We start from the raw sequence: 72,089 nt of genomic DNA, 5'->3' as shown, positions 1-72,089 counted from the left end.
TGTCACACAGCTATTATTTTGTCGCCCGTGACTATTCTTTTGTCGTCCGCGGGTATTCTTTTGTCGCCCGTGGCTATTATTTTGTCACCAGCGGCTATTATTTTGTTGCACAGCTATTATTTTGTCGCACGGCTATTATTTTGTCACCAGCGGCTATTATTTTGTTGCACAGCTATTATTTTGTCGCACGGCTAATATTTTGTCGCCCGCGGCTATTCTTTTGTCACACGGCTATTATTTTGTCACACGCCTATTATTTTGTCACCTGCGGCTATTCTTTTGACGCCCGCGACTATTCTTTTCTGACGCCCGTGCCAATTTTTCAACGTGCTGCGAATTTTTCCGCGGCAAATGTTTTCATCCGTTTCGCGGAAATTTGCCGCAAATCCATGCCTGGCGAAACATTTCGCCCATCACTACTGATAAGGAAAGGATAGCCAGCCAGCAAACAATGGCAGCTTAGGCAAGGCTGAAACTGAAGGCAGAGCCAGTGAAACGTTAATAGAATCTGGGCTGGAGGATTTGTTGGCAGCAAAGCACCATGGGACTTTAGCCATAAACGCAGATAGACAGTCATAGCTTGCGCAAACATTATACTTTTAGCCGACAGTCGGAAGTCACTGTTCACCTGTTTTATTAATAACAAAATAGGAATAAAATTGTCTCGGAATGTAATGAGTCTGGGATTCTAGAGTACAGGGACTTGTCAAACAGAACCAGCCTGACCCGTTGCCCTATTCATACTGGGAAGGGTGCCGGCGGACTCTCTTTAGCCCGTGTCATTCACTCAGCGGGAAAGGACAGACGCCGGGACGTCATTCAGCGAAGATAAATGGGATTCTGGAGGCGTCTGCGTAACCGCAGGTCTGAAAGGGAATCTGAAACCATTGAAGAGAAGTCGGATAAATCACATTGTACTGAACTCATAGAGGATCTGATCCGGAGAGACACTGAGGGACCTGCTGTCTGTGAGAGAAATAGGGGTTGGTAGCACTAGGTAGGTACCTAATATATAGGGGCAGAGACAGGGGAAAGTGTTGGAAGGGTTACTGCCTGCCCTGCTCTCATTTCCCTACAGAAATAGGGGTTGGTAGCACTAGGTAGGTACCTAATATATAGGGGCAGAGACAGGGGAAAGTGTTGGGAGGGTTACTGCCTGCCCTGCTCTCATTTCCCTACAGAAATAGGGGTTGGTAGCACTAGGTAGGTACCTAATATATAGGGGCAGAGACAGGGGAAAGTGTTGGAAGGGTTACTGCCTGCCCTGCTCTCATTTCCCTACAGAAATAGGGGTTGGTAGCACTAGGTAGGTACCTAATATATAGGGGCAGAGACAGGGGAAAGTGTTGGAAGGGTTACTGCCTGCCCTGCTCTCATTTCCCTACAGAAATAGGGGTTGGTAGCACTAGGTAGGTACCTAATATATAGGGGCAGAGACAGGGGAAAGTGTTGGAAGGGTTACTGCCTGCCCTGCTCTCATTTCCCTACAGAAATAGGGGTTGGTAGCACTAGGTAGGTACCTAATATATAGGGGCAGAGACAGGGGAAAGTGTTGGAAGGGTTACTGCCTGCCCTGCTCTCATTTCCCTACAGAAATAGGGGTTGGTAGCACTAGGTAGGTACCTAATATATAGGGGCAGAGACAGGGGAAAGTGTAGGAAGGGTTACTGCCTGCCCTGCTCTCATTTCCCTACAGAAATAGGGGTTGGTAGCACTAGGTAGGTACCTAATATATAGGGACAGAGACAGGGGAAAGTGTTGGAAGGGTTACTGCCTGCCCTGCTCTCATTTCCCTACAGAAATAGGGGTTGGTAGCACTAGGTAGGTACCTAATATATAGGGGCAGAGACAGGGGAAAGTGTTGGAAGGGTTACTGCCTGCCCTGCTCTCATTTCCCTACAGAAATAGGGGTTGGTAGCACTAGGTAGGTACCTAATATATAGGGGCAGAGACAGGGGAAAGTGTTGGAAGGGTTACTGCCTGCCCTGCTCTCACAGAAATAGGGGTTGGTAGCACTAGGTCAATGGAGAGAAGAAAGGCACAAACTCTGCCTCCTACAGATATTTATTGCCCCCGTGGGTACGTTTGAAGCCCGAGGTACCGCACAGCCGCGCCGGGGGCTCTGTGTCACATCACACCGGGATATTGTAGGATTAGTGTCACTATGTCGGATCCTGTGTGTGCCGAGCAGCGGGGCCACTGCATCCCAAGCTGTGCCGGGGAGAGGATCCGCCAGTCAGTGCAGATGACATTTAGAAATGAAAGGAGTAATAACCTGCTGTAGCGGCTGCTCCTTGTCCTCATTTCAGATTCATAAACAGCAACTTTCTTTTGTGTAATGATAATAATATAATGAATTGCCCTGTACTGTTATCCTTAGTGGGGTAGTTAGTGTGCCGGGCCCCCCCGCAAAAAGTTGTTTAGAGGGGCCTAATGCTCAACTCCCCAAACCTGATCTGCCGCCCACCCCTGAATGTCTCCCATCCACCCACCCATGTCTCCCATCCACCCACCCACCCATGTCTCCCATCCTCCCACCCACCCATGTCTCCCATCCACCCACCCACCCATGTCTCCCATCCACCCACCCATGTCTCCCATCCACCCACCCACCCATGTCAAATGTCACCCACCCACCCATGTCACCCATCCACCCATGTCTCCCACCCACCTGTGCCCCCCCCACAACAGCAGTAGGGCAGTGGCTGGGGAGGGGGCAGTTCTTTTTAGCTATAGGGGAAGCAGAAACTGGGGTCCAGGCCCCCCTGTCCCATGGGCCATAGTCGGAGGCTGATTTTATTGTTTGGGGAGGTTAAAGGAGACATATTGGATAAAGGAAACCCCTAACCCTGTAGGCAATTATGAATAATACCCGGTGCTGGTTTCCCATTGGGCTAAACATTAACCCTATCTGTAACAATGGCCCCTTTATTGGAGCTCCCTATAGATCCTCTCAGGTCCCTGTCTGGGTTTCAAATGAGGGGTGGGCGTGTCCTAACGGTCCCTGCCAGAAGCACAGTAGGAGGGGGAGAGCCAATCACAGCCCTGCAGTCACACAAGCACAGACAGGCTTCAGTTCCCTATCAGGTCAGCCTAGCTGCTGATTGGTTCCTATCCTACAGTCAGGCCCGGATTTGTGGAGAGGCCACAAAGGCCCGGGCCTAGGGCGGCAAAAGTTTAGGGGCGGCATGCCGCCCCGCCGCAATTAAATTTTTAAATTTTGCTCCCATACGGAGCAATGGGGACCTCTCCCCACTGCTCCGTATGGGAGATGAAATGTATGCGCATGCGCAGCTGACGCGGAGGGAGGGTTCGCGCATGCGCTCGCTGTGTGGGGGGCGGGGTTGGCGATTCACGCATGCGCACAGGGGGAGGCCAGAGGGGGCGGCCTCGGACATGTCTCCTTTAAGGAACACAGGGTTATGTATGGGGTTAGATGGGGTTTTGCCTTCCTCTGGAGCAACTGGCAGTTAGGCAGGTTATGTATGGGAGGTCAAGGGCAGGGTGGGCATAGGCATATAAAGGGACACAGTTCAGCGGGCCGGGTCGGGGGGGGGGGTAGCTAGAGAGTGGGTTAGGGTTGGATTGGTTATGGGAGATTCAAAGTTTACCCCCCAGCCAATCGGATTCCCTGCAGCGGTGCCGGGACTTAAACTTAAAGGGGAAGCAGCAGCACCAAAGCCATAGCAACCGTGAAATGAGATACTCAGTCTGTTTCCATGGATGTAAAGAAGCACCGGGGTAAGAACGGGCAATCCTGCCGCCCACTTTCTCCCGCTCTCTCACTCTCTCCCGCTCTCTCACTCTCTCCCTCTCTCTCCCACTCTCTCCCTCTCTCTCCCACTCTCCCACTCTCCCACTCTCTCTCACTCTCTCCCACTCTCTCCCTCTCTCTCCCACTCTCTCCCTCTCTCTCCCACTCTCTCCCTCTCTCTCCCTCTCTCCCACTCTCCCACTCTCTCCCACTCTCTCCCTCTCTCCCACTCTCTCCCACTCTCTCCCTCTCTCTCCCTCTCTCCCACTCTCCCACTCTCTCCCACTCTCTCCCTCTCTCCCACTCTCTCCCTCTCTCTCCCTCTCTCCCACTCTCTCAATCTCTCCCACTCTCTCACTCTCTCACTCTCTCCCACTCTCTCTCACTCTCTCACTCTCTCCCACTCTCTCCCTCTCTCTCCCTCTCTCCCACTCTCCCACTCTCTCCCACTCTCTCCCTCTCTCCCACTCTCCCACTCTCTCACTCTCTCACTCTCTCCCACTCTCTCTCACTCTCTCACTCTCTCCCACTCTCTCCCTCTCTCTCCCTCTCTCCCACTCTCCCACTCTCTCCCACTCTCTCCCTCTCTCCCACTCTCTCCCACTCTCTCCCTCTCTCCCACTCTCCCACTCTCTCCCACTCTCTCCCTCTCTCCCACTCTCTCCCTCTCTCTCCCTCTCTCCCACTCTCTCACTCTCTCACTCTCTCCCACTCTCTCACTCTCTCACTCTCTCCCACTCTCTCTCACTCTCTCACTCTCTCCCACTCTCTCTCACTCTCTCCCACTCTCCCACTCTCTCACTCTCTCCCACTCTCTCCCACTCTCTCCCACTCTCTCACTCTCTCCCACTCTCTCCCACTCTCTCCCGCTCTCTCACTCTGTCCCACTCTCCCACTCTCTCCCACTCTCTCCCTCTCTCCCACTCTCTCACTCTCTCCCACTCTCCCACTCTCTCACTCTCTCACTCTCTCCCACTCTCTCACTCTCTCCCACTCTCTCCCTCTCTCCCACTCTCTCCCACTCTCTCCCTCTCTCCCTCTCTCTCCCTCTCTCCCACTCTCCCACTCTCTCCCGCTCTCTCCCGCTCTCTCCCGCTCTCTCGCTCTCTCCCACTCTCTCCCACTCTCTCCCACTCTCCCACTCTCTCCCACTTTCTCACTCTCTCCCACTCTCTCCCGCTCTCTCACTCTCTCTCACTCTCTCCCACTCTCCCACTCTCTCCCACTTTCTCACTCTCTCCCACTCTCTCCCGCTCTCTCACTCTCTCCCACTCTCTCCCACTCTCCCACTCTCTCCCACTTTCTCACTCTCTCCCACTCTCTCCCACTCTCTCCCGCTCTCTCACTCTCTCCCACTCTCCCACTCTCTCACTCTCTCCCACTCTCTCCCACTCTCTCCCACTCTCTCACTCTCTCCCACTCTCCCACTCTCTCCCTCTCTCCCACTCTCTCCCACTTTGAGTGGGTCCAGAAGGAGCCACCTCCCTGGTTCAGAGAGCGATATTGCGTTTAAAAAAACAAAAATATAGCTCTTAAAGTCCCCAGAGGCATCTTCTTGCCACCCCCAGTAACCGGCCCCTCTCTGCACCATGAGACCCCCCAAGCAGTAATGAAAATCCACCCATGCCCTGGGCTCCCCATGCCCTGGGTCTACTTACCCTATAGATATGCCCAGGGCAAGACTGGGCTGGCAGGGCCCCGGGAAAAAACCCAGTGGGCCCCATAAGCCCAGACCCGATCCCCACAGCACTCCCCCGGCCTGAAGTTCCCCCATTTCCCAATGCACCTAAGGTAAGAATAAAGTGTGCACGCTCAGGGGAGGGGGTTAAGCGTTGTGGGTCTCTTGGGGGAGGTCGGGGTCCCTGGGGCCACAGCCCCCCAGTCTGACCCTGGTAACGCCACCGGTTATTATGAAATATAATGAATTAATAGAAACATAGAGATCGGTACAGCCAACAAAGAACAAAGGTAAAACCTTCTCCAAACGCTCAGGGACTCACCTTATTCAGCTTTGCCTCCATAATCCATTGTTCCCTCTTTCTCCAAAATTCTCTCCCACCTACTTACCCACGGCAGTTTATTTAGTGCAGGGCAGAGTGCAAGGTGCACATTCCCAGCACATGTTCTGTGCTGCTGTCACTTACCTGCACTTAGGGACCCACCTGGTTGCTAGGTTAAATTGAACCCTAGCAACCAGACAGCTGCTATAACTCCAAACTGGAGAGTTGCTGAACAGTTACATCCGGTACAGTGAGGGGCTTATTTAGCAATTTGCGAGTTTGTGAATCGAAACGTTTCTTTTCTAATTCAAATAAACTCATTAAAAAAATGTTTATTTATTAATATAGAAAACGTGAATATTGCGAATTTGTGAGTTTTTAAATATCTGCGAGCGAAATCTTTGTTCAGCCATGGACTCGCGGCGAATTTCCACGTTCCGCATTTGGCGTTTTTTTTCACGAGAAATTGGCGCAATAATTCAACGGGCCAAAAATTTGTTGTGCAAAAACGAAAAAGTCGGGCGTGTATTTCACACACTTTCAAGGGGAAGTTAATCCCATCATTGTTTTCTATTTCACACACTTTCAAGGGGAAGTTAATCCCATCATTGTTTTCTATTTCACCCACTTTCAAGGGGAAGTTAATCCCATCATTGTTTTCTATTTCACCCACTTTCAAGGGGAAGTTAATCCCATCATTGTTTTCTATTTCACACACTTTCAAGGGGAAGTTAATCCCATCATTGTTTTCTATTTCACCCAGTTTCAAGGGGAAGTTAATCCCATCATTGTTTCCTGTTTCACACACTTTCAAGGGGAAGTTAATCCCATCATTGTTTTCTATTTCACACACTTTCAAGGGGAAGTTAATCCCATCATTGTTTTCTGTTTCACCCAGTTTCAAGGGGAAGTTAATCCCATCATTGTTTTCTGTTTCACCCAGTTTCAAGGGGAAGTTAATCCCATCATTGTTTTCTATTTCACACACTTTCAAGGGGAAGTTAATCCCATCATTGTTTTCTGTTTCACCCAGTTTCAAGGGGAAGTTAATCCCATCATTGTTTTCTGTTTCACCCAGTTTCAAGGGGAAGTTAATCCCATCATTGTTTTCTATTTCACACACTTTCAAGGGGAAGTTAATCCCATCATTGTTTTCTATTTCACACACTTTCAAGGGGAAGTTAATCCCATCATTGTTTTCTATTTCACCCAGTTTCAAGGGGAAGTTAATCCCATCATTGTTTCCTGTTTCACACACTTTCAAGGGGAAGTTAATCCCATCATTGTTTTCTATTTCACACACTTTCAAGGGGAAGTTAATCCCATCATTGTTTTCTGTTTCACCCAGTTTCAAGGGGAAGTTAATCCCATCATTGTTTTCTGTTTCACACACTTTCAAGGGGAAGTTAATCCCATCATTGTTTTCTATTTCACACACTTTCAAGGGGAAGTTAATCCCATCATTGTTTTCTGTTTCACCCAGTTTCAAGGGGAAGTTAATTCCATCATTGTTTTCTATTTCACACAGTTTCAAGGAGAAGTTAATCCCATCATTGTTTTCTATTTCACACACTTTCAAGGGGAAGTTAATCCCATCATTGTTTTCTATTTCACACACTTTCAAGGGGAAGTTAATCCCATCATTGTTTTCTGTTTCACCCAGTTTCAAGGGGAAGTTAATCCCATCATTGTTTTCTATTTCACCCAGTTTCAAGGGGAAGTTAATCCCATCATTGTTTTCTGTTTCACACACTTTCAAGGGGAAGTTAATCCCATCATTGTTTTCTGTTTCACACACTTTCAAGGGGAAGTTAATCCCATCATTGTTTTCTGTTTCACACACTTTCAAGGGGAAGTTAATCCCATCATTGTTTTCTATTTCACCCACTTTCAAGGGGAAGTTAATCCCATCATTGTTTTCTATTTCACACACTTTCAAGGGGAAGTTAATCCCATCATTGTTTTCTATTTCACACACTTTCAAGGGGAAGTTAATCCCATCATTGTTTTCTGTTTCACCCAGTTTCAAGGGGAAGTTAATCCCATCATTGTTTTCTATTTCACCCAGTTTCAAGGGGAAGTTAATCCCATAATTGTTTTCTATTTCACACACTTTCAAGGGGAAGTTAATCCCATCATTGTTTTCTATTTCACCCACTTTCAAGGGGAAGTTAATCCCATCATTGTTTTCTATTTCACACACTTTCAAGGGGAAGTTAATCCCATCATTGTTTTCTGTTTCACCCAGTTTCAAGGGGAAGTTAATCCCATCATTGTTTTCTATTTCACCCAGTTTCAAGGGGAAGTTAATCCCATCATTGTTTTCTATTTCACACACTTTCAAGGGGAAGTTAATCCCATCATTGTTTTCTATTTCACACACTTTCAAGGGGAAGTTAATCCCATTATTGTTTTCTGTTTCACACACTTTCAAGGGGAAGTTAATCCCATCATTGTTTTCTATTTCACACACTTTCAAGGGGAAGTTAATCCCATCATTGTTTTCTATTTCATACATGTTCAAGGGGAAGTTAATCCCATGATTGTTTTCTATTTCACACACTTTCAAGGGGAAGTTAATCCCATCACTGTTTTCTATTTCACACACTTTCAAGGGGAAATTAATCCCATCATTGTTTTCTATTTCACACACTTTCAAGGGAAAATTAATCCCATCATTGGTTTCTATTTCACACACTTTCAAGGGGAAGTTAATCCCATCATTGTTTTCTATTTCACACACTTTCAAGGGGAAGTTAATCCCATCATTGTTTTCTATTTCACACACTTTCAAGGGGAAGTTAATCCCATCATTGTTTTCTATTTCACATACTTTCAAGGGGAAGTTAATCCCATCATTGTTTTCTATTTCACATACTTTCAAGGGGAAGTTAATCCCATCATTGTTTTCTATTTCACATACTTTCAAGGGGAAGTTAATCCCATCATTGTTTTCTATTTCACACACTTTCAAGGGGAAGTTAATCCCATCATTGTTTTCTATTTCACCCAGTTTCAAGGGGAAGTTAATCCCATCATTGCTTTCTATTTCACACACTTTCAAGGGGAAGTTAATCCCATCATTGTTTTCTATTTCACCCACTTTCAAGGGGAAGTTAATCCCATCATTGTTTTCTATTTCACCCACTTTCAAGGGGAAGTTAATCCCATCATTGTTTTCTATTTCACACACTTTCAAGGGGAAATTAATCCCATCATTGTTTTCTATTTCACCCACTTTCAAGGGGAAGTTAATCCCATCATTGTTTTCTATTTCACCCACTTTCAAGGGGAAGTTAATTCCATCATTGCTTTCTATTTCACACACTTTCAAGGGGAAGTTAATCCCATCATTGTTTTCTATTTCACCCACTTTCAAGGGGAAGTTAATCCCATCATTGTTTTCTATTTCACACACTTTCAAGGGGAAATTAATCCCATCATTGTTTTCTATTTCACCCACTTTCAAGGGGAAGTTAATCCCATCATTGTTTTCTATTTCACCCACTTTCAAGGGGAAGTTAATCCCATCATTGCTTTCTATTTCACACACTTTCAAGGGGAAGTTAAACACATAATTGTTTTCTATTTCACCCAGTTTCAAGGGGAAGTTAATCCCATCATTGTTTTCTGTTTCACACACTTTCAAGGGGAAGTTAATCCCATCATTGTTTTCTGTTTCACACACTTTCAAGGGGAAGTTAATCCCATCATTGTTTTCTATTTCACACACTTTCAAGGGGAAGTTAATCCCATCATTGTTTTCTGTTTCACACACTTTCAAGGGGAAGTTAATCCCATCATTGTTTTCTATTTCACACACTTTCAAGGGGAAGTTAATCCCATCATTGTTTTCTGTTTCACCCACTTTCAAGGGGAAGTTAATCCCATCATTGCTTTCTATTTCACACACTTTCAAGGGGAAGTTAAACACATAATTGTTTTCTATTTCACCCAGTTTCAAGGGGAAGTTAATCCCATCATTGTTTTCTGTTTCACACACTTTCAAGGGGAAGTTAATCCCATCATTGTTTTCTGTTTCACACACTTTCAAGGGGAAGTTAATCCCATCATTGTTTTCTATTTCACACACTTTCAAGGGGAAGTTAATCCCATCATTGTTTTCTGTTTCACACACTTTCAAGGGGAAGTTAATCCCATCATTGTTTTCTGTTTCACACACTTTCAAGGGGAAGTTAATCCCATCATTGTTTTCTGTTTCACACACTTTCAAGGGGAAGTTAATCCCATCATTGTTTTCTATTTCACACACTTTCAAGGGGAAGTTAATCCCATCATTGTTTTCTGTTTCACACACTTTCAAGGGGAAGTTAATCCCATCATTGTTTTCTATTTCACACACTTTCAAGGGGAAGTTAATCCCATCATTGTTTTCTGTTTCACCCAGTTTCAAGGGGAAGTTAATCCCATCATTGTTTTCTGTTTCACCCAGTTTCAAGGGGAAGTTAATCCCATCATTGTTTTCTGTTTCACCCAGTTTCAAGGGGAAGTTAATCCCATCATTGTTTTCTGTTTCACACACTTTCAAGGGGAAGTTAATCCCATCATTGTTTTCTATTTCACACACTTTCAAGGGGAAGTTAATCCCATCATTGTTTTCTATTTCACACACTTTCAAGGGGAAGTTAATCCCATCATTGTTTTCTGTTTCACCCAGTTTCAAGGGGAAGTTAATCCCATAATTGTTTTCTATTTCACCCAGTTTCAAGGGGAAGTTAATCCCATCATTGTTTTCTATTTCACCCACTTTCAAGGGGAAGTTAATCCCATCATTGTTTTCTATTTCACACACTTTCAAGGGGAAATTAATCCCATCATTGTTTTCTATTTCACACACTTTCAAGGGGAAGTTAATCCCATCATTGCTTTCTATTTCACACACTTTCAAGGGGAAGTTAAACACATAATTGTTTTCTATTTCACCCACTTTCAAAGGGAAATTAATCCCATCATTGTTTTCTATTTCATACAGTTTCAAGTGAAACTCATTATTGTTCTCCAAGAATGAGCGCCAATGGAGCACTTCCTATCTGGGAAAAAAAAGGATTGATGAAAATGAACGGCCGTTTAAATTCACTTTTTTTTGAGAAATGGCAATATATTCTCGTAAATTTCGTAAAACTTTCACCAAAATTCTTTTAGAGAAACTTTCTAAGATCAACTTTTATTGTGATTATTTATAAATACACCACTGGTTGAATTTTTTTAATAAAAAAAAAAAACTCCCAAGAGTTTATGTGAGTTTCTAAAAACAAAAGAAATCCGATTTTTAGTAAATCTGCCCAGCTAAAAGGGCCACAGTCCCATTTCTGATTTTATTAAGGTTTCACTGTGCATCAGTTTATGGCATAAATGTAAACAGGATGGAAATGGAAGGATAGATATGCAAGAATAGATTGCCATTAGTGTTCTTAGACTATAAGTGTATTCACAATTTCATTTAAAGTGGTTGTTCATCTTTAAATTAACTCTTAGTGTGACATAGAGAGTGCTATTCTGAGGCAGTTTGCAATTGGTCTTCATTTTTTATTATTTGTGTGGTTTTTTATAATTATTTTACTTTTTATTCCACAGCTCTCCAGTTTAGAATTATGGTTGCTAGGTTGCTAGGGTCCAATTTACCTTAGTAACCAGGGAGCGGTTTGATAGAGTGACTGATATATGAATAGGAGAGGGGCTGAATTGAGAGATTTGTGGGTTGTTTTTTTTTAATGATTTTACTTTTTATTCCACAGCTCTCTAGTTTGGAATTATGATTTCTAGGTTGCTAGGGTCCAATTTACCTTAGTAACCAGGGAGTGGATTGAGAAAGTGACTGATATATGAATAGGAGGGGGGTTGAATAGAAAGATAAGGAATAAAAAGTAACAATAACAATAAAACTGGAGCCTCACAGAGCAATAGGGTTTGGCTGCCGGGGTCAGTGACCCCCATTTGAAAGCTGCAAAGAGAAGAAGGCGAATAATTCAAAAACTATGAGAAATAAATAAAGAAGACCAACTGAAAAGTTTCTAAGAAAAGGCCATTCTATAACACAATAAAAGTTAAACTGAAGGTGAACCTCCCTTTTAGACTTTGATCATTGAAAAAATGTCGGGGGGCCCTACAGTCACAGAAGAACAAGAGGAGGGGGGGGGAAGTTTGCAATTTGTCTTCCTTTTTTATTATTTGGAATTATTTAGCTTTTTGTTCAGCAGCTCTCCAGTTTGCAATTTCAGCAGCTAACTGGTTGCTAGGGTCCAATGTAACCTAGCAACCTGGCAGTGGTTTGAAAGAGACATGGGAATATGAATAGAAGAGGGTATAAATAGAAAGATAAGGAATAAAAAGTAACAATAACAAAAAACTGGAGCCTCACAGAGCAATAGGGTTTGGCTGCCGGGGTCAGTGACCCCCATTTGAAGAGTTTAAAGAAGAAGGCAAATAATTTAAAAACCATAAGAAATAAATAATGAAGACCAATTTAAAAGTTTCTTAGAATAGGCCATTCTATAACATACTAAAAGTTAAACTGAATGTGAACCTCCCCTGTAGACTTTGATCATTGAATAAATGTCGGGGGGCCCTACAGCCACAGAAGAACAAGAGGCAGGGGGCGCTGTTGAGTATACGCTAATTGGCACATTGCTTTATTTTGGAAAACAAACTGTCGGGAGGGCTATTTGTTCGATAAGTTCATTCCATCACATTGAAGAGAAACGAGAATAAAATAAAAAATAAACAGAAAGATACAAACGGAATAAAAGAAGACATTGTTTGGAAATTCACCGGGTAAATTTGAAATCCATAGGTTAAACGGAACATTGCACACAGTCAAACAGAGAGAGAGAGAGAGAGAGAGAGCGCGGGCGTTGGAATAAAACTTGTATACAGTGCAAGTGAATGCCCAGAATGAATTGGATTGGACCGTACTGGAAAACTCGCCATTAACAACACCAAAAGACACTTAATGTTTAAGCCACACTGCTCGACTGCAACTTCCCTGCCTTTACATGTTCTGCCACACAGAGAGAAATTAGGAGGGAAGAGAGGTGTGAGGAACCCACGTGAGGAACGAGATCGAGAGAAGAAGAGAGAGGGGGGAGCCTGGAAGAATGGAGTCCGAGAGGAGAGAAACGGGGGGGACGGATCAGGGGGTTCAGGCATTTTCTTGGTCCGGCTTGGCTTCTTCACTGACAGCCTCATCTTGTTGGGCACTTTCACTAGGTTTGGTTTCTTCTACTTCATCTGGGGGGAAAGGAAAGGAACACAAATATCAGAAGCTGATAAAGAATTTCCCCTATAAAGCTTTACTGTAACAACCAATAAAGGGAAACTGTACCCCCCAAAAAATAAACATATATTCTATAAACAGCCCATATGTAAAACCCTGCTTCATCCAAATAAACCATTTTCATATAAATATACTTATTTAGCAGTATGTGCCATTGGGTAATCCTAAATAGGAAACTGCCATTTTAGGTACTAAGGGCCGCCCCCTGGGATCATAGGAGTCACAGTGCACACAAACAAGCCAAGGCACACATACATGCTAGGCGCCATCAGCCAATGAATGGGCAGAGTTCTGCCTACTTCCTGTTACAGTTAGAGCCACATCACTTCCTGTCAGCTGATCTCTGAGGGGGCACACAGCCCATCACTAAATGGCGGCTCAAGGGAAAGGATGTAAAAGGGCAATATTTACTGATATATATATTCCAGTTTGGGGAGATTCTTTAATAGGCCACTTAATATAATATAAACTGTCTGTTGGTTACGTATTCATTCTGGGGGTGTAGTTTCCCTTTTTTTCTGGGGGTCACACACTGCACTTTAAATAAAGTCAGGTACAGTGATCACTAATGGAGAGTAAGGCACAGAAATTAGTAACAGTGACGTCACGTGCGCCAGGGCCCAAAATAGAGAGTCAGCCATATTGATCAGTAAATGGCGTTAGGAACAGGGATCTATAAATAGAGAGTGGGAAACATAGAGAGGCAGATACAGCAATTAGCAAATCGAGTTAGGAACAAGGCTCATTAATTAGCAAGTCAGGGGCTCAGTCTCATTCCCATAATATCCTCCGGTAATGGCGCTGAGCTGCACCCCATGCGGCGGAATGAGGCAAAATACAGAATATTATCATAATCATTTGGCAGCAAATAAATCCTAGAGAAAATGATGTCACAATGCGGTGCTGGTAACCCGTACTGATCTGCCTTTGTTTCACCCAAACAAAATGATTGTTACTCAGGGGAGGGATTACTATACTGACCCCCAACCCGATTTCCCCAAACACTCCCAATCATATAATCCCCAGGCATGCCGACATAATAAACACCTGAGATCAGAGACAGCCGGCCAATTGGAAACAAAGAACAAAACCAAAGTTTCTAGCGCTATCAGGAGCGTGAAATGCCTGCCTCCTTTTGGGGCGGAGCCGGCATTATCCGCCTGCATTTCTATTCGTTAGTACGTGTGGGTGCAGTCATACTACTTTCTCCATAAACGCCAGTTAAACACACATTTATCAGCAAATGCTATGAATGTCAAACAAAGTTGTGGGGGAGTTTTGCATCCCGGGTCCAGGGCTGCCACCCCGGGGCACCGCAACCCCCCGCAGGGGCCCACACCGCCCACACATGCTCCCCGCAGGGACCTCGTCCATCTCCCAAGTGCGTATAAGTAGAGGGAGGGCAGCTGGGATTGGGTCTGGGCCAACAGGGGGGCCGGGGCCCACTGGCTTTTTTCCCAGTGTCCCACTGGCCCAGTCCGACCCTGCCCAGGTTGGCGCAGTTAGCACCACCCTGGGGTAAGTGAATACTTACTAACATTTTGAAACCCCCCCCCCCCCAGCAATTGTGACTTTCCGTCTCCTTTAAAGGGGATATAAACCCATAAACAAAATGTTTTTTAACATAACAAGAGAGCCCCATGCTGATTGTAAAGGGCAAATAAATTCATTTTCAAGTTACGACGGTGCCCTGAGCCAGATATAGCGGTGCTACCGAGGGCTACGAGAGTGAAGGCCATGACGGCAACGGAGACCCCGCAGCTCCCATTGTCTAGACAACAGCTGCCTGGTTGCCGTGGAAACCTGCCACTTTTGGCTGGTGGAGCAGATTAGGCTCCCCTAGAGACCCGAGGGGGAATGGGAAGTGCGAGGCTTCTGTTGTCTTGGCTGCCCCCCGGGGGGCATCTGTGCAGGTTCAGTTACAGCCTGAAAGGCGCAGTTCATATTGCGAGTGACAGGGAACAAGTTCCTCCACTTTATAGAAATAACTGTATGTACAGCGGGGGGGTCTGTTCTACTGGGTCTGCATATGGGTCCTGACTTACTGGGGCTCCCAGAATTTACTGCAAGTACATGGAGCTGAGTTTGGCACAGAAATGCATTCGTACTCAGCCATAAAGCATGGTTAAATGATTCCCTTTTCTCTGTAATAATAAAACAGTACCTGTACTTGATCCCAACTAAGATATAATTACCCCTTATTGGGGCAGAACAGCCCTATTGGGTTTATTTAATGGTTAAATGATTCCCTTTTCTCTGTAATAATAAAACAGTACCTGTACTTGATCCCAACTAAGATATAATTACCCCTTATTGGAGCAGAACAGCCCTATTGGGTTTATTTCATGGTTAAATGATTCCCTTTTCTCTGTAATAATAAAACAGTACCTGTACTTGATCCCAACTAAGATATAATTACCCCTTATTGGGGCAGAACAGCCCTATTGGGTTTATTTAATGGTTAAATGATTCCCTTTTCTCTGTAATAATAAAACAGTACCTGTACTTGATCCCAACTAAGATATAATTACCCCTTATTGGGGCAGAACAGCCCTATTGGGTTTATTTAATGGTTAAATGATTCCCTTTTCTCTGTAATAATAAAACAGTGCCTGTACTTGATCCCAACTAAGATATAATTACCCCTTATTGGGGGCAAACCAGCCCTATTGGGTTTATTTAATGGTTAAATGATTCCCTTTTCTCTGTAATAATAAAACAGTACCTGTACTTGATCCCAACTAAGATATAATTACCCCTTATTGGGGCAGAACAGCCCTATTGGGTTTATTTCATGGTTAAATGATTCCCTTTTCTCTGTAATAATAAAACAGTACCTGTACTTGATCCCAACTAAGATATAATTACCCCTTATTGGGGCAGAACAATCCTATTGGGTTTATTTCATGTTTAAATGATGTTTTAGTATACTAAAGTATAGAGATCCAAATTACAGAATGACCCCTTATCCAAAAAAACCCAGGTCCAGAGCATTCTGGATAACATCTCATACCTGTACAAGCACCACAACCAAATTCAAGTGCTCCAGGGCCCGGTGGGTTCAGATTCAATTCTAAGGAATACTAAGGGTTACAGCCCACATATCTGTGCCCCCCGGGCCCTACACCCCAGTCTATACAAACAGACAATCTGAGTGGGAAGTGCAGCAATGCAGCGAACTAAAACCGCACTCCCATTCCCTTTACTCAGCGCCGAGGGGCAACAAAACTGGGGCTCAATCAAATGATCTGCGTTGGGCCCAATCCTAGGGAGGGAAAGTGGGTCAGAGAGTGGGAATTACTATAACAGCCATTATCTACCCCTGTGCTGCCCTACAGTTGTGGGTATGGAGTGGCCTATAGTCATAGGGAGCCATTAAAAACCCCTTGAAAGATCCCGTTTGGACCCTAAGCCTCCAGTTGGGCTGCCCCAAGCTGACCCATACTCTCCCACATGGAGCCACTTGCCCTGGGCAGGCATAATCCTTAGGATAGGGCTTCAGCCTAATGGGGCGTAACTAGAGCAGATCAGGGGGGATGACAACGAGGGCCTATAATTACTGATGATGGCCCTGATCACATGGGTGAAACCCCGACACCCCTTAAGTTTAGAGAAGGACATTGTACCCCTGTTGTCTCATAATTGTTTCACGCAAATTAAAGGGTAACTAGAACCAAATAATAAACCAAAAAATAAAAAAAAAAAGTTTACATAATCAAAATATCACTCTAAGCAACTTCCATTGCATTAAAGTAAAGTTATTGCTATTCCTTGCACTGCCGGTTCTGACTACATGAATAAAATGTAGCAGGAGTTCTCCAAAAATCCCATTTCCTAAGTGCAAATTAATAAAGGGGACAAATACATAAGCAGTGTCTCTTTGCTGATTGAAAAGGGGAGTGTATTATTTCTAGAATATTATTGGCTGGAAGTAATTGGATTTTACCCTGTAGCTAATCAACTGGTGGGGGTGCTGTTCTATTGCTTTCTATGGAAGGGATTTGCTGCTGTAAAAGGTACAGAGCGGTACTACAAGTGACATAACAATACTTGAACTATAACTTTCCAACAATGCCACAGGTGGCTTTATTATTAATTATTATTATTATTATTATTATTATTATTATTATTATTATTATTATTATTATTATTATTATTATTATTATTATTATTAATAATAATAATAATAATAATAACAACTTTAAGTTCCCCTTTAATGCCACAGGTGGCTTTATTATTTTTATTATTATTATTATTTATATTATTATTATCTTTAAGTTTGCCTTTAATGTCATTTAATCTCCTCCTAAATCTTTAGCCTTTAGTTGCAGTTTTGTTAGTGGAACTAATGTAACAGTTAAAAGGGTTAATGTGACAGTTGCTATTGGCTGTCACATAGATTTATACATTTCGGACCTTAGTGGTTTTGTTTCCTCTGTATCAGCTGAGCCTTCTTGTCTCTCCACTCTCAGTGTTAAATCAGCCACAGGCATTTCCAGCCGGCAGTGCAGCACTAATTAATGAGCTTGGCTAAAATTTGATCGCCCCCCCCCCACTCAATCCCAAATCTGTCAGTTCTGATTCAATAAGTCTGGATGTAGATGACACTTGGACCACTAGTACTTTAATTAAAGGGAATATTAAACCCATGCCCTGTGCATAGATGCTTCACCTTTGTTATTATTCATTAGCAACGTTGCCTGGGTCCCGCTCGTTAGCAGGATGTGTCGGCATTATTAATGTACGGGGCCAAGGGGCGCGTAGGGATTGGGCGGGGGCATTATACAGGGCACGGTGCTCGTTATCTGCATGTAAATGCCCAGATGGGTCATATTTATTCCTTTCACAGTGTGTCGCAATGTGTGTGCGTCGGGGCAAAAGATGGCGGTAAATTCATGAATCTGCTACAGTATTGTATGGGCCGGAACCAGAAATGCAGAGACTATAAACAGCCAGACAGACACTGTTTGTAATAGTACAGCAGGAACAGCCCCCTAAGTTTGCTCATAGCCTGTACAGAGAGATACCATAAAACTATGGCACATAGGGATTCCCCTGTACTAAGCACAATTCAGCAGGAACAGCCCCCTAAGTTTGCTCATAGCCTGTACAGAGAGATACCATAAAACTATGGCACATAGGGATTCCCCTGTACTAAGCACAATTCAGCAGGAACAGCCCCCTAAGTTTGCTCATAGCCTGTACAGAGAGATACCATAAAACTATGGCACATAGAGATTCCCCTGTACTAAGCACAATTCAGCAGGAACAGCCCCCTAAGTTTGCTCATAGCCTGTACAGAGAGATACCATAAAACTATGGCACATAGGGATTCCCCTGTACTAAGCACAATTCAGCAGGAACAGCCCCCTAAGTTTGCCCATAGCCTGTACAGAGAGATACCATAAAACTATGGCACATAGGGATTCCCCTGTACTAAGCACAATTCAGCAGGAACAGCCCCCTAAGTTTGCTCATAGCCTGTACAGAGAGATACCATAAAACTATGGCACATAGGGATTCCCCTGTACTAAGCACAATTCAGCAGGAACAGCCCCCTAAGTTTGCTCATAGCCTGTACAGAGAGATACCATAAAACTATGGCACATAGGGATTCCCCTGTACTAAGCACAATTCAGCAGGAACAGCCCCCTAAGTTTGCTCATAGCCTGTACAGAGAGATACCATAAAACTATGGCACATAGGGATTCCCCTGTACTAAGCACAATTCAGCAGGAACAGCCCCCTAAGTTTGCTCATAGCCTGTACAGAGAGATACCATAAAACTATGGCACATAGGGATTCCCCTGTACTAACTGGTAAGTTCCTTTTATAAATAACACTTCATTATTAATGACCCTAAGTCAGAACTTAACAGTCTTTATTTTCATTTATTTTTTGTCCAGTTCTTCTGTTTGTAATTGTATCTGCTATCTGGTTGCTAAGGTCCAACTCCCCCCTGTTACTACGTACTGTACATATATTTTGCATTACAATAAGTAGCAGTCAGGGCCCATATAACGGCATCACCAGCTCTCAGCTCTTTGTTTGTAGCTGCCCGACTATTCCTGCGCTGAAAGGCTGACGATTGGGTCAATAAATCCCCAAAGCAATGGAAGTAAATGGAGTGTGAAAAACATCTAAAGAAATGCAAAACTGCTTGGATGCTGTTTCTTGGTTCTGCAGGCTGGACCTCAACTCCCAGCATCCTCTATGCTGAAGTTTGTACTTGGGAACCCAATAAGCTCAATAACAGACATGTTTTGCCCCACTGAGCTCTATGCACAAAGCCGCCCCACTCCCTACAGACACAGTAATGATATTTACACACGGACATTGGGTTTGTAGAAATACAATTACATACAGAGAAGTGTAACCAGTGTATACTGAGCGCTGTGTTGCCCACTGCCCCTACTACAGTATTACCATTTATTGCCCAATGTACAGTCCACTGTACAACCTATTCTGTCATCTACTGTACAAACTACTTCCTACTGTACTTCCTACTGACTGCCAACTGTACTGTTACCGTACAACCTATTGTGTCATCTACTGTACAAACTACTTCCTACTGTACTTCTCACTAACTGCCAACTGTACTGTTACTGTACAACCTATTGTGTCATCTTCTGTGCAAACTACTTCCTTCTGTACTTTTTACTAACTGCCAACTGTACTGTTAATATAAAATCTATTGTGTTATCTAATGTACAAACTATTTTTTACTGTACTTCTTACTAACTGCCAACTGTACTGTTACTGTACAGCCTATTGTTTCATCTACTGTACAAACTGCTTCCTACTGTACTTCCTACTAACTGCCAACTGTACTGTTACTGTACAACCTATTGTGTCATCTACTGTACAAACTGCTTCCTACTGTACTTCCTACTAACTGCCAACTGTACTGTTACTGTACAAACGGCTTCCTACTGTACTTCCTACTAACTGCCAACTGTACTGTTACTGTACAACCTATTGTGTCATCTACTGTACAAACTGCTTCCTACTGTACTTCCTACTAACTGCCAACTGTACTGTTACTGTACAACCTATTGTGTCATCTACTGTACAAACTGCTTCCTACTGTACTTCCTACTAACTGCCAACTGTACTGTTACTGAACAACCTATTGTGTCATCTACTGTACAAACTGCTTCCCACTGTACAAACTAACTGCCAACTGTACTGTTACTGTACAACCTATTGTGTCATCTACTGTACAAACTACTTCCCACTGTACAAACTAACTGCCAACTGTACTGTTACTGTACAACCTATTGTGTAATCTACTGTACAAACCTCTTCCTACTGTACTTCTTACTAACTGCCCACTGTACTGTTACAGTACAACCTATTGTGTCATCTACTGTACAAACTGCCCCCTGCCCGCCCCGTACCTTTCTTAATGTCCTCTTGACTGCTCTCGGCTTTCCCCTGTTCTTGTTCAGATGCAGCATCTTGAGTAGCTTCAGGCACGTCGGCTTTTTTGGGCTCTTCCTTTGCTTGGGTGGCTTCCCCGCCTGGGGAGTTTTCGGTGCTCCCTTTCGTGGTGCTCTCCGTCTCGGCCGGCGCTTGCTTTTCTTCTGAGGGGGGGTCCTGGTTCTTCTCTGAAGATGGTTCTGGCTTTTTGTCTCCTACTGGGGAGCTGACAGCCTCCTTCTTGTCTCCTAAAGGTCCGTCGGCGGTGGGCTCCTCTGTTTTGGGGGCTTCCTTCTCTGTTTTGGTCGCCCCGTCCTTGTGGTTTTCTACTGCCTCGTCGCTATTGTCGTCTTTCTTGTCGACCTTTAGCTTTTTCCTGATTATATGTCCGCGGAAGCTGGCCTGGATTTTGGTAGCTGCCTTGTGAGCCTTGTCCTCGGGTTTGTTGCCATCTTGTTCGATTTTTTGGTCGGCATCCTCGTTCTTTTCAACCTTGAAGAGAAAACAAATCCCCCAATAGATTAGATTATTAGATTATTACTTGTACCATTGAAAGATTTTGCATCAATATGGGATGAATAATGATTGTTCACAGTAAAGGGCAAGTAGACTGCAAGCAGGTTCACTTTCTGTCAATAAAAACATCATTATTTATGGCTGGACTTATTGGATCCCTTGCAGGAACCTCAGCTTAGTGCTGTGAATCTATATTCCCCAGCTGTCAGTACCAGGGTCGGACCGGGGGGTGCAGGGTGTTCAGGGGAGGACGCCCTGGTGCCTTCTCCGGCCACGACCCCCGCCGCCACACACCCCTAATGCCACCCCGCAGGGGCCCCTGTCCGACGTCCTCCCCTGAACGCCCTGCACCCCGGGAGGTGCCTTCTCCAGCCATGTCCCCCGCCGCCGTGCACCCCTAACGCCCCCCCCCCCCGCAGGGGCTCATGTCCGACATCCTCCCCTGAACGCACGTATGTGAAAAGCAGCAGGGGAGGACATCGGAGGCCAGAGGAAGGGGCAATAGGGTTCGGTCCGGGCCGGGGCCCACAGGGTATTTTCCCGGTGTCCCGGTGGCCCAGTCCAACCCTGGTCAGTACCATGAAACCCATAAGGTATGTGACTAGTGAATGCAACTAAAGGGGAACTGTAGATTGTAAGCTCTTTTGGGCAGGGCTCTCTTCACCTCCTGTATCGGTTACTGATTGCTTTATATGTTACTCCTTGTAGAGTGTAAGCTCTTTTGGGCAGGGCTCTCTTCCCCTCCTGTATCGGTTACTGATTGCTTTATATGTTACTCCTTGTAGATTGTAAGCTCTTTTGGGCAGGGCTCCCTTCCCCTCCTGTATCGGTTACTGATTGCTTTATATGTTACTCCTTGTAGAGTGTAAGCTCTTTTGGGCAGAGCTCCCTTCCCCTCCTGTATCGGTTACTGATTGCTTTATATGTTACTCCTTGTAGAGTGTAAGCTCTTTTGGGCAGGGCTCTCTTCCCCTCCTGTATCGGTTACTGATTGCTTTATATGTTACTCCTTGTAGATTGTAAGCTCTTTTGGGCAGGCCTCCCTTCCCCTCCTGTATCGGTTACTGATTGCTTTATATGTTACTCCTTGTAGAGTGTAAGCTCTTTTGGGCAGAGCTCCCTTCCCCTCCTGTATCGGTTACTGATTGCTTTATATGTTACTCCTTGTAGAGTGTAAGCTCTTTTGGGCAGGGCTCTCTTCCCCTCCTGTATCGGTTACTGATTGCTTTATATGTTACTCCTTGTAGAGTGTAAGCTCTTTGGGGCAGGGCTCTCTTCCCCTCCTGTATCGGTTACTGATTGCTTTATATGTTACTCCTTGTAGAGTGTAAGCTCTTTTGGGCAGGGCTCCCTTCCCCTCCTGTATCGGTTACTGATTGCTTTATATGTTACTCCTTGTAGAGTGTAAGCTCTTTTGGGCAGGGCTCTCTTCCCCTCCTGTATCGGTTACTGATTGCTTTATATGTTACTCCTTGTAGAGTGTAAGCTCTTTTGGGCAGGGCTCCCTTCCCCTCCTGTATAGATTACTGATTGCTTTATATGTTACTCTGTATGCCCAATGTATGAAACCCACTTATTGTACAGCGCTGCGGGATATGTTGGCGCTTCATAAATAAATGTTAATAATAACTCCAGCTTCCAAACCACAATTTGTTAAAGACCCCCACACAACCCAGAAACCCCTAATATCTCTGTAACTTGTTTCTTCAAACAGTAGGAATAAATACCATATTTATATGCTGAAATCAAGCTGCAAAACAGTTCTTCTCTTTCTGCATCATTTGTAATCCTGGCAGGGGAGGAGGGACTAAAACACTGATGTTACTAATGGTAACAACTTCCCCCCAGCTTACAGACAGCCTGCAGGAACTACATCACCCACAATGCATTGCGCTGGGATGTTCCTTCCCTTATTGATATCACGTGTGCAGCAGGGGATTGTGGGATTGGGAGGAGGCAGGCTGAAGGCAGGTGACTAATGGTGCCCATATACGTAACGATCCGCTCTCTTGGCAGATCTTCTCCCGATATCCCCACCTATAGGTAAGCAATATCGGTAAAATGTGTGCTAATTTGATCGTTTGGCCTGGGGCCAATGGCACAGTTGGTTCGGGGACCGCATCAATGAGCCGATGAGGTCCCTGTTCCGACTGAATGTTTTAACCTGCCCGATCGATATCTGGCCAATTTCAGGCCAGATATCAGTCCAGCAGGCCAGTCATTGTTTCCACTACAAGGACCGATAAGCTGCCGAATCGGTCTAAGGGACCCATATCAGCAGCTATAGTCGGCCCGTGTATGGCCACCTTAAGTCACAATGTAGTTAGCCAGATCAGCAGGGGTGGGGCTTAGTGAACAGGGGGTGGGGCTTAGGGAACAGGGGGTGGGGCTTAGGGAACTGTTCCAAACCAGATTATTACATGAATCATCATGAAAAGGCTGCATATTTTTCAATTGATGTATATTGCTCGAAAGTATGTTTACTTTTCAAAAAGCTTAAGTTGTGTTTGGGTGTAGTTCCCCTTTAAAGTGAGTCTTTCCAGCTTGCTGCATAGAGATTGCAGTGCTGTTATGGATAAGGTATGAATTCTGAATATGGTCGTTGTGAGGATTTGCGTGAAATAGTTGTTACAATAAAATCCCATTAATTATGTCCGTATCGTTAACTCTCTGAATAAGGAAACTCTTGCTGAATATAAATAGAGTCTATTATTAAGCAGTGTAACATATTACAACACTTTGCATGAAATAGCGAATCAGCTCGCACAAAAACACACGTTGGCGACAGCTCGGGGTGGTTACGCACTCACAGCGAGGCCCATGGGAAATGATACACGGAAATAGCACGGCCCCGCCTACCAACCTTCCCAGCGAGAGAGCTACTATGCAATTGGCCTTCATATTGCAATATATATATATGCACGTTTCATTCTTTAAATCAGCCCTCTTTTTAGTTGCCAAGGTCTTTAACCCCAGCAACCAGATATGATAGACTCAGTATGATGGATAATACTTTGAAATCCTATATAACCCTATATTGGGACTCCACCAGTTACATGGGAGTAGGAGAAACAATAGGTTAGCTGAAAGCAGTTCTAATGTGTAGCGCTGGCTGAAAGCTCAGACTCAGGCACACTTAACTGCTGCGCTGCAAGTTGGAGTGATATCCCCCCCTCACCCCCAGCAGCCGATCAGCAGAACAATGGGAAGGGAGCAAGATAGCAGCTCCCAGTAGGTATCAGAATAGCACTCAATAGTAAGAAATCCAAGTCTGGCTTGGGACTCCTCCAGTTACATGGGAGTAGGAGAAACAATAGGTTAGCTGAAAGCAGTTCTAATGTGTAGAGCTGGCTGAAAGCTCAGACTCAGGCACAAGGCACTGAGATGGCGCCTACACACCAATATTACAGCTACAAATACATTTGTTGGTTCGAGAATAAAAGGTTAAATGTATCAAACCTGATTGATAGTTTCTTTTTCTAAACTGGTACAATCAGAATCTCAGTTCAACATCTTCCCTCCCGTTATAGTAACTACAGCATAAATGAGTAGATTTAATAATTAATGAACCTGATAAACGCCCTTTGGAAAGACTGTTTTGGGAGACAAAATGCTTGAGTAAGTTTTATCCCAGGCGCATCCAGCTTTAATCAAGTGATTGAGCGGAACCAGCGCTTCCTCGGTTACATCCCCCTGAATTTTTCATGCTTTTTTTAGGTGAAATGTTCTCATGTGCAGTAGATTAAATGTTCAGCAATTAAAGACTTAATCTGCTAATTGCAATCAAGGTGGATAATTGTCTGCTGCTATTATTAGGCCAAGCAGTGAGTGGGCCAGATAAACTTACATTCACTTATATTATGCAAGTAAGATTGGCCCAGCTAATGAGCAAGGAATGCTATCAATCTGATAACTGTCATAGAGCTACATGGTACCTATAGTAGGGGGGGATAATAGCCTCTGGGAAGGGACTGGGGCTGTGGGATAGCAGGTATAGTAGGGAGAGATGGTGCCTATAGTAGCAGTGGGGGGATAATAGCCTCTGGGAAGGGACTGGGGCTGTGGGATAGCAGGTATAGTAGGGAGAGATGGTGCCTATAGTAGCAGTGGGGGGATAATAGCCTCTGGGAAGGGACTGGGGCTGTGGGATAGCAGGTATAGTAGGGAGAGATGGTGCCTATAGTAGCAGTGGGATAATAGCCTCTGGGAAGGGACTGGGGCTGTGGGATAGCAGGTATAGTAGGGAGAGATGGTGCCTATAGTAGCAGTGGGGGGATAATAGCCTCTGGGAAGGGACTGGGGCTGTGGGATAGCAGGTATAGTAGGGAGAGATGGTGCCTATAGTAGCAGTGGGGGGATAATAGCCTCTGGGAAGGGACTGGGGCTGTGGGATAGCAGGTATAGTAGGGAGAGATGGTGCCTATAGAAGCAGTGGGATAAAAGCACTAGGCACCCCTGGAACTATAGCGGGGTGACTGTTACCCCAATGTTTCTATATATCTGTAACCTTGTTATGGGCTAAGGGGGCCCAGCCTGAAGGCCAGTTAGGGGGGGATTTGGGGTGAGTGCTTATTTGTGCCCTGGGTACCCCTGGAACTATAGCGGGGTGACTGTTACCCCAATGTTTCTATATATCTGTAACCTTGTTATGGGCTAAGGGGGCCCAGCCTGAAGGCCAGTTAGGGGGGGATTTGGGGTGAGTGCTTATTTGTGCCCTGGGTACCCCTGGAACTATAGCGGGGTGACTGTTACCCCAATGTTTCTATATATCTGTAACCTTGTTATGTGTAGGGTTCATATTAAGTTATTACAGTTTATTATAGAATTGAGCCCATTAATACAGAATACAGTGTGAGTAGAGGCACAGAGAACATTGGGCAGCCCATTACAGGGTCCCAAGCTGTGCGTTGCTATGGAAACGTTCTGAACATCGAAATTGCTTTGCATTTAAATGATTAAGCGCCACTTTCCTTGATAACCTGCACTTGGCACTAAAATTACAGGGTTATTAATGGGCCGACCTGTATTGTATCCCCCCGGCCAAGTCTAGTTTCCCTCTGAGAAAATGGAATAATTTGCTTTATAGCTGGAACTTGGTGGCCCGGTAACAATGTTACTCCTAATCCATTGATTGGTATATGGGGCTGCATTGGGGCCCTGGCACAGGTAGTGATTACTAGCTCTGTGGGCAAGGGACACATCATCCAGTTTGTGCCCGGCCCCGGGGGTTAAAATCCCCCATAATCATTACTTGTGTCAGTGCCTTCAGTGTGGGAATATACAGTATGTGATCTGATGCCAGTTGTGCTACTGAGGTGCCTTTTAAAAAAATTCTTAATGAATTGACTGTACTAAGCACAATTCAGCAGGAACAGCCCCCTAAGTTTGCTCATAGCCTGTACAGAGAGATACCATAAAACTATGGCACATAGGGATTCCCCTGTACTAAGCACAATTCAGCAGGAACAGCCCCCTAAGTTTGCTCATAGCCTGTACAGAGAGATACCATACAACTATGGCACATAGGGATTCCCCTGTACTAAGCACAATTCAGCAGGAACAGCCCCCTAAGTTTGCTCATAGCCTGTACAGAGAGATACCATAAAACTATGGCACATAGGGATTCCCCTGTACTAAGCACAATTCAGCAGGAACAGCCCCCTAAGTTTGCTCATAGCCTGTACAGAGAGATACCATAAAACTATGGCACATAGGGATTCCCCTGTACTAAGCACAATTCAGCAGGAACAGTCCCCTAAGTTTGCTCATAGCCTGTACAGAGAGATACCATAAAACTATGGCACATAGGGATTCCCCTGTACTAAGCACAATTCAGCAGGAACAGCCCCCTAAGTTTGCTCATAGCCTGTACAGAGAGATACCATAAAACTATGGCACATAGGGATTCCCCTGTACTAAGCACAATTCAGCAGGAACAGCCCCCTAAGTTTGCCCATAGCCTGTACAGAGAGATACCATAAAACTATGGCACATAGGGATTCCCCTGTACTAAGCACAATTCAGCAGGAACAGCCCCCTAAGTTTACAGTACAGAGAGGGGGCTGAATCCACAATTAAATGCATTGCTGGGGCCTCGTCCTCATGAATTTAAAGCAGCTGCCACGTGTAGATAAAGCTAAGAAATCAATTATTCCATTGTCTGCGGTCAGTGGGGAATTGCCCCTGGAGTGGATGGCAGAGTAATTGAAGTTTGTAGTAATGGAAAATCCCTGTAAGTAATTTGCGGCCCTGTCACTGTAATCACAGGATTGTGCGGCACAGAGCCGGTTTGGCTTCTATTTAGCCAGGATGTGGCTCGGAGATTTTATTCTCTGAATCCCATTGGGAATAAAGTGTTTGGTTTTCCCCTGTCGGGCAGCGCCGGGGGCTTAGAGCCGGGCAACGAGGGGGCAGAGCACCAAAATTCGCTGCTGTCCCTTTAAGAACCTGGGCGCTGCAATTGGCTCAGATGCAGATTAGCAGATTAACACTAGGGATCTGGTGTTAATAATCTAGGTACATAGAACACTGGCTGATTGGCTCAGACCCAGACTACACGGGTTTAATTGCACAAACAGGCCAAGTCGTACTGGCACCAATAGCAACGCTACTCGGCCTGGCACTCAGGGCTGCTGCCTTTGCCCAAGGCTAAACCCTAACGGGGGGGGGGGGGGCGGGGCAGATGGCATAGGGGGTGGAGCAGGGATGTTGGATGTGATGACGGCGGTCACAATGATGTCAGCGGGATTATGATGCCGAAGTGGGGTGATTGCATCATTAGATTCAATTGGCTGGATTTCCCTTTGGCAAATTGGAATGTTCCATTCAAAACCCCACGGGTGGCGGCCGTATCTCTATCTCTATTGTGCCTGATGAGTAAGTCCAATCCTTTAGTGAAAGGTATGGGATCTATTATACAGAAATCAGTTATCCAGAAAGCTTTGAAATGCAGCAATGAGAATAATAAGAGTAATAATAAGAAATGAATTGTACTTGATGGTAACTAAGCCATGTTGGGGTGAGTATTTTTATATTTGTTTTTCATTTATTGGCCTTAAGGTCAAAACCAAACAGGTGGCAACCATGTCCCATCCCCGCCAATTGCCCCCTTTGCCCCCCTATCCCTAGCCAGTTGCCCACCCTTGAGACTGACCATTTTTAAATCACAGAAGGGATGTGGTATTAACAATCAAGACACATATAAAACCCATAGGCCACACCGCTGATTGGCTGAGAGTCAGGCCATAAAACCCATAGGCCCCACAGCTGATTGGCTGAGAGTCAGGCCATAAAACCCATAGGCCCCACAGCTGATTGGCTGAGAGTCAGGCCATAAAACCCATAGGCCCCACAGCTGATTGACTGAGAGTCAGGCCATAAAACCCACAGGCCACACCGCTGATTGGCTGAGAGTCAGGCCATAAAACCCATAGGCCCCACAGCTGATTGGCTGAGAGTCAGGCCATAAATCCCACAGGCCCCACAGCTGATTGACTGAGAGTCAGGCCATAAAACCCACAGGCCACTACACTGATTGGCTGAGAGTCAGGCCATAAAACCCACAGGCCACACCGCTGATTGGCTGAGAGTCAGGCCATAAAACCCACAGACCACACCGCTGATTGGCTGAGAGTCAGGCCATAAAACCCACAGGCCACACCGCTGATTGGCTGAGAGTCAGGCCATAAAACCCACAGACCACACCGCTGATTGGCTGAGAGTCAGGCCATAGAGCCCTTTGTTAGCTGAATGAGTGGCGGCCATGCTGGGGGCTAGAGGGTGCCTGTCGCTGCTCGGGGCCCTGTGTAATGAAATTAGGGGAGATCCCACCCGGCAGCAGATGTTATTGATGTTCCGGCACTTACACATGTCACATGCACTCACATCTGCCCTGATCCCTGCGCTCTATGTCTGTCTCACTCACTGTCTGACTCACTCACTGTCTGTCTCACTCACTCTCTGTCTCACTCACTGTCTGTCTCACTCACTGTCTGTCTCACTCACTGTCTGTCTCACTCACTGTCTGTCTCACTCACTCTCTGTCTCACTCACTCTCTGTCTCACTCACTGTCTGTCTCACTCACTGTCTGTCTCACTCACTGTCTGTCTCACTCACTCTCTGTCTCACTCACTCTCTGTCTCACTTACTGTCTGTCTCACTCCCTCTCTGTCTCACTCACTCTCTGTCTCACTCACTGTCTGTCTCACTCACTCTCTGTCTCACTCACTCTCTGTCTCACTTACTGTCTGTCTCACTCCCTCTCTGTCTCACTCACTCTCTGTCTCACTCACTCCCTGTCTGTCTCACTCACTCACTGTCTGTCTCACTCACTCTCTGTCTCACTCACTCTCTGTCTCACTCACTGTCTCACTCACTCACTGTCTGTCTCACTCACTCTCTGTCTCACTCCCTGTCTGTCTCACTCACTGTCTGTCTCACTCACTGTCTCACTCACTCACTGTCTGTCTCACTCACTGTCTGTCTCACTCACTGTCTCACTCACTCCCTGTCTGTCTCACTCACTGTCTGTCTCACTCACTGTCTCACTCACTCCCTCTCTGTCTCACTCACTCTCTGTCTCACTCACTCCCTGTCTGTCTCACTCACTCACTGTCTGTCTCACTCTCTGTCTCACTCACTCTCTGTCTCACTCACTGTCTCACTCACTCACTGTCTGTCTCACTCACTCTCTGTCTCACTCCCTGTCTGTCTCACTCACTGTCTGTCTCACTCACTGTCTCACTCACTCCCTGTCTGTCTCACTCACTCACTGTCTGTCTCACTCACTCTCTGTCTCACTCACTCTGTCTCACTCACTGTCTCACTTACTCACTGTCTGTCTCACTCACTCTCTGTCTCACTCACTGTCTCACTCACTCACTGTCTGTCTCACTCACTCTCTGTCTCACTCCCTGTCTGTCTCACTCACTGTCTGTCTCACTCACTGTCTGTCTCACTCACTCTCTGTCTCACTCACTGTCTGTCTCACTCCCTGTCTGTCTCACTCACTGTCTGTCTCACTCACTGTCTGTCTCACTCACTCTCTGTCTCACTCACTCTCTGTCTCACTTACTGTCTGTCTCACTCCCTCTCTGTCTCACTCACTCTCTGTCTCACTCACTGTCTGTCTCACTCACTCTCTGTCTCACTCACTCTCTGTCTCACTTACTGTCTGTCTCACTCCCTCTCTGTCTCACTCACTCTCTGTCTCACTCACTCCCTGTCTGTCTCACTCACTCACTGTCTGTCTCACTCACTCTCTGTCTCACTCACTCTCTGTCTCACTCACTGTCTCACTCACTCACTGTCTGTCTCACTCACTCTCTGTCTCACTCCCTGTCTGTCTCACTCACTGTCTGTCTCACTCACTGTCTCACTCACTCACTGTCTGTCTCACTCACTGTCTGTCTCACTCACTGTCTCACTCACTCCCTGTCTGTCTCACTCACTGTCTGTCTCACTCACTGTCTCACTCACTCCCTCTCTGTCTCACTCACTCTCTGTCTCACTCACTCCCTGTCTGTCTCACTCACTCACTGTCTGTCTCACTCTCTGTCTCACTCACTCTCTGTCTCACTCACTGTCTCACTCACTCACTGTCTGTCTCACTCACTCTCTGTCTCACTCCCTGTCTGTCTCACTCACTGTCTGTCTCACTCACTGTCTCACTCACTCCCTGTCTGTCTCACTCACTCACTGTCTGTCTCACTCACTCTCTGTCTCACTCACTCTGTCTCACTCACTGTCTCACTTACTCACTGTCTGTCTCACTCACTCTCTGTCTCACTCACTGTCTCACTCACTCACTGTCTGTCTCACTCACTCTCTGTCTCACTCCCTGTCTGTCTCACTCACTGTCTGTCTCACTCACTGTCTGTCTCACTCACTCTCTGTCTCACTCACTGTCTGTCTCACTCCCTGTCTGTCTCACTCACTCTCTGTCTCACTCACTCTCTGTCTCACTCACTGTCTGTCTCACTCACTGTCTGTCTCACTCACTGTCTGTCTCACTCACTGTCTGTCTCACTCACTGTCTGTCTCACTCACTCTCTGTCTCACTCACTCTCTGTCTCACTCACTCTCTGTCTCACTCACTGTCTGTCTCACTCACTCTCTGTCTCACTCACTGTCTGTCTGTCTCACTCCCTGTCTGTCTCACTCCCTGTCTGTCTCACTCCCTGTCTGTCTCACTCACTGTCTGTCTCACTCACTGTCTGTCTCACTCACTGTCTGTCTCACTCACTCTCTGTCTCACTCACTCTCTGTCTCACTCACTCTCTGTCTCACTCACTGTCTGTCTCACTCACTGTCTGTCTCACTCACTGTCTGTCTCACTCACTGTCTGTCTCACTCACTCACTGTCTCACTCACTGTCTGTCTCACCCACTCTCTGTCTCACTCACTGTCTGTCTCACTCACTCTCTGTCTCACTCACTGTCTGTCTCACTCACTCACTGTCTGTCTCACTCACTGTCTGTCTCACTCACTGTCTGTCTCACTCACTGTCTGTCTCACTCACTCACTGTCTGTCTCACTCACTGTCTGTCTCACTCACTCACTGTCTGTCTCACTCACTGTCTGTCTCACTCACTGTCTGACTCTTTCCCTGTACCCTGCCTCCTGTCTGTGCCCTGTACCCTGTCTGTGCCCTGTACCCTGTCTGTGCCCTGTACCCTGTCTGTGCCCTGTACCCTGTCTGTGCCCTGTACCCTGCCTCCTGTCTGTACCCTGCACCCTGTCTGTGCCCTGTACCCTGTCTGTACCCTGTACCCTGCCTCCTGTCTGTGCCCTGTACCCTGTCTGTACCCTGTACCCTGCCTCCTGTCTGTACCCTGCACCCTGTCTGTGCCCTGTACCCTGTCTGTACCCTGTACCCTGCCTCCTGTCTGTGCCCTGTACCCTGTCTGTGCCCTGTACCCTGCCTCCTGTCTGTGCCCTGTACCCTGCCTGTGCCCTGTACCCTGTCTGTACCATGTACCCTGCCTCCTGTCTGTGCCCTGTACCCTGTCTGTACCATGTACCCTGCCTCCTGTCTGTGCCCTGTACCCTGTCTGTACCCTGTACCCTGTCTGTACCATGTACCCTGCCTCCTGTCTGTGCCCTGTACCCTGCCTGTGCCCTGTACCCTGTCTGTACCATGTACCCTGCCTCCTGTCTGTGCCCTGTACCCTGTATGTGCCCTGCCCCCTGTCTGTACCCTGTACCCTGCCTCCTGTCTTTGCCCTGTACCCTGTCTGTGCCCTGTACCCTGTCTGTACCCTGTACCCTGCCTCCTGTCTTTGCCCTGTACCCTGTCTGTGCCCTGTACCCTGTCTGTGCCCTGTACCCTGCCTTCTGTCTGTGCCCTGTACCCTGTCTGTGCCCTGTACCCTGTACCCTGCCTTCTGTCTGTGCCCTGTACCCTGTCTGTACCCTGTACCCTGCCTCCTGTCTGTGCCCTGTACCCTGTCTGTACCCTGTACCCTGTACCCTGCCTCCTGTCTGTGCCCTGTACCCTGTCTGTACCCTGTACCCTGTCTGTACCCTGTACCCTGTCTGTACCCTGTACCCGGTCTGTGCCCTGTACCCTGTCTGTACCCTGTACCCTGTCTGTACCCTGTACCCTGCCTTCTGTCTGTACCTTGCACCCTGTCTGTGCCCTGCACCCTGTCTGTACCCTGCACCCTGCCTGTGCATACCTGCAGATGGTAGAATCACAGGAAAGGGGGACATAAATGGAGCCCCAAAATGCAAAGGGTTCCAACAAAGCCACTTTATGTCACTTCTCCATCACAGCCTCAATGTCTGATACTGACCCCTTTCTCCCACTGTAGATACCAAGCACAATTCAGCAGGAACAGTCTGTTAACTGATACTCATATCTCCCACCTCTTATGGTCTCTCAGCATTATGTATGGGCATGACAGCTCCCTCCCACACAGTCGTACCACACAGTAAATACAGTAAATATACAGTAACAGGATATTCTCTGCACCCTTAAAGCAACAGTAACACCAAAAAATGAAATTTCAAATGTAACGTACTGTTGCCCCTGCACTGGTTAAAGTTGTGTATTTGCTACAGAAATACTCCTATCGTTTATATAAATTAGCTGCTGTGTAGCCCCGGGGGCATCTATTCAAACTGAAATAGAGCTAAACTACACAGATTACATAGATAATTGCTAAGCTCTGTAAAACACCATTGTAGTCTACAAAGCATATCTGTTATCTGCTCCTTTTTTCCTGCCCCCATGGCTACACAGCAGCTTATATATATAAACTATAGTAGTCTACAGGTTACTAGTACAAGGCAACAGTATATTACATTTTAATTACAATTACATTAAACCATAGGGCAGCATACATACATATACACATATTAAGCTATACTCTCATACTGTACTGTGTAAGGGAGGACATATGGCAGCTCCCGCCCATGCCCAAAGGCAAATATACAGGAAAGCAATGTTCTCGGCACACAGTCAGCCACATACTATTACTTTATACTGCATATAAAGCGGAAATGTGCCCTTTAATCTTGGCTTTCAGGAGGATTATGGGAGATTTGGACGCACCTGTGACACATCACCAGAAGTATTTGGAATAATGGGTCCCACAGAAAGAAATCAATAAATGTGTGGATTTAATTAGACTGTTTATGAGCCTGCTGATATTTCTGGGAGACATAACAATTAGCCGCACCAATTAATAGTAATGGAAGAGCCTGGTAATTGCGTTCCGTAGGATATTAGTTGGCAGATTTGAAATGCGATCGCTCATAGAACTCAGGGAGATAAAGGGGCCAGACAGGGGGCTGCTGGAATAAAGGGAACAGCCCATAGTATCTATGGCTACTGAAAGGTTATTGGCTGCTTGCTAGTTGTTTTGATGCAGCCTATCAGATTGTGATATCAGGGTGGACACTCCCACTTGTCCTATGGTCCAATGGATTCCACAGTAATGTTTCCTATACATAGAATTAGGCACATATGATACTGGTTCCTCTATGTAAAACTACTTCTACGTTATGATGAGTGAAGCTTTAAAGGGTAAGTTAACCGCTTCGCACCACTGCTTGGTTGCTATAGTAAGTGGGGCCCTAACAACCAGATATCTGCAGAGCTAAAAATGATATAACCAGTATTATTATGATATAACCAGAGATTGTGTGTTCCATAAATGTATTTGGGGGGCAGGTTTCTAATATAATCCCAGGAGGCCTCTGTTTTCCAGAACGTAAAGGACAAGATAATGGGATATATCTTACAGTGCGTTAGATTGGCTTACACTAATCTCTCTGGTGCTTCCCTGTGGTTCCTACATAGTATGTACATGTATGTTCCCCTACCCACCCTCTACAATGATATCACAAATAGGTCGGGTTGTCATGGTGATATCACCGGAAAGGAGAGAACCTGCTTTGGGTTTGGCCGACAACCTGCCCAATCCCCAGATTCTTACTGAGCCCCAGTATAACTAGTTACTCCAATGTGATATCTCTAGCTATCCTGGACCAAAGGGATAACTATCATGGATGATTGGGGGGCAGTAGTGCCAGGGCCTGCCCCCAATAGGGCTCTATAGGAGGTCCATCTATTTCCTAAGCTGCATTATAGTCTTCATTAAGGTCACATGACTCAGTTTTACTTGAATTCCATTTGACCAATCAGCAGATGGACAGCATACAGTTACCACCTACACATGGTTTTGTTGTCCACTTTTCAAGGTTCTCAGTGACCAATAGATGAAGCTAGACTTATCCCCGATTATCACAGGCATAATAAGGACAGCTAATGAAAATACTTCCACTAATAATGATTGAATTCCCCTTGAAATATCAGCCAATCCATGTTGTTTATTCATTTAGACTAAATCCTAACTCAAATCATCACTCTACTTCATTCCCCTGGGGGTCCAAAGATCCTACAAATTGTCATTGTCTAACTGATTCTTGTTGGTGAGTTCACTTGGGTTCCCAATCCAGATCCGACTGCCAGACCATATGGGCTAAATTTTCTTCTTGGCCTTCCTTATTGAGCATCTTGTGTAGCTGGAGGTATCCCAAAGTCATATCCTAGGCTCTGCCAGACAGTTATAACTCCATCTATTGGCTTTGAAGGCATAACGTGAAGTTGATGACCCACGATAACCAGGATATCTGTTGGCTGCATCTTTACTTCCACTCACCCCCATTGTCCTGATCCATTTCTTTTGTACTTTTGCATTTGGATCCCTCAAGTTCTCCTCTGTAATAGATACTTCTTGTTTAATCAAGTGACATTTCCAGATAATATCAGCCCCAACATGCTCCTTACTATTACGTCTGATTATCACTGAGGAACCACGGTGGCCAGAACCCAAGTTATATGTGATCCATCTGCCAAGCTTTCTTCCCCATAATCTGGATGTTGGTGTCTCCATCTGTATCTGCCAAGCTTTCTTCCTCAATATCTGGATGTTGGTGTCTCCATCTGTATCTGCCAAGCTTTCTTCCTCAATATCTGGATGTTGGTGTCTCCATCTGTATCTGCCAAGCTTTCTTCCTCAATATCTGGATGTTGGTGTCTCCATCTGTATTACCCTCGTGCCTTTCTTCAGACTCAACCCAAAAATGCTAGCCACTTATCTCCATCTTCAGGTTAAAGTTCTAGCAAGTTCTCCTTTGCCACTTGGGTTTCCATTTACCCTTCTTGGCTTGCTGTGAGCCCTACATCACCCGTGGGCAGATTTTTTTCTTTATAGAATATTTTTTAGATATTGGCTTAGGAATATGAACTGGTCATGGCCCAAAGAGATATTTGAGACCTAGGAAGGTGCAATTTAAGTCATAAAAGCACGAGCAAAATGAGTGCAGCCCATTAAATCCTTCACGCTGCAAGTGAAGCCCCAGACGTATCCTCCGGCTGAGGTTTGTATGGAAGCCACCGGTAATGATGTTATTGCCTGTATTCCCAACGAGCCGAAAGTCATTTTACATCCTAAAATAATCTCCCTTACGCCCTCGTTTATCTTCATTCTTGTCTCTGGGCCTGTCTCCTACTCAGCAGGAAAGAGCTTTTATCCTGAGGGAAATTCTCCATCTTCTAGGCGCTCCCACTCACATGATGCCTCCCTATTGCACAAAGGTGCACGGATCCGAGATCCCAATCTGTCACATACACGTGTAACCGCCGCACACTGTTACCGGGCTGTCATTTCTGGGACTCAACGGGATGAAGCAAGGACCGAAAATACATTTGCTCCTTTATCCTCAGTACCTCAACGCAAGAAAAGGGCTTTTCATTGACTTTGTTACAGTCTCCACCTCTTGTGCTCTTCTCTACAGGGTACGGCTATGGGGGGCAACTATATATTGGAGGCAGTTCAGTCTAAAAGCCCTAAAAAATACTCATGGAGCACAATGGTAGCCTTTTGTATAGCCCACCCCCATCCAGTGATGGGCGTGGCCATGTCTTTGGTTGGTTACATCTGATACAGTGCTTGAGGAAACTGAACATTTACAGTTGGGGGGGGGGGGGGGCTCAGATAGGTGGCAAGAACATAAAAGCATAATTTTTTTCTCCATTTAGCCCATGACTACATAGATATCGACATATAGGCATCTATAGAAGATTCTAAGGTAACAATGAGTTGGTCGCCTTCAGTTCTGATTGGTGTCTACGCCAAATATCTAATGAGAATGGCATTTAAATCAGCAAACCATTCATTCCCTAGGATAGTTATAGCTAAAGATAGCTGCCAGAATCCCTAGCTTGTCATTGGCAGACATGATTCATGCATCTTAGGAACATGGGAGGAAGAGGTAGGTATTAATAAACTGTCAACCTGTAGACCTTCATCAGTTCAAAAGGCTCCAACCCAACTAAGGAACTGAGAATGATGGGGTTTGTACTTGAATAAAGCTGGAAAGCTACAGGTTGGACTTTCTTGAGTTGGATTTGGGCACCCATGCTCTAAAGGCTTTGCTATCTCTGTAGAGTGCCCCCCCCCCCAGTATCATATATCATGGAGCCCGCCCAAGAGATTCTGTATGGTCCTGTAGAGTGCCCCCCAGTATCATATATAATGGAGCCCGCCCAAGAGCTTCTATATGGTTCTGTAGAGTGCCCCCCCCCAGTATCATATGTCATGGAGCCCACCCAAGAGATTCTATATGGTTCTGTAGAGTGCCCTCCAGTATTATATATCATGGAGCCCGCCCAAAAGATTCTATATGGTTCTGTGGAGTGCCCTCCAGTATTATATATCATGGAGCCCGCCCAAAAGATTCTATATGGTCCTGTAGAGTGCCCCCCCAATATCATATATCATGGAACCCGCCCAAGAGATTTTATATAGTTCTGTAGAGTGCCCCCCAGTATCATATGTCATGGAGCCCACCCAAGAGATTCTATATGGTCCTGTAGAGAGCCCCCCAGTATTATATATCATGGAGCCCGCCCAAAAGATTCTATATGGTTCTGTAGAGTGCCCCCCCAGTATCATATATCATGGAGCCCGCCCAAGAGATTCTATATGGTTCTGTAGAGCCCCCCCCCCAGTATTATATATCATGAAGCCCAATCAAGAGATTCTATATGGTTCTGTAGAGTGCCCCCCCCCCCCAGTATCATATATCATGGAACCCACCCAAGAGATTCTATATGGTTCTGTAGAGCCCCCCCCCCCCAGTATTATATATCATGAAGCCCAATCAAGAGATTCTATATGGTTCTGTAGAGTGCCCCCCCCAGTATCATATATCATGGAACCCACCCAAGAGATTCTATATGACTCTGTAGAGTGCCCCCCCCCCCAGTATCATATATCATGGAGCCCACCCAAGAAATTCTATATGGTTCTGTAGCGTTCCCCCCCCCCCCCCCCAGTATTATATATAATGGAACCCACCCAAGAGATTCTATATGGTTCTGTAGCGTGTGTCCCCCCCCAGTATTATATATAATGGAACCCACCCAAGAGATTCTATATGGTTCTGTAGCGTGTCCCCCCCCCCCCAGTATTATATATAATGGAGCCGCCCAAGAGATTCTATACAGTTCTTTAGAGCCCCCCCCCCCCTAGTATTATATATCATGGAACCTGCCCAAGAGATTCTATATGGTTCTGTAGAGTGCCCCGATTATTCAATAACATGGACCCTGCCCAAGAGATTCTATACAGTTCTGTATAGTGCCCCCCCCCAGTATTATATATAATGGAACCCGCTCAAGAGATTCTATATGGCTCTGTAGAGTGCCCCCCCCCCCCAGTATTATATATCATGAACCCCTATCAAGACATTCTATATGGTTCCAGCCAGTTCCATATTCTGCCTTTTCCCCAGCAAACGCCCAGCCGCCCAACCGCCCCCGGCAATCGGCGTCCGCATGGCGTCTGGGCGCTGTCAGCTTTCCTGCAGCCAATGTTTAATTCTATTCTCCTAACCGGTTTATCTCTCAATGAGGCAGCTGCTTCCTTGCAGCCTTACAGACCAGGATAATATCCCCCCCCCATATAATTCCCCCCCCCTATTCTGCTCTATACAAGTGTAACGCCAAACTATCTCAATGCACGCCCGCCGATTTACATGTCATTAACATATTCATGGGTAGCGAGAGCCGGCAAAAGGTTAATTGGAAAAGCCCAATATTTGTCTGTAATTACAGGTCAACATTCGCTAACGACGCACAAAATTATTATTTTTTTTCATTTAAATAAGGTATTGATTGAACAGAAGTTGATTAGAATTCCCCCGACCCACTGATCCCACACGCGGAATGGAAAGCCAAGTCTCCATGGGGGGGGGGATAAGGTGGGCACCCCACAATCACGGATTGCACAGATCAAACGTGAGGCTCATTCTATAAAGCTCAGTGTGCACTGGCGCATTCTCCACCATCAGCTTTGTTTTCTATAATACCGGCTTCTTAACCCTTTCATTCCCCTGAACCCCACCCAACAAATTGCCATTCACCGTTCTACAAGTGCAGCACACGGCATGGGCAACCGCACCTTTAACCCCCTCCATGCCAGAAATCCCACTGGTGTGTTCCCATGGAAAAAAGGAAGGATGGGCCCCCCCCCTCCCCATCTTTCCCCGGGGGCCAAGGAAGCATCGCCGCTCCTGCTCGTCTATCTCATCATCTTTCCCAATTCCTTTTTCAACCATTTTGCCCATCTGCCCAATATCATTCCCCCCGGGCGATACCATTTCATATTGCACCCAGGCACCCATGTGCGCAGTCACACCCAAGAAGTGCATTTTGCCTCCTACTTCTGCCCTCCGTAGCCAACGGATACAAGACATTCACATGATGGAAATGGCTGATTCAGTAGCTACGCTTCAAGCAGGATTAGATGGGTTAAACCCCAGGCTGACGGTGGCCAAAAGCTATTGATCCGGAGGCAATTCTGGCTATTGATCCGGGGGGGAGAGATTGGATTGCCATTGTTGGGGCCAGGAAGGAATTAATTCTTTTTCCCCCTTGTGACTGAAGTGGGTAATCCCATTCCTGGGCATTTGTAGGGTTACTATGTAATTAGCTCAATGGAACTGCCCCCCCTCTCCTTGTTGGGGGTATCTTTATAAGATTTAAATGTACTATTGGCAAAGTGTGTGCGCTGTGGGGGCAGTGCCGGGGGGGGGGTACCAGGGAGGCTGCCATCCAACAGGTCCTGAATCCCAAGCAGCAGTGCCAGGGGCGGGGTACCGTCTATACCCGTCAGCTGTGCCTGAAAACTGGGGGTGCCGCGGATTCATTCTGCACAGCTAATTGCACACAGTTAATTAACGCCGGGTTTAATCTAAACATTGGACGAGGATTCATTCATAAGCAGGAGAGGCTCGGAGAACTATATCCAAATAGTATTATACCCCCCCCATAGACACTCTCAGTATAACCCCCCCACTGAGGAGCGTGCCCAACTGGGTACCCCCCCATAGACACTCTCAGTATAACCCCCCCACTGAGGAGCGTGCCCAACTGGGTACCCCCCCATAGACACTCTCAGTATAACCCCCCCACTGAGGAGCATGCCCAACTGGGTACCCCCCCCCATAGACACTCTCAGTATAACCCCCCACTGAGGAGCGTGCCCAAATGGGTACCCCCCCCCATAGACACTCTCAGTATAACCCCCCCACTGAGGAGCATGCCCAACTGGGTACCCCCCCCCATAGACACTCTCAGTATAACCCCCCCACTGAGGAGCGTGCCCAAATGGGTACCCCCCCCCATAGACACTCTCAGTATAACCCCCCCACTGAGGAGCGTGCCCAACTGGGTCCCCCCCAAGGCTGAACCAAAAGAATCTCATCTCAATGCACAAAGGAAATGGGGACCCCCAGAAAGTCCACAATCAAATCAATAATTCTGTAGGACCCCCCATTCCCAGCAGGGGAGGAGGTGGGGGGGGGGCAATAGGAGTGTTACCTGTTTGGTTCTTCTCATACAGCACAGCATGGTGGCTTCTCTCCGTTTTCTCTCCTTTATTCTTTTTTTCTCACTCTTTTTCTTTTCTTCCTCCTCTTTCTGGCTGTGCCCCCCTATCCGCTCTGCGTGCTGCTCCCTCTCTCTCTCACACACTCACCCTCATACACTAGGGGGGCTACAAGGGGCGCTGAGCTCTGTCTGTGCTGCACATCACACATATGCACGCCCTGTCTCTCTGGCAGTCTCTCCCCCAGACTTACACACTCTCTCTCTCAATGACTTCCCCCTTCCTCATCCTCCTCCCCATCCTCATCCTCCTCCCCATCCTCATCCTCCTCCCCATCCCCATCCTCCTCCCCATCCTCCTCCTCAGCCGCCTCCTCCTGGTCCCCTGTCACACTCATGAATATTTAAACACCTACAATCTGTAGCCAATTACCTACGACTTTCCCCGGGTGAAATAATCGGAAGGGACATTTGTATCTCAGTTTTGCCATTTTTTACATTTTTATTTCATTGACTGCCTGTTCCCCCCCCCCTCCCCGCAGCCCCAGGGAGTGTTCGGCTGCAGCTCTATGGCCGCCCCAGGATTGTATTGTTCAGGTGATAGGGACTGGCCCTGGGCAGGGAGGGTGAGATCACACAGGGTGAGATCAGACACTGCTGCTGGTGACAAAATCCCCCCACCCCACCCCAATCAGTTCCCCTGGGCACCTCCGTATGTCTCAGGCATTAGCTAATTCTCTTAGTACAGACCTATATCTGGGGGATGATGATAGAGAGATAGATAGATAGATAGATAGATAGATAGATAGATAGATAGACAAAAGATAGATAAAAGATAGATGATATATATACAGATAGTATAGATATATAGATAGTTAGATAGATTATAGATTAGATAGATGATAGATAGATAGATAGATAGATAGATAGATGATAGATAGATGATATATATATATAGATAGTATAGATATATAGATAGTTAGATAGATTATAGATTAGATAGATGATAGATAGTTAGATAGATAGATAGATAGATAGATAGACATACTAAGATAATTAGCTAATGCCTGAGACGTGAGGAGGTGCCCAGGGGAACTGATTGGGGTGGGGGGATTTTGTCACCAGCAGCGTCTGATCTCACCCTCCCTGCCCAGGGCCAGTCCCTATCACCTGAACAATACAATCCTGGGGCGGCCATAGAGCTTCCCTGAAACTGATCACTCTCTCTGAGGTAATGAGAGGGCTATCTATCTATCATCTATTTATCTATCATCTATCTATCATCTATTTATCTATCATCTATCTATCTATCTATCTATCTATCTATCATCTATCTATCTATCTATGTATCTATCTATCTATCTATCTATCTATATATCTATCTATCTATGTGTCTGTCTGTCTGTCTGTCTGTCTATATCTATCTATCTATATATCTATGTATCTAACTATCTATCTATCTATCTATCTATCTATCTATCTATCTATCATCTATCTATCTATGTGTCTGTCTGTCTGTCTATATCTATCTATCTATCTATCTATATCTAGAGGGCTATCTGAGAGGGATATCATGGGTCTATGTCTGTCTATCTGCCTGTCCATTTTTCCAGAAAGAATGCCTAACAGGCTATGGAAGCTTATAACAGAGGCAAAGCTGCTTAGAGCGGCAGGGGGGTAACGCTGAGTAGGTTTGTTCCCCCCCCCCCCCGTGCCCCCTGTGCCACCCTGTGCCCCCCCGTGCCCCCTGTGCGTTCACTGATTGTGGTATTACAGATAAGAGGCTAAAACAGAGTCATTGAGGGTGCTGGGAAGGTGCCCATATAGGTACCCAGGGATACAGGAAGAGTGGGTGGATCTGATAGGGTAGGGCTGTAGGGAAGGGTGCCAGTACCGGTACCAAGTGACAGGGAGAGTGGGTGGGACTGATAGGGTAGGGCTGTTGGGTTAGGTGCCAGTACCGGTACCAAGTGACAGGGAGAGTGGGTGGGACTGATAGGGTAAGGCTGTAGGGAAGGGTGCCAGTACCGGTACCAAGTGACAGGGAGAGTGGGTGGATCTGATAGGGTAGGGCTGTAGGGAAGGGTGCCAGTACCGGTACCAAGTGACAGGGAGAGTGGGTGGGACTGATAGGGTAGGGCTGTAGGGAAGGGTGCCAGTACCGGTACCAAGTGACAGGGAGAGTGGGTGGATCTGATAGGGTAGGGCTGTAGGGAAGGGTGCCAGTACCGGTACCAAGTGACAGGGAGAGTGGGTGGATCTGATAGGGTAAGGCTGTAGGGAAGGGTGCCAGTACCGGTACCAAGTGACAGGGAGAGTGGGTGGATCTGATAGGGTAAGGCTGTAGGGAAGGGTGCCAGTACCGGTACCAAGTGACAGGGAGAGTGGGTGGGACTGATAGGGTAAGGTTGTAGGGAAGGGTGCCAGTACCGGTACCAAGTGACAGGGAGAGTGGGTGGGACTGATAGGGTAGGGCTGTAGGGAAGGGTGCCAGTACCGGTACCAAGTGACAGGGAGAGTGGGTGGGACTGATAGGGTAAGGCTGTAGGGAAGGGTGCCAGTTCCGGTACCAAGTGACAGGGAGAGTGGGTGGGACTGATAGGGTAGGGCTGTTGGGTTAGGTGCCAGTACCGGTACCAAGTGACAGGGAGAGTGGGTGGATCTGATAGGGTAGGGCTGTAGGGAAGGGTGCCAGTTCCGGTACCAAGTGACAGGGAGAGTGGGTGGGATCTGATAGGGTAAGGCTGTAGGGGAAGGGTGCCAGTACGGTACCAAGTGACAGGGAGAGTGGGTGGGACTGATAGGGTAAGGCTGTAGGGAAGGGTGCCAGTTCCGGTACCAAGTGACAGGGAGAGTGGGTGGGACTGATAGGGTAGGGCTGTTGGGTTAGGTGCCAGTACCGGTACCAAGTGACAGGGAGAGTGGGTGGATCTGATAGGGTAGGGCTGTAGGGAAGGGTGCCAGTGCCGGTACCAAGTGACAGGGAGAGTGGGTGGATCTGATAGGGTAAGGCTGTAGGGAAGGGTGCCAGTACCGGTACCAAGTGACAGGGAGAGTGGGTGGGACTGATAGGGTAGGGCTGTAGGGAAGGGTGCCAGTACCGGTACCAAGTGGCAGGGAGAGTGGGTGGGACTGATAGGGTAGGGCTGTAGGGAAGGGTGCCAGTACCGGTACCAAGTGACAGGGAGAGTGGGTGGGACTGATAGGGTAGGGCTGTTGGGTTAGGTGCCAGTTCCGGTACCAAGTGGCAGGGAGAGTGGGTGGGACTGATAGGGTAGGGCTGTTGGGTTAGGTGCCAGTACCGGTACCAGTATTGCCTGTGTGTAAGTGCTATAGGTATGAGTTTTCTCGTTAGTTTTACTCATTAATGGGCCCTTCTAAGGCAGCTGGCAGAGAGGGTGACAGACGGGCAGGATGTGTGGGTCCCGCTCCCCCTGGCAGACATTATGGTCAGCATGACAGTAATTAGTGCTGATTGTGATGGCAACAAAGGGTGACTAAGGGCAGAATTGCTTACAGATTGGGCAAATAAACCTGTGCATCAGTGGGGCTCTGGGGCCCTGCTTTGTTTGGGGCCCCTTTTATCCATCGCCCTGAGTCAGAATGAGCTGCTGAGGTTAATGCAGACTGACTAACTGCCATCTATACAGCCCCTCATGTACTAACTGCCATCTATACAGCCCCTCATGTAGTAACTGCCATCTATACAGCCCCTCATGTACTAACTGCCATCTATACAGCCCCTCATGTACTAACTGCCATCTATACAGTCCCTCATGTACTAACTGCCATCTATACAGTCCCTCATGTACTAACTGCCATCTATACAGCCCCTCATGTACTAACTGCCATCTATACAGCCCCTCATGTACTAACTGCCATCTATACAGTCCCTCATGTAGTAACTGCCATCTATACAGTCCCTCATGTAGTAACTGCCATCTATACAGCCCCTCATGTAGTAACTGCCATCTACACAGCCCCTCATGTAGTAACTGCCATCTATACAGCCCCTCATGTAGTAACAGCCATCTACACAGTCCCTCATGTAGTAACTGCCATCTATACAGCCCCTCATGTAGTAACTGCCATCTATACAGCCCCTCATGTAGTAACTGCCATCTATACAGCCCCTCATGTACTAACTGCCATCTATACAGCCCCTCATGTACTAACTGCCATCTATACAGCCCCTCATGTACTAACTGCCATCTATACAGCCCCTCATGTACTAACTGCCATCTATACAGCCCCTCATGTACTAACTGCCATCTATACAGCCCCTCATGTAGTAACTGCCATCTATACAGCCCCTCATGTACTAACTGCCATCTATACAGTCCCTCATGTAGTAACTGCCATCTATACAGCCCCTCATGTACTAACTGCCATCTATACAGCCCCTCATGTAGTAACTGCCATCTATACAGCCCCTCATGTAGTAGCAGCCATCTATACAGTCCCTCATGTAGTAACTGCCATCTATACAGCCCCTCATGTAGTAACTGCCATCTATACAGCCCCTCATGTAGTAACTGCCATCTATACAGCCCCTCATGTAGTAACTGCCATCTATACAGCCCCTCATGTAGTAACTGCCATCTATACAGCCCCTCATGTAGTAACTTAGCCCCATAACTGCCATCTATACAGCCCCTCATGTAGTAACTGCCATCTATACAGCCCCTCATGTAGTAACAGCCATCTATACAGTCCCTCATGTAGTAACTGCCATCTATACAGCCCCTCATGTAGTAACTGCCATCTATACAGCCCCTCATGTACTAACTGCCATCTATACAGCCCCTCATGTACTAACTGCCATCTATACAGCCCCTCATGTACTAACTGCCATCTATACAGCCCCTCATGTACTAACTACCATCTATACAGTCCCTCATGTAGTAACAGCCATCTATACAGTCCCTCATGTAGTAACTGCCATCTATACAGCCCCTCATGTACTAACTACCATCTATACAGTCCCTCATGTAGTAACAGCCATCTATACAGCCCCTCATGTACTAACTACCATCTATACAGTCCCTCATGTAGTAACAGCCATCTATACAGTCCCTCATGTAGTAACAGCCATCTATACAGTCCCTCATGTAGTAACTGCCATCTATACAGCCCCTCATGTACTAACTACCATCTATACAGTCCCTCATGTAGTAACAGCCATCTATACAGCCCCTCATGTACTAACTGCCATCTATACAGCCCCTCATGTACTAACTACCATCTATACAGTCCCTCATGTAGTAACTGCCATCTATACAGCCCCTCATGTACTAACTACCATCTATACAGTCCCTCATGTAGTAACTGCCATCTATACAGTCCCTCATGTAGTAACAGCCATCTATACAGCCCCTCATGTACTAACTACCATCTATACAGTCCCTCATGTACTAACTACCATCTATACAGTCCCTCATGTAGTAACAGCCATCTATACAGTCCCTCATGTAGTAACTGCCATCTATACAGCCCCTCATGTACTAACTACCATCTATACAGTCCCTCATGTAGTAACTGCCATCTATACAGCCCCTCATGTAGTAACTGCCATCTATACAGCCCCTCATGTAGTAACTGCCATCTATACAGCCCCTCATGTAGTAACTGCCATCTATACAGCCCCTCATGTACTAACTGCCATCTATACAGCCCCTCATGTACTAACTGCCATCTATACAGCCCCTCATGTACTAACTACCATCTATACAGTCCCTCATGTAGTAACTGCCATCTATACAGCCCCTCATGTAGTAACTGCCATCTATACAGCCCCTCATGTAGTAACTGCCATCTATACAGCCCCTCATGTAGTAACTGCCATCTATACAGCCCCTCATGTACTAACTGCCATCTATACAGCCCCTCATGTACTAACTGCCATCTATACAGCCCCTCATGTACTAACTGCCATCTATACAGCCCCTCATGTACTAACTGCCATCTATACAGCCCCTCATGTACTAACTGCCATCTATACAGCCCCTCATGTAACCCTCTGGGGGGAGGGGTCGCTTAGAAAGGAAGCAATAAATCACATGTTAACACATGTCCCCACAATACCAAATACAGATTCACAATGGCCAGAAAGCAACTGGTAATTGCCATTAGCTGGAGTATTCAGTGAAAGGGGCTGCAATTTATTCCTTGTCCCTGGAGGATTTGGCTAATAGATATATATACACATTATATAGATATATATACATTCTGCCTGAGCGGTGATGCTATAGGCCTCTGGCACGGCTCCCACAGGAACAACAAGTGTCAAAGTTGGAATATTTATGTATATTAACAGGAAAAAGGATCCAAAATGGAAATATTTTGAAACAGCAAATATTCCAAGTGATTTATTCTGAATGTACAATAGAGGCCTCTAATGCTGTAGTACAGAAGGTTTCGCTCAGACTGGCAGGGGCAATGAGTGGGCAATGTGTGGGCAATGAGTGGGCAATGTGTGGGCAATGAGTGGGCAATGTGTGGGCAATGAGTGGGCAATGAGTGGGCAATGTGTGGGCAATGAGTGGGCAATGAGTGGGCAATGTGTGGGCAATGTGTGGGCAATGAGTGGGCAATGTGTGGGCAATGAGTGGGCAATGTGTGGGCAATGTGTGGGCAATGTGTGAGAAATGAGTGGGCAATGTGTGGGCAATGAGTGGGCAAATGTGGGCAATGAGTGGGCAGAGTGGGCAATATGTGGGCAATGTGTGGGCAATGAGTGGGCAATGAGTGGGCAATGTGTGGGCAATGAGTGGGCAATGTGTGGGCAGAGTGGGCAATGTGTGGGCAATGTGTGGGCAATGAGTGGGCAATGAGTGGGCAATGAGTGGGCAATGAGTGGGCAATGTGTGGGCAATGTGTGGGCAATGTGTGGGCAATGAGTGGGCAATGAGTGGGCAATGAGTGGGCAATGTGTGGGCAATGAGTGGGCAATGAGTGGGCAATGAGTGGGCAATGTGTGGGAAATGTGTGGGCAATGAGTGGGCAATGTGTGGGAAGACCTCATGGAATACCCCTCACCTGGGGCAAAAGGTTCAACTGGGGGCTGGGGGTACAATTTGATATCAGAGCTGGGGAATGTAGTTGTAGAAGTGGTTGTATATACAGTTTATGTATGTGAGTGGATAGATTGGTAGGTGTGGGTTGTGGGTGCTGGGTTTAATTGGAAGGGTTGAACTTGATGGTCTTTTTTCAACCCAATGTAACTATGTAACTATGTATGTGAGGAGGGACCAGGGAACGGAGGCCTCTCTCTGACCCCAATCCTAATCCTTATTGACCCCTCGGAGACGGACGGGGAAAGTTGGAGATTCTGTTACCAATTTATTGGCTAAAATGTATCTCTGGGATGGACAAAGGCCTTTCTCATTAGGGCCCAAACCAGCCGACATATGGGCCCACAATGATTGGATTTGTGCCTTTAAGCTGATTATTGCGGCGGCTGCACTCACAGCAGCAGGAAGTTATAGGGAGAAGGTGGAAATGTCTGGTTAATGTACCAAGGCCCCGGGGAGGCCTCAATGAGATGAGATTACTTGGGTCTAACCCCCCCATACACACTCAGATTTCAGTCTTCCGACCAACGTTCATATATCGGTCGTAGGTTTAAATCTAAAACTCACATTCAGCCTGAAACTGTAGGATAAAGCCCTAAATATAACCAATGGGAGGACGGTTTATTTGACTTCAATAGGTTCCCCCCCAGTCCAGTGAGACATTACATAATGTAATGTGATCATTTTTAGGTGTTAGTCCGGCATAAAAAATAACACTTTTCATCATTTATCAAGTTATATATATATATTTTTTTTCAGCAGAAAAGAAGATGAGGAGATACTGGGGGCAACTACTCAGGCACAGATATGCCCGGCTAATAGGGTTGGCAGCTTTTTTTTCTTTAGAATACTGGCTTTTGGGTTTTGGGGGGCAGGCAATAATGTCATGGGGCAGGGAAATGGGTGGGTTAGCCAGCGCCGCTTCAGGGGTACGTTGTTAGTTGGCCAAGTTGATGCCCCCCCTGGCCACCCCCAAGGGTTTTGTGGGGTGGGGAAATGGGCATATGGGGCAGGGAAATGGGCATATAGGGCAGGGAAATGGGCATATAGGGCAGGGGAATGGGTGAATGGGGTGGGGAAATGGGCAGATAGGGCAGGGGAATGGGTGAATGGGGTGGGGTAATGGGCATATGGGGCAGGGAAATGGGCATATAGGGCAGGGTAATGGGGTGGGGAAATGGGCAGATAGGGCAGGGGAATGGGGAAATGGGGTGGGGAAATGGGCAGATAGGGCAGGGGAATGGGTGAATGGGGTGGGGAAATGCTCATTTGGGGCAGGGAAATGGGCATATGGGGCACGGGAATGGGTGCATGGAGTGGGGAAATGGGCATATGGGGCAGGGAAATGGGCATATAGGGCAGGGGAATGGGTGAATGGAGTGGGGAAATGGGCATATGGGGCGGGGAAATGGGCATATAGGGCAGGGGAATGGGTGAATGGGGTGGGGAAATGGGCAGATAGGGCAGGGGAATGGGTGAATGGGGTGGGGTAATGGGCATATGGGGCAGGGAAATGGGCATATAGGGCAGGGTAATGGGGTGGGGAAATGGGCAGATAGGGCAGGGGAATGGGGAAATGGGGTGGGGAAATGGGCAGATAGGGCAGGGGAATGGGTGAATGGGGTGGGGAAATGCTCATTTGGGGCAGGGAAATGGGCATATGGGGCACGGGAATGGGTGCATGGAGTGGGGAAATGGGCATATGGGGCAGGGAAATGGGCATATAGGGCAGGGAAATGGGTGAATGGGGTGGGGAAATGGACAGATAGGGCAGGGGAATGGGTGAATGGGGTGGGGAAATGGGCAGATAGGGCAGGGGAATGGGTGAATGGGGTGGGGAAATGGACAGATAGGGCAGGGGAATGGGTGAATGGGGTGGGGACATGGGCAGATAGGGGCAGGGGAATGGGTGAATGGGGTGGGGAAATGAGCAGATAGGGCAGGGGAATGGGTGAATGGGGTGGGGACATGGGCAGATAGGGCAGGGGAATGGGTGAATGGGGTGGGGAAATGGGCAGATAGGGCAGGGGAATGGGTGAATAGGGTGGGGACATGGGCAGATAGGGCAGGGGAATGGGTGAATAGGGTGGGGACATGGGCAGATAGGGCAGGGGAATGGGTGAATGGGGTGGGGACATGGGCAGATAGGGAGGGGGAATGGGTGAATAGGGTGGGGACATGGGCAGATAGGGCAGGGGAATGGGTGAATGGGGTGGGGAAATGGGCAGATAGGGCAGGGGAATGGGTGAATGGGGTGGGGAAATGGGCAGATAGGGCAGACATTATCTTCATTTAAAAGGGGCTGATTGGCCACAGAGAGACTCAGGGAAGGGAGGGATTTATGGGTAGGGTTCCCAGCCTTACAAATTTTGCCAGTAATGTGTAAAACCAGCAGTTGGTGATTTGCTGGCTGGGCCTGTCTAATACTGACTAGGTGGCAAACCTACCTGCTAAGGGCCTGCGGTGGCTTTGGGTTGGTACAGGAGCCCAAAATACATGATATAATCTCTAACCTAATTCTTTCCTAACTCTATAATTATCAGTTTACACATAAATATAAACCATGTCCCCTTCACTGCAGAATATGTCCATGAATAATAATATTATATAAGCCATCCCTGTATGTCCACAAGCTTAGCTGTTCCTTCTGCCATTACAGTTCAGCACATACATATTCCTGCTGAATCAGATACTGTACATACAGGGCTCACTTCTAGAGAGTTCCGGCCTCTCCTCCTAATGGGAATTAATGCACTGAGCCCGGAAGTGAACCTACGACTGAAGTGTGTTTGTGGCAAGTAAAAGGACAAACCCTCCAGTTGTGGTTTTCCCTATAAATGGTGTCAGCCAATTAGTGCAGCCAATTAGTGCAGCCAATTAGTGCCCCCCCTGCACCCTCTGCCTTCCTAAGGGCAAGAGTCACCGGGACACAAAATTCGTTAGAACTCCAAAAATTCGCTCAATCGCCGCTCCGGTACGGCTTCCCGGCACATCCTTAGCTCAGGTCTCTCCATTCTAAGAACAGAGAGAGGAGCAGAGCTGGGGTGTAAGAAGACATATAATAAGGATATTTACATGTAAAAACCTTAACGAGACAAGGAATGGGAGCTCATGGGCCTGGCGTGACATTTGGTGGATGTAACCAAGAAACAAGCAATGCAGATATATAAATAAATATAAATATATTAGGGATGCACCAAATCCTCTGTTTTTTGGATATAAATACATTAAAAGTCAAGGGGCCCTGGGAAAGGAAGTCTCCACCGAACCTGTGGCCCTTCTTTTATATGTCGTACTTCAAAAACAAATAAAGGGCTGTGGGTTGATATTTTGCCCTTCTGTGCCCATTTTGTCCTACAGTCACCATCATTCCCAACCATAACCATCCTGCCCTATGGTTTCCATCTTGCCCCAGTGTCTTACTCTCGCCCTACTGTCACTCTTTTGCCCTACTGTCTCCATCTTGCCCCAGTGTCTTACTCTCGCCCTGCTGTCACTCTTTTGTTCTACTGTCTCGATCTTGCCCCAGTGTCTTACTCTCGCCCTACTGTCACTCTTTTGCCCTACTGTCTCCATCTTGCCCCAGTGTCTTACTCTCGCCCTACTGTCACTCTTTTGCCCTACTGTCTCCATCTTGCCCCAGTGTCTTACTCTCGCCCTGCTTTCACTCTTTTGCCCTACTGTCTCCATCTTGCCCCAGTGTCTTACTCTCGCCCTACTGTCACTCTTTTGCCCTACTGTCTCCATCTTGCCCCAGTGTCTTACTCTCGCCCTGCTGTCACTCTTTTCCCCTACTGTCTCCATCTTGCCCCAGTGTCTTACTCTCGCCCTACTGTCACTCTTTTCCCCTACTGTCTCCATCTTGCCCCAGTGTCTTACTCTCGCCCTGCTTTCACTCTTTTGCCCTACTGTCTCCATCTTGCCCCAGTGTCTTACTCTCGCCCTACTGTCACTCTTTTCCCCTACTGTCTCCATCTTGCCCCAGTGTCTTACTCTCGCCCTACTGTCACTCTTTTGCCCTACTGTCTCCATCTTGCCCCAGTGTCTTACTCTCGCCCTACTGTCACTCTTTTGCCCTACTGTCTCCATCTTGCCCCAGTGTCTTACTCTCGCCCCTACTGTCACTCTTTTGCCCTACTGTCACCATCTTGCCCCAGTGTCTTACTCTCGCCCTGCTGTCACTCTTTTACCCTACTGTCTCCATCTTGCCCCAGTGTCTTACTCTCGCCCTACTGTCACTCTTTTGCCCTACTGTCTCCATCTTGCCCCAGTGTCTTACTCTCGCCCTACTGTCACTCTTTTGCCCTACTGTCTCCATCTTGCCCCAGTGTCTTACTCTCGCCCTGCTGTCACTCTTTTACCCTACTGTCTCCATCTTGCCCCAGTGTCTTACTCTCGCCCTACTGTCACTCTTTTGCCCTACTGTCTCCATCTTGCCCCAGTGTCTTACTCTCGCCCTGCTGTCACTCTTTTACCCTACTGTCTCCATTTTGGCCTAGTATCTTACTCTTGCCCTATTGTCAATCTCTTACCCTACTGTCTCAATCTTGCCCCAGTGTCTTACTCTTGCCCTACTGTCACTCTCTTACCCTACTGTCTCCATCTTGCCCCAATGTCTTATTCTTGCCCTATTGTCTTCATCTTGCCCTACTGTCTCCATCTTGCCCCACTGTCTCCATCTTGCCCTAATTTCTTGCTCTTGCCCTACTTTCACTCTCTTACCCTACTGTCTCCATTTTAGCCTAGTATCTTACTTTTACCCTACTGTCACTCTTTTACCCTACTGTCTCCATCTTGGCCTTATATCTTACTTTTACCCTACTTTCTCCATCTTGCCCTAGTGTCTTACTCTTGCCCTACTGTCACTCGCTTACCCTACTGTGTCCATCTTGCCCTACTGTCTCCATCTTGCCCTACTGTGTCCATCTTGCCCTACTGTCTCCATCTTGCCCTACTGTCTCCATCTTGCCCTACTGTGTCCATCTTGCCCTACTGTCTCCATCTTGCCCTACTGTCTCCATCTTGCCCTACTGTGTCCATCTTGCCCTACTGTCTCCATCTTGCCCTACTGTCTCCATCTTGCCCTACTGTGTCCATCTTGCCCTACTGTCTCCATCTTGCCCTACTGTCTCCATCTTGCCCTACTGTCACTCTCTTACCCTACTGTCTCCATCTTTCATACCACCATCTTTCCACAGCTACTAACTGCTTGAAACCTGTTACTCAGTTTAGCCCTACTGTATGGGAACCTGGCTATTTGTCCATAGTTGCCCCACTTACAGACTGCCCAAGGTAAGTATGCCCCAGTCAATGAGCATAATCTTTTCATCCATCAGAATTACTGCTACATAAACATCGTGCCCACCCTGGGGCTTGGGGTAAAACCTCCAGCAGCCCCCCCCCCCATTACACCAATGGCTTTCCAACCGTTTCCATTCATTAAGAAGAATAGGATATTGTTTGAGGCCCCAATGTCAGTTCCGAGTTATTCAAAAAGGAATTCAAAGTTCTTATAAACTGGGCAAAGTGAGAGAAAAGGTCAAAACCAAGGTTCATATCAAATACAGAATATTTTCTATGAAGTTTTATAATTAGGGGAATCTGGACGCACAATATCCTCAAACTGTCAACTTAATATTTTATCTTCATTATCCAAACTGCCCCAATATTCTGCTTTTTTTATTATTTATTGAATATGTTGGCATCTAACAATCAGTAAGTTCTGCCCCCCCGATATGTTTATGTTTATTATTTATTTTTACTGTGTGTGTGTGATATACAGTATATATATATATATGATATAAAGAGAGAAAGAGCTGTGACCTGAAGCCATTATGCTAATAGAGCGTTCCTTTCCAGGATCTGTCACGTTCAGCCAATTGGATTGACTTATCTCTCGTTGGTCGCGCTCTCGGCCCTTTTGGTTTCACATTGGCCTCAACACCATCTGTGAGAACATTTCATTTCTGTGAGAGATTGTTTAACTGAATGTGACAACTTCTGGGCAGGATTTGTGTGTCTCTCTCTATTTCTCCATAAGGAATAAATTATAGGGGGATCAGTAGTCACTGAGACGGCACGAAGAACTCTGAGTATTAATAATAATGTACCCCCTACTGTAAATGATAAGGATATTAGCAGTCACTGAGGGGTTCTGTGCCCCCCATATAAAGGCACAAGGCTGCAGGCTGAGTTATACAGGGAACTCTGAGTATCACTCATGTATTATAAGGGATAATGTACCCCCTACTGTAAATGATAAGGATATTAGCAGTCACTGAGGGGTTCTGTGCCCCCCATATAAAGGCACAAGGCTGCAGGCTGAGTTATACAGGGAACTCTGAGTGTCACTCATGTATTATAAGGGATAATGTACCCCCTACTGTAAATGATAAGGATATTAGCAGTCACTGAGGGGTTCTGTGCCCATATAAAGGCACAAGGCTGCAGGCTGAGTTATACAGGGAACTCTGAGTATCACTCATGTATTATAAGGGGTAATGTACCCCCTACTGTAAATGATAAGGATATTAGCAGTCACTGAGGGGCTCTGTGCCCCCCATATAAAGGCACAAGGCTGCAGGCTGAGTTATACAGGGAACTCTGAGTATCACTCATGTATTATAAGGGATAATGTACCCCCTACTGTAAATGATAAGGATATTAGCAGTCACTGAGGGGTTCTGTGCCCCCCATATAAAGGCACAAGGCTGCAGGCTGAGTTATACAGGGAACTCTGAGTATCACTCATGTATTATAAGGGATAATGTACCCCCTACTGTAAATGATAAGGATATTAGCAGTCACTGAGGGGTTCTGTGCCCATATAAAGGCACAAGGCTGCAGGCTGAGTTATACAGGGAACTCTGAGTATCACTCATGTATTATAAGGGGTAATGTACCCCCTACTGTAAATGATAAGGATATTAGCAGTCACTGAGGGGTTCTGTGCCCCCCATATAAAGGCACAAGGCTGCAGGCTGAGTTATACAGGGAACTCTGAGTATCACTCATGTATTATAAGGGATAATGTACCCCCTACTGTAAATGATAAGGATATTAGCAGTCACTGAGGGGTTCTGTGCCCATATAAAGGCACAAGGCTGCAGGCTGAGTTATACAGGGAACTCTGAGTATCACTCATGTATTATAAGGGGTAATGTACCCCCTACTGTAAATGATAAGGATATTAGCAGTCACTGAGGGGTTCTGTGCCCCCCATATAAAGGCACAAGGCTGCAGGCTGAGTTATACAGGGAACTCTGAGTATCACTCATGTATTATAAGGGATAATGTACCCCCTACTGTAAATGATAAGGATATTAGCAGTCACTGAGGGGTTCTGTGCCCATATAAAGGCACAAGGCTGCAGGCTGAGTTATACAGGGAACTCTGAGTATCACTCATGTATTATAAGGGGTAATGTACCCCCTACTGTAAATGATAAGGATATTAGCAGTCACTGAGGGGTTCTGTGCCCCCCATATAAAGGCACAAGGCTGCAGGCTGAGTTATACAGGGAACTCTGAGTATCACTCATGTATTATAAGGGATAATGTACCCCCTACTGTAAATGATAAGGATATTAGCAGTCACTGAGGGGTTCTGTGCCCCCCATATAAAGGCACAAGGCTGCAGGCTGAGTTATACAGGGAACTCTGAGTATCACTCATGTATTATAAGGGATAATGTACCCCCTACTGTAAATGATAAGGATATTAGCAGTCACTGAGGGGTTCTGTGCCCATATAAAGGCACAAGGCTGCAGGCTGAGTTATACAGGGAACTCTGAGTATCACTCATGTATTATAAGGGGTAATGTACCCCCTACTGTAAATGATAAGGATATTAGCAGTCACTGAGGGGTTCTGTGCCCCCCATATAAAGGCACAAGGCTGCAGGCTGAGTTATACAGGGAACTCTGAGTATCACTCATGTATTATAAGGGATAATGTACCCCCTACTGTAAATGATAAGGATATTAGCAGTCACTGAGGGGTTCTGTGCCCCCCATATAAAGGCACAAGGCTGCAGGCTGAGTTATACAGGGAACTCTGAGTATCACTCATGTATTATAAGGATAATGTACCCCCTACTGTAAATGATAAGGATATTAGCAGTCACTGAGGGGTTCTGTGCCCCCCATATAAAGGCACAAGGCTGCAGGCTGAGTTATACAGGGAACTCTGAGTATCACTCATGTATTATAAGGGATAATGTACCCCCTACTGTAAATGATAAGGATATTAGCAGTCACTGAGGGGTTCTGTGCCCATATAAAGTCCCAGGCTGCTGTATATCTATCAGTGACACAGACAGACTCAGGGGCTTATTCGGGGCGCAGCATCGCAGCAGATTTGTGCATCACTGGGGATAATTGGTCGCTGAATCCCTCTGTAGTGACAAATTGCGCTTAAAGAATAACAATAGCCAGTGCGGCAGAATGAAAAGCCTCTCAAGAGTGAGATAATGAGGCTTTAATTGATTAATCCTCAGTCCTTATATGATCCAGCCCTTATAAATATTATTTCAGAATTATGTTCATAGCGCGGGGCATTTCCAGCCTGGGGATTGGCAGCTCCAGTTACTCTCAGGAGAGATGCCGTATCCCTGCCTGTGTATTCATTGGGGGAATGAGAACCCGTTGTCAGAACTTTGCTGGTTCTGGAGTTGGTGCTAAGCCCAAAGGAAGAGTTCTGGGGGCGTACATATCGCGTCTAAAGGACGTGTCAACCCCAAAAGTCATTTTTTTGCCTAAATAGAAATAAAAGTTCTGTGTAAATGTAATTGCTATTGAAAGCAGCATTTGTTGAACTCCTGGTTGTTACTTTTATAACAATGTTGCAAAGCTCAGTCTCCCCCAGCGAGTCAGGTCTGTCAGGCTGCTGCCTTGTGTTACACTGTTTCAGGGGTCAGTCTCCCCCAGTGAGTCAGGTCTGTCAGGCTGCTGCCTTGTGTTACACTGTTTCAGGGGTCAGTCTCCCCCAGCGAGTCAGGTCTGTCAGGCTGCTGCCTTGGGTTACACTGTTTAGGGTCAGTCTCCCCCAGCGAGTCAGGTCTGTCAGGCTGCTGCCTGTGTTACAGTGTTTCAGGGGTCAGTCTCCCCCAGCGAGTCAGGTCTGTCAGGCTGCTGCCTTGTGTTACACTGTTTCAGGGGTCAGTCTCCCCCAGCGAGTCAGGTCTGTCAGGCTGCTGCCTTGTGTTACACTGTTTCAGGGGTCGGTCTCCCCCCAGCGAGTCAGGTCTGTCAGGCTGCTGCCTTGTGTTACACTGTTTCAGGGGTCGGTCTCCCCCAGCGAGTCAGGTCTGTCAGGCTGCTGCCTTGTGTTACACTGTTTCAGGGGTCAGTCTCCCCCAGCGAGTCAGGTCTGTCAGGCTGCTGCCCCTGTGTTACACTGTTTCAGGGGTCAGTCTCCCCAGCGAGTCAGGTCTGTCAGGCTGCTGCCTTGTGTTACACTGTTTCAGGGGTCAGTCTCCCCCCCAGCGAGTCAGGTCTGTCAGGCTGCTGCCTTGTGTTACACTGTTTCAGGGGTCAGTCTCCCCAGCGAGTCAGGTCTGTCAGGCTGCTGCCTTGTGTTACAGTGTTTCAGGGGTCAGTCTCCCCAGCGAGTCAGGTCTGTCGGCTGCTGCCCTTGTGTTACACTGTTTCAGGGGTCAGTCTCCCCCAGCGAGTCAGGTCTGTCAGGCTGCTGCCTTGTGTTACACTGTTTCAGGGGTCAGTCTCCCCCAGCGAGTCAGGTCTGTCAGGCTGCTGCCCTTGTTGTTACACTGTTTCAGGGGTCAGTCTCCCCCAGCGAGTCAGGTCTGTCAGCTGCTGCCTTGTGTTACAACTGTTTCAGGGGGTCAGTCTCCCCCAGCGAGTCAGGTCTGTCAGGCTGCTGCCTTGTGGTTACATGTTTCAGGGGTCCAGTCTCCCCAGCGAGTCAGGTCTGTCAGGCTGCTGCCTTGTGTTACATGTTTCAGGGGTCAGGTCTCCCCCAGCGAGTCAGGTCTGTCAGGCTGCTGCCCTTGTGTTACCCTGTTTCAGGGGTCGGTCCTCCCCCCAGCGAGTCAGGTCTGTCAGGCTGCTGCCTTGTGTTACACTGTTTCAGGGGTCAGTCTCCCCCAGCGAGTCAGGTCTGTCAGGCTGCTGCCTTGTGTTACACTGTTTCAGGGGTCAGTCTCCCCGAGTCAGGTCTGTCAGTGCAGCGAGTCAGGTCTGTCAGTCTGCTGCCTTGTGTTACAGTGTTTCAGCGCAGTCCCCCAGGAGTCAGGGGTCGGTCTCCCCCAGCGAGTCAGGTCTGTCAGGCTGCTGCCTTGTGTTACATGGTTTCAGGGTCAGGAGTCAGGTCTGTCAGGCTGCTGCCTTGTGTTACATTGTTTCAGGGGTCAGTCTCCCCCAGCGAGTCAGGTCTGTCAGGCTGCTGCCTTGTGTTACAGTGTTTCAGGGGTCGGTCTCCCCCAGCGAGTCAGGTCTGTCAGGCTGCTGCCTTGTGTTACACTGTTTCAGGGGTCAGTCTCCCCAGCGAGTCAGGTCTGTCAGGCTGCTGCTTGTGTTACACTGTTTCAGGGGTCAGTCTCCCCCAGCGAGTCAGGTCTGTCAGGCTGCTGCCTTGTGTTACACTGTTTCAGGGGTCAGTCTCCCCCAGCGAGTCAGGTCTGTCAGGCTGCTGCCTTGTGTTACACTGTTTCAGGGGTCAGTCTCCCCCAGCGAGTCAGGTCTGTCAGGCTGCTGCCTTGTGTTACAGTGTTTCAGGGGTCAGTCTCCCCCCAGCGAGTCAGGTCTGTCAGGCTGCCTGCCTTGTGTTACACTGTTTCAGGGGTCAGTCTCCCCCAGCGAGTCAGGTCTGTCAGGCTGCTGCCTTGTGTTACACTGTTTCAGGGTCAGTCTCCCCAGCGAGTCAGGTCTGTCAGGCTGCTGCCTTTTGTTACACTGTTCAGGGGGTCGGTCTCCCCCAGCGAGTCAGCGTCTGTCAGGCTGCTGCCTTTTGTTACACTGTTTCAGGGGGTCGGTCTCCCCCAGCGAGTCAGTCTGTCAGGCTGCTGCCTTGTGTTACACTGTTTCAGGGGGTCGGTCTCCCCCAGCGAGTCAGGTCTGTCAGGCTGCTGCCTTTTGTTACACTGTTTCAGGGGTCAGTCTCCCCCAGCGAGTCAGGTCTGTCAGGCTGCTGCCTTGTGTTACACTGTTTCAGGGGTCAGTCTCCCCCAGCGAGTCAGGTGTGTCAGGCTGCTGCCTTGTGTTTCATTGTTTCAGGGGTCAGTCTCCCCCAGCGAGTCAGGTCTGTCAGGCTGCTGCCTTGTGTTACACTGTTTCAGGGGTCAGTCTCCCCCAGTGAGTCAGGTCTGTCAGGCTGCTGCCTTGTGTTACATGGTTTCAGGGGTCGGTCTCCCCCAGCGAGTCAGGTCTGTCAGGCTGCTGCCTTGTGTTACATTGTTTCAGGGGTCAGTCTCCCCCAGCGAGTCAGGTCTGTCAGGCTGCTGCCTTGTGTTACAGTGTTTCAGGGGGTCGGTCTCCCCCAGCGAGTCAGGTCTGTCAGGCTGCTGCCTTGTGTTACACTGTTTCAGGGGTCAGTCTCCCCCAGCGAGTCAGGTCTGTCAGGCTGCTGCCTTGTGTTACAGTGTTTCAGGGGTCAGTCTCCCCCAGCGAGTCAGGTCTGTCAGGCTGCTGCCTTGTGTTACACTGTTTCAGGGGTCAGTCTCCCCCAGCGAGTCAGGTCTGTCAGGCTGCTGCCTTGTGTTACACTGTTTCAGGGGTCAGTCTCCCCCAGCGAGTCAGGTCTGTCAGGCTGCTGCCTTGTGTTACAGTGTTTCAGGGGTCAGTCTCCCCCAGCGAGTCAGGTCTGTCAGGCTGCTGCCTTGTGTTACACTGTTTCAGGGGTCAGTCTCCCCCAGCGAGTCAGGTCTGTCAGGCTGCTGCCTTGTGTTACACTGTTTCAGGGGTCAGTCTCCCCCAGCGAGTCAGGTCTGTCAGGCTGCTGCCTTGTGTTACACTGTTTCAGGGGTCAGTCTCCCCCAGCGAGTCAGGTCTGTCAGGCTGCTGCCTTTTGTTACACTGTTTCAGGGGGTCGGTCTCCCCCAGCGAGTCAGGTCTGTCAGGCTGCTGCCTTTTGTTACACTGTTTCAGGGGGTCGGTCTCCCCCAGCGAGTCAGGTCTGTCAGGCTGCTGCCTTGTGTTACACTGTTTCAGGGGGTCGGTCTCCCCCAGCGAGTCAGGTCTGTCAGGCTGCTGCCTTTTGTTACACTGTTTCAGGGGTCAGTCTCCCCCAGCGAGTCAGGTCTGTCAGGCTGCTGCCTTGTGTTACACTGTTTCAGGGGTCAGTCTCCCCCAGCGAGTCAGGTGCGTCAGGCTGCTGCCTTGTGTTTCATTGTTTCAGGGGTCAGTCTCCCCCAGCGAGTCAGGTCTGTCAGGCTGCTGCCTTGTGTTACACTGTTTCAGGGGTCAGTCTCCCCCAGTGAGTCAGGTCTGTCAGGCTGCTGCCTTGTGTTTCATTGTTTCAGGGGTCAGTCTCCCCCAGCGAGTCAGGTCTGTCAGGCTGCTGCCTTGTGTTACACTGTTTCAGGGGTCAGTCTCCCCCAGCGAGTCAGGTCTGTCAGGCTGCTGCCTTGTGTTTCATTGTTTCAGGGGTCAGTCTCCCCCAGCGAGTCAGGTCTGTCAGGCTGCTGCCTTGTGTTACACTGTTTCAGGGGTCAGTCTCCCCCAGCGAGTCAGGTCTGTCAGGCTGCTGCCTTGTGTTACACTGTTTCATATGCCAGAGCCCCCAGGGCAGGGAATAGAAAGGGACAGACACTGTTTCTAATAGCAACAAAAGTTCTGAAGAACTTTAATTAAGTTATACAGGGAACTCTGAATATCAGAGTATTATAAGGGATAATGTACCCCCTACTGTAAATGATAAGGATATTAGCAGTCACTGAGGGGTTCTGTGCCCCCCATATAAAGGCACAAGGCTGCAGGCTGAGTTATACAGGGAACTCTGAGTATCACTCATGTATTATAAGGGATAATGTACCCCCTACTGTAAATGATAAGGATATTAGCAGTCACTGAGGGGTTCTGTGCCCCCCATATAAAGGCACAAGGCTGCAGGCTGAGTTATACAGGGAACTCTGAGTATATATTATACATAGAATTCTTACATAATACCGTAGTGTGAGTCTGTGAGGCCAAATACAGGAACAAAAGGTACGGAGCAGAAATGGCTGAACATTTTTAAAAACTCCCCATCTCTGCCCAGCGGAACATTAGCCGCGGAGCCTAATTGCTTTCTCATTAACGCTGCTTGTTGTCTTTTCATCCATTTTGCCATCAGAGCCCAGGCCCATATAGCGCTGACTCATACGAGCCCAATGGATTCCGTGTCAATCTAATTGCCCACATGTGCCGAGGTGTGATAATTGGCAATAAGGCACCAGCAGCCGCCTACACGTGAGCCCCGGGCCCGGCCAGTCATTCCTGGGGGGGGGGGGTCTAGGAAAATGCAGATTTGGTCACAGATGATGGAATTTAGTGAGAATGAGCCCTCTGGTCAAGGAAGGAGGGGCTACCCGGGGCAGTTGTGCTTGTGCCCTATGCATGGTAGTGGGGCATGGTAGCCAACTGCCACTTAGTGCCACTCAGTGCCGCTCAGTGCCGCTCAGTGCCGCTCAGTGCCGCTCAGTGCCGCTCAGTGCCACTCAGTGCCGCTATCCCATTGGGTATATAAATTTCTGTGCGATTGCTCAGAATATTGTGCCAGCATCAGGATTACTGGGATTATGTGCCAGGGGGCTGCAGGCGTATGGGGGATAATGTGCCAGGGGGCTGCAGGCGTATGGGGGATTATGTGCCAGGGGGCTGCAGGATTATAGGGGATAATGTGCCAGGGGACTGCAGGCTTATGGGGGATAATGTGCCAGGGGGCTGCAGGATTATAGGGGATAATGTGCCAGGGGGCTGCAGGCTTATGGGGGATAATGTGCCAGGGGGCTGCAGGCGTATGGGGGATAATGTGCCAGGGGGCTGCAGGCTTATGGGGGATAATGTGCCAGGGGCTGCAGGCGTATGGGGGATAATGTGCCAGGGGGCTGCAGGCGTATGGGGGATAATGTGCCAGGGGGCTGCAGGCGTATAGGGGGATTATGTGCCAGGGGGCTGCAGGCGTATGGGGGATAATGTGCCAGGGGGCTGCAGGATTATAGGGGATAATGTGCCAAGGGGCTGCAGGATTATAGGGGATAATGTGCCAAGGGGCTGCAGGCGTATGGGGGATAATGTGCCAGGGGGCTGCAGGATTATAGGGGATAATGTGCCAGGGGGCTGCAGGCGTATGGGGGATTATGTGCCAGGGGGCTGCAGGATTATAGGGGATAATGTGCCAGGGGGCTGCAGGATTATAGGGGATAATGTGCCAGGGGGCTGCAGGCGTATGGGGGATTATGTGCCAGGGGGCTGCAGGATTATAGGGGATAATGTGCCAGGGGGCTGCAGGATTATAGGGGATAATGTGCCAGGGGGCTGCAGGCGTATGGGGGATAATGTGCCAGGGGGCTGCAGGATTATAGGGGATAATGTGCCAGGGGGCTGCAGGCGTATGGGGGATAATATGCCAGGGGGCTGCAGGATTTTAGGGGATAATGTGCCAGGGGGCTGCAGGCGTATGGGGGATAATATGCCAGGGGGCTGCAGGCGTATGGGGGATAATATGCCAGGGGGCTGCAGGATTTTAGGGGATAATGTGCCAGGGGGCTGCAGGATTATAGGGGATAATGTGCCATGGTTACTATAAAACTAATGGGGGTATGTGCCAATGTGCATTCAGGATTATATGCAGGGGGGCTGTAGGATTAAATGCATACAATTCTAAAAAGGGGGGGCACCCAGTCCGTAGATAGATAGAGAGATAGATAGATAGAGAGATAAAGAGATAGATGATAGATAGATAGAATCGATAGAGAGATAGATAGATGATAGATAGATAGAATCGATAGATAGATAGATAGATAGATAGATAGATGATAGATAGATAGATAGATAGAATCGATCGATCGATAGATAGATAGATAGATAGATAGATAGATAGATAGATAGAATCGATCGATAGATAGATAGATAGAATCGATAGATAGATGATAGATAGATAGAATCGATAGATAGATAGATAGATAGATAGAATTGATAGATAGATGATAGATAGATAGATAGATAGATAGATTATAGGTAGATAGATGATAGATAGATAGAATAGATAGATAGAATCGATAGATAGATAGATAGATAGATAGATGATAGATAGATAGATAGATAGATAGATAGAATCGATAGATAGATAGATAGATAGATAGATAGATAGATAGAATTGATAGATAGATAGATATATAGATATATAGAATCGATAGATAGATAGATAGATAGAATCGATAGATAGATGATAGATAGATAGATTATAGGTATATAGATGATAGATAGATAGAATAGATAGATAGATAGATAGAATCGATAGATAGATGATAGATAGATAGATAGATAGATAGATCGATAGAATCAATAGAATCGATAGATAGATAGATAGATAGATAGATAGATAGATAGATAGATAGATAGGAATGTGCCGGAGGCACAGATTATTGGCAGAGAAACAGGGGACAATAGACAGACAAATCCTCATCCTTCATATCCCCCTCTCTTACATTTCTCTAATTAGTGTTTTTTAATTAGCGTTTCACTGCTTTTTTAGTGCTATGTGGAGCTGGTAATAGACTCGCTAGCAGGGAACGAGAGGGATATTGGGGGTGGAAGCTTTGTTAATGGTTAGTGAAGCTAAAATCCACTTTAACCTGTGACTGTCTCTCTCGTGAGCGTCAGACAGCCGAGGTCCTGGGCCTCTAATGAAGGAGAGCGCACAGGTGAGTGTCCAGTCTATTATTATTATCATTTATATATAAAGAGCCAACATATTCCGCAGCGCTGTACAATAAGTATGTATGGGGGTGGCTCCTATCCATAGCAAAAATTGCCCCAAAGAGGGCTTGTATTGCCCTAAACTGGGCTACTTAGTCCCCCACCGATGGTGGCAGTCTGATACTATCCGGGGCTGCATTTGGCACCACTTTGGGCACCCCCCAAATGAATACAAGGACTTCCATAGGCATCAATGCACCCTAACTGCCCCTACACGGTCCGATCGGGCCCTAGGGCCAAACAGTCGAATTATACCCATACCCCCCAACATTTGAAAAATGGAAAGAGGGACAAAAATATCTGGCGGGATTTTTTTGACGACGCCCACTTTGTGGCCACACCCACCCATATCCCACACCTATTTTACAAAAACACATCCATTTTCCATGGTTGTAATGGCAGAATCAGATGCACAATTGGCATTGGCCGTTTTAGGGTTAAACAGCGGGTATATTGGCCGCCGGACTGAGGGCTATATCAATGAGCAGATACGGCATTGGCCGTTTAAGGGTTAAACAGCGGGTATATTGGCCGCCGGACTGAGGGCTATATCAATGAGCAGATATGGATCTGGACAATTTTAGGGCAGATAACGGTTGGGTAGGCCGGTCGGAGGGCCCCATACAGGGGCAGATAAGCTGCCAAACTGGTCTGAAGGAGCCAAATCTGCCCGTGTAGGGTCACCTTTACCCCCCAACCAGGGCATCACATACAAACAGGCCATGAAAAAATGTCTATACAGAGAATTCTACAGAGAGCCCCCCCAAGCTCCCTCCCATCTCCCCAGTACTGGGCTCCCATCCAGGAGTGGAAGCATCGGATGGAAAGCTTTCTGGGGAGTTTGGTTACAGTTAGAGGCAATCTCCTGCTTGGAAGTGCGACCCCTATAGACAGGAATGGGACTAGCGTGGGGTGGCCGGGGGGGGGGGGCGTCATGCCTTGCAGGGAAAGTGCTGACTGAGGCACAGTGACCTAAACTGAACAGTACGTATCTGTGGTAAATGCACAATCAGTAAGGCAGCTCCTACTTATGCTTAAATATATACATTGGAATGCTCTATATCCACTGTAACCTTTAACTCATACTATACCCAGTGGAATGGAGCAAACTTAGGGGGCTGTTCCTGCTGAATTGTGCTTAGTACAGGGGAATCCCTATGTGCCATAGTTTTATGGTATCTCTCTGTACAGGCTATAAGCAAACTTAGGGGGCTGTTCCTGCTGAATTGTGCTTAGTACAGGGGAATCCCTATGTGCCATAGTTTTATGGTATCTCTCTGTACAGGCTATGAGCAAACTTAGGGGGCTGTTCCTGCTGAATTGTGCTTAGTACAGGGGAATCCCTATGTGCCATAGTTTTATGGTATCTCTCTGTACAGGCTATGGGCAAACTTAGGGGGCTGTTCCTGCTGAATTGTGCTTAGTACAGGGGAATCCCTATGTGCCATAGTTTTATGGTATCTCTCTGTACAGGCTATGGGCAAACTTAGGGGGCTGTTCCTGCTGAATTGTGCTTAGTACAGGGGAATCCCTATGTGCCATAGTTTTATGGTATCTCTCTGTACAGGCTATGGGCAAACTTAGGGGGCTGTTCCTGCTGAATTGTGCTTAGTACAGGGGAATCCCTATGTGCCATAGTTTTATGGTATCTCTCTGTACAGGCTATGAGCAAACTTAGGGGGCTGTTCCTGCTGAATTGTGCTTAGTACAGGGGAATATTTCTGCTGCCATAATGTTATGATATTTCGTGTCTGTGCTACCAGGCACAGCTAATGCTGTAGGCTGAACAGATTTCATACAGAAGGTTTATTTCCCCTTGACTAATGTTACACGGGAGTGAAATTGTTTCCGTTATGTGTTTCCCTTGCAGCGGAGCGGATCCCTGCACGTTTCCATGTTTCAGCAGCCCCCAAAAAATTCCATCGGAACCCTCTGTGGAAAACTCAGCCGCCAGTAATGGGGAAAACACATGGGTCCGACTTCCACGCGCTCGGCCCCGCCGGCAGCCAAGTTTCCAGTTGTGACTGCTGACTCCGTACGAAATCCGCATCTGCTTCCCATTTGTCCCGGGTCCTTATGTGCCGAACGTACTGGGTCCGTATGTGCCGAACGTACTGGGTCCGTATGTGCCGAACGTACTGGGTCCGTATGTGCCGAACGTACTGGGTCCGTATGTGCCGAACGTACTGGGTCCGTATGTGCCGAACGTACTGGGTCCGTATGTGCCGAACGTACTGGGTCCGTATGTGCCGAACGTACTGGGTCCTTATGTGCCGAACGTACTGGGTCCGTATGTGCCGAACGTACTGGGTCCGTATGTGCCGAACGTACTGGGTCCGTATGTGCCGAACGTACTGGGTCCGTATGTGCCGAACGTACTGGGTCCGTATGTGCCGAACGTACTGGGTCCGTATGTGCCGAACGTACTGGGTCCGTATGTGCCGAACGTACTGGGTCCGTATGTGCCGAACGTACTGGGTCCGTATGTGCCGAACGTACTGGGTCCTTATGTGCCGAACGTACTGGGTCCGTATGTGCCGAACGTACTGGGTCCGTATGTGCCGAACGTACTGGGTCCGTATGTGCCGAACGTACTGGGTCCGTATGTGCCGAACGTACTGGGTCCGTATGTGCCGAACGTACTGGGTCCGTATGTGCCGAACGTACTGGGTCCGTATGTGCCGAACGTACTGGGTCCGTATGTGCTGAACGTAAGCGATTACTCCATGGAAAGGCATTCGGCGCAGGTTGGACCCGACTGATTTATGGAACCACCCCAAGGGGGACCCCAACTTTTTTGGCAGGGGCCCCCTCTCCCTGTTAGTTACTATATAATGTATATATGTAGTTTATATACAGTTATAGAGAATGGGCCCCTAGCAGTGCAGTAGGTCTGGGGTCCCACTCGCCTATTCCCCAACCTGTAGCCCTCCCATTTCCTGGGAATAAAAACATCTGATTGGTTGCTATGGGTTACTAGGTCTGGGCCAACTTTTGGCTTTTGACGGCATTACCCTGCACGTTCCCTCCCTGGGAATTATTTAATTGACTGATACATACATCTGATTGGTTGCTATGGGTTACTAGACCTGGGCCAACTTTTGGCCTTTGACGGCATTACCCTGCAAGTTCCCTTCCTGGGAATGATTTGATTGGCTCATACATACATCTGATTGGTTGCTATGGGTTACTAGACGTGGGCCAACTTTTGACCTTTGATGGCATTACCCTGCACATTCCCTCCTTGGGAATGATTTGATTGGCTGATACATACATCTGATTGGTTGCTACGGGTTTACTAGGTCTGGGCCAACTTTTGGCTTTTGATGGCATTACCCTGCAAATTCCCTCCCTGGGAATGATTTGATTGGCTGATACATACATCTGATTGGTTGCTATGGGTTACTAGACCTGGGCCAACCTTTGGCCTTTGACGGCATTACCCTGCACGTTCCCTCCCTGGGAATGATTTGATTGACTTATACTTACATCTGATTGGTTGCTATTAGTTACTAGACCTGGGCCAACTTTTTGTCTTCGACGGCATTAACCTGTACGTTCCCTCCCTGGGAATGATTTGATTGGCTGACACTTACATCTGATTGGTTGTTATGGTTTACTAGACCTGGGCCAAGTTTTGGCCTTTGATGGCATTACCCTGCACGTTCCCTCCCTGGGAATGATTTGATTGGCTGATACATCTGATTGGTTGCTATGGGTTACTAGACCTGGGCCAACTTTTGGCCTTTGATGGCATTATCCTGCATGGCCAATAAATGAAATCAATAATAATTTAAGGCTGGATCCCTGTGGCAATCCCTGACCAATAGTTTTCCTCCTAGAAACTTAAAGGGGAACTAAACCCAAAACCAGTTTTACTGTTACCGACTTCTAAGGGGCCATTTATCCGAAACCAAGCCTGCAAAATAGCAGCGGTGTCTCGTTGTCATGGCAACATCATAAGGACGGCACAATAATTGCCAAAAAAGAAATATGTTGAGCAAGTGGAGCGGATCGCCACCGCGAGGAAAATGCAAAATACCAGGCGACTGTCATCTGTTCTGAGGCGGCAGCTGTGTTGTCAAGGAATCCCCGGGAAGCCTGGGATTGTACAAAAACCTCCAAATCAAGCTGTTTCCAATCAAAAAGAGACTCATATTTCTGTAACTAAAGCAACTGCATCTTTGGCTCATTACATTCAGATACAGGGGGGGGTCACGGGTCGTACCAATCTGAGGAGGGGAAGTAGGGGGCAGTTAGGGGGCCGGCCTGGGGTGCGGGGCCCACAGAGAAAACAACATTATAATAAATAGAATATAAATAAATAAGCTTAAATATACAGCAACACAGATACATCAGGAAGGAATCCCTGTCCCATGAAGCTTACAATCTAACCTGTAAATATTACATTAATTTAGAATATTTAAGGAACTAATTGAAGTGGCCAATCAAAGCATTAGAATGTTTGAATGGAGAAAGCAACCAGTAGCCAATCCTATTATTAGTAGAGCCTCCACAGGGCCAGGCCAACCTGTAGCCAACTGAAACAGTAGAACCTCCACAGGGCCAGGCCAACCTGTAGCCAACTGAAACAGTAGAGCCTCCACAGGGCCAGGCCAACCTGTAGCCAACTGAAACAGTAGAACCTCCACAGGGCCAGGCCAACCTGTAGCCAACTGAAACAGTAGAACCTACACAGGGCAAGGCCAACCTGTAGCCAACTGAAACAGTAGAGCCTCCACAGGGCCAGGCCAACCTGTAGCCAACTGAAACAGTAGAACCTCCACAGGGCCAGGCCAACCTGTAGCCAACTGAAACAGTAGAGCCTCCACAGGGCCAGGCCAACCTGTAGCCAACTGAAACAGTAGAACCTACACAGGGCAAGGCCAACCTGTAGCCAACTGAAACAGTAGAGCCTCCACAGGGCCAGGCCAACCTGTAGCCAACTGAAACAGTAGAACCTCCACAGGGCCAGGCCAACCTGTAGCCAACTGAAACAGTAGAGCCTCCACAGGGCCAGGCCAACCTGTAGCCAACTGAAACAGTAGAGCCTCCACAGGGCAAGGCCAACCTGTAGCCAATTGAAACAGTAGAGCCTCCACAGGGCCAGATCAACCTGTAGCCAACTGAAACAGTAGAGCCTCCACAGGGTCAGGCCAACCTGTAGCCAACTGAAACAGTAGAGCCTCCACAGGGCCAGACCAACCTGTAGCCAACTGAAACAGTAGAGCCTCCACAGGGCCAGACCAACCTGTAGCCAACTGAAACAGTAGAGCCTCCACAGGGCCAGGCCAACCTGTAGCCAACTGAAACAGTAGAGCCTCCACAGGGCAAGGCCAACCTGTAGCCAATTGAAACAGTAGAGCCTCCACAGGGCCAGATCAACCTGTAGCCAACTGAAACAGTAGAGCCTCCACAGGGTCAGGCCAACCTGTAGCCAACTGAAACAGTAGAGCCTCCACAGGGCCAGACCAACCTGTAGCCAACTGAAACAGTAGAGCCTCCACAGGGCCAGACCAACCTGTAGCCAACTGAAACAGTAGAGCCTCCACAGGGCCAGACCAACCTGTAGCCAACTGAAACAGTAGAGCCTCCACAGGGCAAGGCCAACCTGTAGCCAATTGAAACAGTAGAGCCTCCACAGGGCCAGGCCAACCTGTAGCCAACTGAAACAGTAGAGCTTCTGCAGGGCCAGGCCAACCTATACCCAATAACATCATTACAATATTTGCTGAATAATGTACCAGCCTTTGGCCAAGGAGAACATTAGAACATTCAAAAGGCTAGACCATTTAGTGATATTCCCAAACTAAACCAGCTTTAGGCCTGTGAGAGCGTAAGGGCATTCACATGACTAGCCCAAACTGTAGCCAGTGATACTACTAGAATATTCCTTGAGCAAAACCAGACAATGGCCAATCAGAACATTACTATAGAACTGTAGAACACATGATTAGCCCAACCTGTAGCCAGTGATACTACTAGAATATTCCTTGAGCAAAACCAGACAATGGCCAATCAGAACATTACTATAGAACTGTAGAACACATGATTAGCCCAACCTGTAGCCAGTGATACTACTAGAATATTCCTTGAGCAAAACCAGACAATGGCCAATCAGAACATTACTATAGAACTGTAGAACACATGATTAGCCCAACCTGTAGCCAGTGATACTACTAGAATATTCCTTGAGCAAAACCAGACAATGGCCAATCAGAACATTACTATAGAACTGTAGAACACATGATTAGCCCAACCTGTAGCCAGTGATACTACTAGAATATTCCTTGAGCAAAACCAGACAATGGCCAATCAGAACATTACTGTAGAACACATGACTAGCCCAACCTGTAGCCAGTGATACTACTAGAATATTCCTTGAGCAAACCCAGACAATGGCCAATCAGAACATTACTGTAGAACACATGACTAGCCCAACCTGTAGCCAGTGATACTACTAGAATATTCCTTGAGCAAAACCAGACAATGGCCAATCAGAACATTACTGTAGAACACATGACTAGCCCAACCTGTAGCCAGTGATACTACTAGAATATTCCTTGAGCAAACCCAGACAATGGCCAATCAGAACATTACTGTAGAACACATGACTAGCCCAACCTGTAGCCAGTGATACTACTAGAATATTCCTTGAGCAAAACCAGACAATGGCTAATCAGAACATTACTGTAGAACACATGACTAGCCCAACCTGCAGCCAGTGATACTACTAGAATATTCCTTGAGCAAAACCAGACAATAGCCAATCAGAACATTACTGTAGAACACATGATTAGCCCAACCTGCAGCCAGTGATACTACTAGAATATTCCTTGAGCAAAACAAGACAATGGCCAATCAGAACATTACTGTAGAACACAGGACTAGCCCAACCTACAGTCAGTGACATTTTTAGAATATTCCCAGAGCAAAACCAGCCTTTGGCCACTCAGGCCAGGGTTAGGCCAACCTGTAGACCAACCTAGAGCCTATTAGAGCCATTATAACATTCCCAGAGCTACATCAACCCATACCCAGGCTAGGCCAACCTGCAGCCAATCAGGGCATTTGAACATTCACCATTTACAGAGCCACTTTCATGATTAAACCAGTTTGACAATTAACTCCTGATGTTCCTCTCTCTCTGGTGGACCTTCTGTATCTCGTTCTATGGGGCAACATGGACCTCTCTGTACTACAATGACCATATAGTGATAGTAGGAACCGTATATACTCATTCCCCACACACATTGCAACAGAGCCGGGATATGATTTCACTGCCTCGATGAATAATTCAGTTTATCCCAGATATTGGGCTTCCTTGGCTTTTATGAGGGCCCCGGTGGCACGCAGGATACAGTCATACAGATTTATAAAATATCCATTAGATTTTTTATTTCGCCATTTTTTTGCTTACCTCGCCTATTAAATGTAATCTCATTTACAGTGTTCATTAGTATAGTGAGCAATAAATATGATTTACGGGGCCCTTCACTCTCCCCGTTGCATACAAAGCACCCGTTTGGCTTTATCCACGTGGCCCCCCGTTCCTTATACTCCCCCCCAGCTCCATTTATATACAATTCACTCCATACCTATTTCCTTACCAACGGGAATTTCAAGGGTATTTATTGTCTTTTTACCGGCCCATCCTCCACCATATTGAATCGTAGAACTTGAATAGAATCGGAGCCCCCCCCCATCCCTTCCTGCCACCGGGCCGGCAAAGACTTTCAATGGAAATAAAAATACAATTTATTCATAATTACGTCTCCTGTAAACATTTTGAGAAAACAATATGATCCCGTAGCCCCGTTCCTTGGGTATGACTGATGAGCTTTTGTAGCATCCATTTGTTGCCACGGCAACGTGTCAGTGATGCAGTCAATATTGTGGTATCGTCATAATGTCCTGTTTCCGTGGAAACATTAGCATCAGCCTTACATACTTCTAGAGACATTTAAGGTAGATGTGCCATTATTATTTAACATTTCATTATATTGTAGGAACTTTCAGTGCCCTTATCCCTAAGGAAAAATATATATCTCAACCCTTTCTCCTTGTAGAGTGTAAGCTCTTTTGGGCAGGGCTCTCTTCCCCTCTTGTATCGGTTACTGATTGCTTTATATGTTACTCCTTGTAGAGTGTAAGCTCTTTTGGGCAGGGCTCTCTTCCCCTCTTGTATCGGTTACTGATTGCTTTATATGTTACTCCTTGTAGAGTGTAAGCTCTTTTGGGCAGGGCTCCCTTCCCCTCCTGTATCGGTTACTGATTGCTTTATATGTTACTCCTTGTAGAGTGTAAGCTCTTTTGGCAGGGCTCCCTTCCCCTCCTGTATCGGTTACTGATTGCTTTATATGTTACTCCTTGTAGAGTGTAAGCTCTTTTGGGCAGGGCTCCCTTCCCCTCCTGTATCGGTTACTGATTGCTTTATATGTTACTCCTTGTAGAGTGTAAGCTCTTTTGGGCAGGGCTCCCTTCCCCTCCTGTATCGGTTACTGATTGCTTTATATGTTACTCCTTGTAGAGTGTAAGCTCTTTTGGGCAGGGCTCCCTTCCCCTCCTGTATTGGTTACTGATTGCTTTATATGTTACTCCTTGTAGAGTGTAAGCTCTTTTGGGCAGGGCTCCCTTCCCCTCCTGTATCGGTTACTGATTGCTGTATATGTTACTCCTTGTAGAGTGTAAGCTCTTTTGGGCAGGGCTCT

The 72,089-nt window shown here is 47.3% G+C and overlaps 1 protein-coding gene across 1 annotated transcript; it reads right to left on the bottom strand.

The window, feature by feature from the left end:
• Nucleotides 1-12,376: 12,376 nt before the first annotated feature.
• Nucleotides 12,377-40,635, bottom strand: gap43 (growth associated protein 43). The gene is given in 3 exon segments (NM_001078744.1): nucleotides 12,377-13,002; nucleotides 20,449-20,962; nucleotides 40,384-40,635. Coding segments are annotated over 3 exon segments (633 nt in total). The 5' UTR covers nucleotides 40,414-40,635; the 3' UTR covers nucleotides 12,377-12,913.
• Between the last annotated feature and the right edge of the window lie 31,454 nt (nucleotides 40,636-72,089).

This window comes from Xenopus tropicalis, chromosome 2 (genome assembly GCF_000004195.4).
Source record: "Xenopus tropicalis strain Nigerian chromosome 2, UCB_Xtro_10.0, whole genome shotgun sequence".
Taxonomy (NCBI): domain Eukaryota; kingdom Metazoa; phylum Chordata; class Amphibia; order Anura; family Pipidae; genus Xenopus; species Xenopus tropicalis.
Note: the sequence above shows the minus strand (reverse complement) of the source record. Positions and strands in the feature narration are given on the sequence as shown.